We start from the raw sequence: 72,089 nt of genomic DNA, 5'->3' as shown, positions 1-72,089 counted from the left end.
TGTCACAGTTGACAAACAATGCTCTGTGATTTTTGTCACATATTCGTTGTTGAAGGCCGGATATATGCCCAGTCATCACAGCAGCATTGTCATAACATTGTGCCCGACATTCGGCTAGAGGTATGTTGTCAGATTTCAGTCTCTCGACGATGACTCTTTCTAGGCTTGCTGCATCTTTTGCATGTATCTCGATATAACCTAAAAATGATTATTTAATAGTTACTTTTTTAGTTTGAAAATCCACATCCACAAATCTTATGACCTGAGAAAGCTGTTCCCGATGTCCTAGATCCGGAGTTGAGTCAAGTAAGATACCGTAGTACTTGTTTTTCCTGATATCACCCAACAATTGGTTCTTTACAGTCGACGCAAGTATGTGGATAAATTCATTCTGGATTTCCGGTGACAAATAAGAAACTGATCCCGGATTTTCTCCTGCGTGCTGTACGTGTTTTGCTAACAATGGGTCATACTGAGCAACGAGTTTGATCAGCGCGAAAAAGTTTCCAACATTTTTATCCTCATCAGCATTCAAATTTTCCTCATGGCCACGTAGTGCCAAATTTTGTGAAACCAGAAACTTAATACAGGTGAGTATTCTTTGCAATATATCTCGCCAACGTTGTTTTTCCAAATGAATCTGAGCTTGAACCACTGCGTCAATTCCAGTACCATCAATTATCCTTCGTTCGGCTTCCTTCCATGTAGTAAAAGCTGTGCGGTGGCTAGGATTGTTTTCATGAGAATTTAGTTTTTCTGGCTTTCTCCACTTGTTGAAACCGTTTGTTAACTCAAACGAAGCTCGTGAGTTTGAACTCGATGATGTAAATAATAGACAACAGAAACAGTAAGCAGCTTTATTGATTGGTGAATATAATAGCCACGAACGATTCACTTCCTCTCCGTTCGCTAGTCGGCGTTTAAACCATGCTGATGTAATTGAACGTTCTCTGGATACTGATGATAGATTGTCTCTGTGCTGAAAAGGCAAGGATCCGAGAGTAATCATTTCATTGCGAAGAGGCTGTGATATTTTCGATAGCTTTGTCGTTTTATCAAAATTTAAGTAGCCAACATCGTGAAACCTTAGTACAGTAGGAACAGCATCATAATGAGTATTTTCAGCTTCTCTATCAGAATATTCTTCTATCTCATCTTCCCCGTTACTGTCAACAAGTTCATCATCATGTTGAACCTGTTCAACGACGACGCCCTGGTCTTCAGTGTTTTCGGAGTCTTCCTCAACATAGACAGTAACATCTGTCTGAACCATGTTTTTCTCCGAGTCCTCAATGTCTTCAACCTTCTCGTTTACATGCTCTGAAATAGGTGGTTGATAGCCGTCATCTTCTGATTCTGAAGAGTTGGAGTTTTCAGCTTCAGCTTCTTTCTTCTTGGCTTTCTTTAAAAAGCTAGCCAGTAATGTACTTGACTTCTTTGATGCCATTTCAGCTTGTTTTTTTCTTTTACGACATTGAGCTCCACTTCGTTTTCTTCCTGACATGGCTGACAAAAATTATAAATATATTATTATATCACTGAGTACACTGAAGTGAAAAAAATATGTGTAGGCCTAGACAATAACATAGTGGCACTGGCATAGTGCTACTACAATAAATAATTATTATAATAATTAGGCTATACATGCAGATTAAAAGTACATAATTTATACGCTTAAAGGCAGATTATGCTGCAGATATTTAAAAATATCGATATATTAAATTGTATTCTATATTTAAAAAAACATTAATTTATTTATCAAAAAATATAAAACATACCTCTTGTTGTTCAAGTAACCAAAATAGGTCGCCGCTTTGGACGCCACCGCCTATAAGCTTCTACTGTCGGTCATACGCGGCCATGTAACGGCATAGACTTACCCGCCGAGGTTGACGCTCGTCCGGTGGCTTGTAGTCGTGGCACGGTGGTCTAGCTAACAAAGTAACACTCTCACTTAGTGTCCGCCAGCGAGCATGGCTCGGCTCTTAGGTCAGTTCAAATATAAGGTACGAGCGACGTACACGTATAAGTGAGCCTTGTAGTAAATGCTGCTAAATGAAGGCCACGCTATGTTGACGTGCGTGGGCTGCTCCGGCTGCTGCAGCCGCCTGGAGTTGATGTCACTAATAAGAACAAAAAATAGGCCGTCGTAGTTTCCGCCACCAAAAAACAGGCCAGTGACTAAGGCTGAAAGACTGCGCCTGTCTGTTGTTTGGGACGTTCTTCCATGTAAGTTCTTAATAGGCGCGCGTACCAAAATGTAATTACATGACATGTAGGCTGTGTGTGGCGGGATATATAAACTTTTAGGTTGAGGTGTAAATCAGGCTGCCGCGCCCGCCGCAATAAGTTATCACGTGACGTTGTAAGCCTCATTTTGGCGCCCCTTTACCTTGGCGCCCGGGGACACGTGTACCCCCCTGCCCCCCCCTAGCTACGCCTCTGCTTCTGAATTTAATTTGAGCACTCTAATCTCTAATGCAGGTATCCCTCGATTTACGAAAGGGATGCGTTCTTTAAAAAACACGGGTACAATAAAATATTGTAAATCTGAACGGCTTTTCCCATTCATTTAATCCAACTCAACTACTAACCTAAATATATACACCTGTATCACTTTTCACAATACAATAGTAATAATAAAGAACATGAAGAATAAAACGATTGAATAATAATTTAAAAGAAAAAATGTACATTTTCATGGAAAAAGATCTGACTGTAAAGGTGCTGCGGAGGTGTTGCTGTTGCACCGTTGGGACACCGTGAGACTCTGTGGCCGATTGATGCCGCAGCCTCCCAGGTGGCTCTTCGTTGACGATCTCACGGCGCGTGGCCGTAGTGACATTTCACGCGGAAATTCTATTTCGTTCATCGAAAAGTGTCCTTAATTGTCAATTGTGTTCACGCGAAATGTCGTAAACCTAACGTTCGTAAATCGAGAGATACCTGTACTTGGGGTTAATTTTCTAAAATGTTTGGTTTGGTAGAAGATACCAGCACACAATGGCCTATTGTAGCAAAGCACACCGCACGGTCAACGTCAACTTCATCGTCGTGACCATCATCATCATTTGTCGTCGTCGGCCACAATGGCACAAAGCAGCGGTCACCTTTGCCGGCCTGGATGAGCCGCTTGCCCAGGTCCAGCGTGACGAAGGCTGAGCCGTTGAGCACGATGTCTGTGATGGCGCGCCACGCGTTGGGGGAGAGACGCTCGCTCGGGGACACAAAGTTTCCCGCCGCGTTGTTGATGATCACCTGCAAGCGCCTCCCATTAGCACGGCTGGCTACGCATGGTGCGAAATAATTTCAACGTACGTACGTACAAGCAATTCATGTGAAGGCAAGAGGGGTAAAGGCGCAGCCCTGCAATTGCTTGCTTATGCCACTGCAGCGGAAGGGCCTCCTCTAGAGGGAGCTATAGAGAGGCCTCTTGAGGGAGCTCTCAAGCTCTAGAGCCCCGATAATAAAGGGTTTTTGGGTTAGATTATGTAAATATAAATGTGTCCGAATAAGTTGTTCCCCTTTTTTCTGGTAACAAAACTGAAACCTTTTTACAAGGAATCATGTCTGCATTAATCAGTTTCAAGGACAATGCATATATTGTCAGTGTTTTTTTTTTGCATTCTGACCACAAGTATTGTGGTTAATGTAGACATGATTCCTCTTAAAAAGGTTTCAGTTTTCTTGCCAGAAAAGAGGGGAAAAAGCTATTCTTCTATTTTGGTACTGGTAAAATGATATAAATGTGTCATTAAACCCGCCACAGCCAATTATTAAGATTTGTCACGTAAATATTTATATGTACGCAATCTAACTGTAGTGTAGCCATTTATACACCTGCGTGGACAACGGTGGGGGGAATTAAGAAACTTTCCCATTGTTTCAACTGCCACGCCGGTAGATCAAATCAGCGACCTCTGGATTACAAGTCAAAAACTAAACTAAACTTTCGTATTTTACAGGTAAGGCCCACTGAACCATATAGCTCTTTTCAGAAGTGACCTGGCCAGAAATGATGGCTCAACGAAGTGGCTCATTGTCACGTGGACATGTATAGCAGCAAAATACTCTCAACGTGTGACGTTGATTCTAAATGTGGAGGGAAAAACCGGAGGACCCGGAGAAAAATCCACATGACCACGGAGAGAGAAACACCTCAAACTTCAAATATAGAGCAAGCGTCAGGGTCGGGATCGAATCAACAACCTCCTGTATACCAGGTGAGGTAGTTAACATCTCACCACCGTGGCACCCAAACACAGATGAGCGGTGTGCAGTGAGCGCAAAGTGAAGGAGCGACCTCCGACCTGGGGCAGCCCCGCAACCTCCACGGCGGAGTCCACGGCCGCCTTCACTGACGCTGGGTCCCGCACGTCGCACTGCACGGCGTGCACCTAGTCAGGCACAGGGCGCACACCAACATCACCACCGGTACTACTTAGCAGGAGTACCATCACTCCCACGAATACCATGACCATGAAGTAACACTGATATACAGCACAAGCGCCGGTAGCATCTTTAGAACCATCACTACCACTGTTAGAACCACACCGAGTACCAGCGCCATCACCAGAACCAGCACGACTAGCACTACCACTTGCAGCACCACCACATTACCATAATCACGAGTACGATCAGCACAAGCACCCCCACAAGCACAGATAGCGCGACCACCAGCGCACCACGATGAGCACCACAATCTTGAATCGTAACCACCACAAACACAAATATAACAGACCAAAAACGCATAGTTGGAGACATTCAGCAAAGTGGTGATAATAAAAACGTTGATTATGAATAAAATAAACTTTTTATATTACTAAGTCCCACTGAGCTATAAAGATGTTTTTTCAGAAGCAACCTGGCCACAAATTATAGCTTAACAAAGTGGCTTATCATGTGGAAATGTCTACTCTAAATGCATTTTAAAATAAAACTGTCATTACAGAATGTTACATTGTTGTAATATATTACAATAGCACTAATATCACAAGTCCGGTAGACACACACATCTCATTCTCAAGGATGGCTGATCACCCATCACATGTCATTGTAAAGCAAAGAGGCATCCTGTGGTGTGTAGAGGACTCATTTGTCGAGCACCTTGTTTCCCGTCTCGGCCGTGATCTCTGCTGCAGTCTGCTGCAGAACGTCCAGTTTCCTGGGTACAAAAAACAAAGCAGCACGCTAGGGGGCCGTATAGTATAGCAAGTAGGTTATCCATCACATCCGAGCGACGCTGCAGTCAAGAGTGTTTAAGTAAAAAATGGAAGGGACGTGAGTTCCAATCCTAGTCAAGGTTTGCAAGATTGCATTTGGTGTTGAAACATTGGCAGGAATGTATGTACTTATGCAATTGTACTTATAAATCTTCTTGGTTCTTTCGGTAAAGTCACGTAGAAGGGAGATAATAAAATAATAAAACACAATAAAATAATACAATTCTCACGACGTTTCGGCCACAACGCAAGCAGCCGTCCTCAGGTGAAGAACAGGTCTGTCGGAAAGACTGTCTGTCGGAAAGACCTGTTCTTCACCCGAGGACGGCTGCTTGCGTTGTGGGCGAAACGTCGTGAGAATTGTATTATTTGATGTGTTATTTTTATTACTTTATTATTTCCCTTCTACGTGACTTTACCGAAAGAACCAAGAAGATGAATCCCTGCAGTCACGAAAGCTTTAAATTGTACTTATAAACTTTACTTTGCACTGCCATCTGTTTTTGTATTGTTTGTTGTTGTAACTTTCTGACTCGCCCCGACTGGATATCTGTGGAAGAGAGCTTGATAGCTCATTGGATTCTTCTAGTCGAAATAAATATTCAGATTCTGACTTGGCTCACCATCCATTTAGAGTAGATAAAAAAAGAACGATCGAATGGGAAGTCAACAGTCACCCGACGGAGAGGATGGCTCTAGCCATGGAAATGCAGACATTCCACCACCAGTTCAAGAGCTACGAAGAAGATGATTGTTGCTCAATGCTCATGTGAGCAGTGAGCCACTTTCACTCAAGACTACGACTCAAATTTCCGCAAGAAAGGGCAGCGTTAGTCAGATGCGTATTCAAGGACGGACGGATGGTGGTGAAGGCGGCCACCTGCTGGCGATGACGCACTGAGCTCCAAGGGCAGACAGCATGGACACCATGCCCCGGCCCAGCCCTGTGCCACCACCCGTCACAAACGCTACTTTGCCGGCGAAGGTTCCAGGGGGCAGCATGGGTGCTGCCTGTGCCGGGAAGTGAGAGGCGTGAGGCCTCGACTTGTCATCGCTCGCGCGTCTCCGCTGCTCGCCCAAGCCCTGAGGACACAATGGGGGGATCGGTGAGGCTTTGCCAACAAGCCGCGTGATGGCAGCAACGACCCGCGCGCGGTCGCTCATATGTCCTTTTCCGCTGTACAAGCGAGACGAGCCGGGGCTGTGCCGAGCCGGCTTTGCCATGCGTGGCTCATGGAGGCATCAGATTACTCGTTATATATTTCAGAACACATGCCTTGTGAGGCCAGAGTTGTTTTATGGTATGGTTCTGTCTTGATTTGAAGCTTTCGTGACTGCAGGAATCCACTCTTTGGTTCTTCGGTAAAGTCACGTAGGTTTAAAATAAAATAAATACAAATATGCTTCTGGTTCCACTTGGCTCAGCAAATTGCAAATGACTCTCAAAGATTTGTTTTGGAGGAGGGTGGAGGGAGCAGCTACCCCTTGTTCCGTTTCCTCTCAAAAGTCCAAACATTGTAAGACAAATCCCACTTGAAGGGCATCATTTATACCTGCAATAGTGGTAACTGTTTTATTCTTCCTATAACAGGTTGTTAGGTATTTAGGTCAGCGTGAACAAGCCTCCGTTTCAAAGTCGGTGAAATGTCAATGTATCAACTCACCATTTGAACATTATGGCAGGAACCCGGGGTCCCAGAAGCCCCCGGCTCTCGTATAAACATTATATTATAACTAGCAGAAGTACCCGGCGTTGCCCGGGTGAAAAATATATTTCTTAATAACCTTACATATATACGCAAAGAAATAAATAAATAAAGTTGAATAACACTAAATCGATCATTAAACCACTTTAAAGGTGACGGATAAAGAAACTGACATGCCTATTCCCATCGCGGGGCACGGGACGTGCCTCCCGGCAAATCCCTCGCAAGCGAGCGTACACAGACGGACAGACAATTTTTGAGTACGACGTTTCGCTGGTAATTGCATCCAGCATCAGCGAAACGTCGTACTCTGAAATGGTAATTGTTGTGGTTTCACGCTTCAACACACCGGTGGGCTAAAGCAGTGAACTATTAGTCTTTTATCAACGTGACACTTTTTTACTGATTGGCCGTGTCGGGTGGTGGAGGGTTACAACACATTAATAAATAAGGCGATCTAAACCCAATAACGTTGTTTATGAATAATGGTCGCCAAAGCCTACGTGTTACAAATTGACTCACTTTACTTAATAACCAGGCTACAGTCTACATTATAGACTGCCAGTACACCCACCCAGCTTAATAACCAGGCTACAGTCTATATTATAGACTGCCAGTACGCTCACCCAGCTTAATGACTATTTGTACAGTCAACATTTAAAGAATCGATTCTTGGCGCGTCGGGTTTAAAAGTAATTACACAGTTGTTTTTTTATTGGTATGTAATGTTTGAAAGTTTTCAGAAGATTTTAAATGTATTTTCCCCCCGGGCAACGCTGGGTATATCGAGTTTATACCACAAAGTCGTTGCTTGACATGGGTGGGGTGTCGAGGCCTAGTACCGTGCAGAGCTTCCGGCCTCGCCTAGATTGCCCACCCGGCTGAGGCTGGGTACTGAGGCCGTTACCCCCCCCCCCCCCGCGCTACAATAATACTGTCTAATCGCTATAATTTTATTATCTACCGACCCTATAATAGTAATTGCACACATTGGGGTGGGGGGGGGAGTGAAGAGGACGTGAAACTTTGATGAATTTACCTCAGAGTCGCGTATTAATGCGTGCGCATATTTTGAACGGGAATTAAAAATGGCGTCCACCCCGCAGCGAATGCGTCGCTACCCGTTGCCAGGGGCAACCATTTCGTCCAATGAAACTGCGTATGGTACGGCGACACACAGACAGACAGACAGATTTGCGATTTTATATATATAGACTAGCATAAGTACCCGGCGTTGCCCGGGTGAAAAATATATTTCTTAATAACCTTACATATATACACAGATGGGCTGCTACCCCTGCCCCCCCCCCCCCAGCCACGATCTCCTCGGCCGCTGTGCAGTAATATGTACGGCCTATAGTGTGGTGGGGTGTCGAGGCCTAGTACCGTGCAGAGCCTCCGGCCTCGCCTAAATTGCCCACCTGGCTGAGGCTGGGTACGGGTGCCATTCCCCCCCCCCCCCCCGCGCTACAATAATACTGTCTAATCGCTATAATTTTATTATCTACCGACCCTATAATAGTAATTGCACACATTGGGGTGGGGGGGGAGTGAAGAGGACGTGAAACTTTGATGAATTTACCTCAGAGTCGCGTGGTGGGTGTCGAGGCCTAGTACCGTGCAGAGCCTCCGGCCTCGCCTAAATTGCCCACCCAGCTGAGGCTGGGTACTGGGTCCGGTACCCCCCCCCCCCCGCGCTACAATAATACTGTCTAATCGCTATAATTTTATTATCTACCGACCCTACAATAGTAATTGCACACATTGTGGTGGGGGGGGGGGAGTGAAGAGGACGTGAAACTTTGATGAATTTACCTCAGAGTCGCGTGTTAATGCGTGCGCATATTTTTAACGGGAATTAAAAATGGCGTCCACCCCGCAGCGAATGCGTCGCTACCCGTTGCCAGGGGCAACCGCCGTCCAATGAAACTGCGTATGGTCCGGCGACACACAGACACACACACAGACAGACAGACAGACAGATTTGCGATTTTATATATATAGATGTACACAAAAACTTTGCTCTTTTTCACCAATGGGTTTGAAGGATGGTGGCAAGTGTTGTCTTGTTAAACTATGCCTTTAAAACTGAAACTACTTTCCTGCAGTACCTCTATTTAAATACACTATCGAAATTTTTTATAAACCCCTCTGTCAATCATCGTGTTTCTCAGTGTGGATTCGTGAACACACTTTGTAAACAATACATACAATAGTACGCGTTTTCAATGCGCTGTTCATATTGTAACAAGCGTTTATACCAATGTTACTCTACAGAGTGGGTCACCGCTCCTCTTATCCGCATTGATATGAGCGGTATGTGGGGACTATGGCTTAACCGCAAAAAAAAATCTGTACAGATGTATACGGACAAGAGAAGTATTATCAAACAGGAGGAATTAACGGTGCAACGCATCTTATCTATTCTACAGGTAATATGATTGTCATCGATTGATCCTGGCTGCAGACATTGGTAGGTTACAAATAATAATGAAGATAAGAGAGCAGTTTCACCGTATTATGCATACTGTGGTGACAAATAAAGGACTTAAGTCATGTAGGCAGTAGTAATAGGTTTTTACCCTTTCAACTGGTACAAAAACTGACACCTTTATACAAGGCATCATGTTTGCAATAACCACGACAAAAGCAGTCAAAATGCAAACAAAAAGAAACAACTCTGATGATGATCATGATATGCACTGTCCTTGAAGTTGATTGGTCCACACCTGAGACAGCTTTTCTTAGAGCCTAGTCTCCATTGGTGTTGGACCAGATGACGCCAAAGGGCGTACAACTCAAAGACAGTGAGTGAGTGCACTATCAGAGTATTGAGAGCTCAGGGTAAGCATTTACACTATGAGACCTCCTTTACCAGTGGCAAAATATAGTAATAGGTTTTTACCCTTTCAACTCATGTGGGCAGTTTGAGCAGCTTTGAACAAGACTTATTATCCTGCCCGTACCCGAGCATGGAGTGCATTCGCTTGTTCAGCTCTTCTGCGTATTCATCCTCGCTGCTGCGCTTGGACACGACATGACAACAGAATGATCCGCGCCAGGCGGGTCGAGGCGTTTATGTGCGCGGAGGGACGGAGTCGCTAAAAATAAATTAATTACGATTTAGACTTCCGTTTATTCAGAACCCCAGGGTCCCGCCATAAAGTTAATTTGTTCCCATTGCAACGAACGGATGTAGTTGGGGACACAACAATGAACGTTCACTTTACAATTTCTCAAACAAAAACATTCGGGCAAATGAAATCGCAATGTCTCGGCTCAAACTTGGGAAGGTGTTCATCTCCACTGGCAGCCCTCATTCAGGGGTGGAAATTCCACATTCCCGTGGCAGGGACCGGTCCACCCTTGCTGATCCTCTAGGACTGTGGTTGTTTACCTGGGGTGGCACGCACCCCTTTGGGAGTGCGAGATACCCTTGGGCAGATTTTTTTTTAGAAGGTAAATAATCTAAAACACAAATGAGGCACGTAAGTACTACTACTTTGTTTCATCAAACCCTATGTACGCATTAACATCATACATGCTTTACCGATTGACAACTCAAGGGGTGCAAGGCTGCAGGCAGTGAAGGTTAACAAACTCTGCTCTATGGAGTTTGTGAGCAGTGGGTCAGCCCTCTTACCGGGGGGGCCCTCGCTCCGGGTCAAACAAACAGCAACAACGTTTCACCTATTCTTGGTTCTTTCGGTAAAGTCATGTAGAAGGGAAATTATAAAATTATAAAAAAGAAAGCACTATTATTTTATTATTTCCCTTCTACGTGACTTTACAGAAAGAACCAACAATATGAATCCCTGCAGTCACGAAAGCTTTAAATCGATATTAAATTTTTCGCCTACAACACCGCGGCCCTAGAATAAAAATGTATAAAACCCACGCCACACATTTGCACAAAATTGACGCTTCCGTTTACACCACCACCGCCGCCGTGACACAAACACGTAAAGTGGGTAAGAGGTCACCACGGCGGAGACACGAAGCCCGCGGCCGCGACTCGGCCACTCGCGGCACCGCCTGAACACTGGGGGGGGAGGGGTGGTGATGGTGGTGGTGGGACACGTCTCCGTTTGTTCAAAGTGTCGAGTGTCGAGAGTTGCTGCCGGAGGCTCAGAGTTGCGAGCGACGGCGGGAGACGTCGGGTTGGGCCTTGTACCTGTTGCCTTGACAACAGAGGCGCGCCTCGCCTGGCGAGCGAGGCCCGCAGCAGCAGGAGGGGGGAAGAAGCCATGGCGGGCGCGGGCGAGGGCGACGAGCGGACTCCTTGCTGCCGCTGATGTTGTTGTTGTTGCTGCTGCTGATGTTGTTGTTGCTGCTACTGATGATGTTAATGCTGCTGTTGTTGCTGCTGATGTTGCCGCTGTTGCTACTGATGTTGCCGCTGTTGTTGCTGCTATCGCTGATGTTGCTGCTGCTACTGCTGATGTTGCTGCTGCTGATGTTGCTGCTGCTGCTACTGCTGATGTTGCTGCTGCTACTGCTGATGTTGCTGCTGCTACTGCTGATGATGATGTTGCTGCTATTGCTGTCGCAGGGGCTTTTATTTAACGCGGCGCCGCGACCTGCACGGAGACTCCGCCCACCAGAGGCGTAGCTAGGGGGGGGCAGGGGGGTACACATGTCCCCGGGCGCCAAGGTAAAGGGGCGCCAAAATGAGGCTTACAACGTGACATTATAACTTATTGCGGCGGGCGCGGCAGCCTGAAACTACTGCACAAATCTACACCTCAACCTAAAAGTTTATATATCCCGCCACACACAGCCTACATGTCATGTAATTACATTTTGGTACGCCTATTAAGAACTTACATGGAAGAACGTCCCAAACAACAAACAGGCGCAGTCTTTCAGCCTTAGTCACTGGCCTGTTTTTTGGTGGCGGAAACTACGACATGATGATGAACTTGTTGACAGTAACGGGGAAGATGAGCTAGAAGAATCTTCTGATAGAGACGCTGAAAATACTCATTATGATGCTGTTCCTGCTGTACTAAGGTTTCACGATGTTGGCTACTTAGAATTTGATAAAACGACAAAGCTATCGAAAATATCACAACCTCTTCGCAATGAAATGATTACTCTCGGATCCTTGCCTTTTCAGCACAGAGACAATCTATCATCAGTATCCAGAGAACGTTCAATTACATCAGCATGGTTTAAACGCCGACTAGCGAACGGAGAGGAAGTGAATCGTTCGTGGCTATTATATTCACCAATCAATAAAGCTGCTTACTGTTTCTGTTGTCTATTATTTACATCATCGAGTTCAAACTCACAAGCTTCGTTTGAGTTAACAAATGGTTTCAACAAGTGGAGAAAGCCAGAAAAACTAAATTCTCATTAAAACAATCCTAGCCACAGTACGGAAGGAAGTCGAACGAAGGATAATTGATGGTACTGGAATTGACGCAGTGGTTCAAGCTCAGATTCATTTGGAAAAACAACGTTGGCGAGATATATTGCAAAGGATACTCACCTGTATTAAGTTTCTGGTTTCACAAAATTTGGCACTACGTGGCCATGAGGAAAATTTGAATGCAGATGAGGATAAAAATGTTGGAAACTTTTTCGCGCTGATCAAACTCGTTGCTCAGTATGACCCATTGTTAGCAAAACACGTACAGCACGCAGGAGAAAATCCGGGATCAGTTTCTTATTTGTCACCGGAAATCCAGAATGAATTTATCCACATACTTGCGTCGACTGTAAAGAACCAATTGTTGAGTGATATCAGGAAAAACAAGTACTACGGTATCTTACTTGACTCAACTCCTGATCTAGGACATCGGGAACAGCTTTCTCAGGTCATAAGATTTGTGGATGTGGATTTTCAAACTAAAAAAGTAACTATCAAATAATAATTTTTAGGTTATATCGAGATACATGCAAAAGATGCAGCAAGCCTAAAAAGAGTCATCGCCGAGAGACTGAAATCTGACAACATACCTCTAGCCGAATGTCGGGCACAATGTTATGACAATGCTGCTGTGATGACTGGGCATATATCCGGCCATCAACAACGAATATGTGACAAAAATTACAGAGCATTGTTTGTCAACTGTGACAACCACAGCTTAAACTTAGCAGGAGTACACTCAGCTAAACAGGATCCACTTGTCACATTTTTTGTAACAGTTGAAAGTATATATTTGTTTTTCTCTCGTTCAACAATTCGTTGGGAAGAGTTAAAAAAAAGCTGTGCCCATCACAGTAAAGCGGGAGTCTGAAACACGCTGGAGTGCACGATCAGAAGCTGTTAAAGCTATCTATGAAGAACTGGATGAACTAGTATGGCTGCTAGACAAATTATCGGAGGACGTAACTATGACGCCTGATACCAGAAGTGATGCAGACAAGTTACAGGCATGCGTATTAAATTTTAACTTCATAGTTTTATTACATTTCTGGAATGTCATTCTTGGAAAAATTTATCGTGTTCAGAAGCGCTTACAGGATCCTACTATGAATTTCAAAGAAGCAGCAACTGATCTTGAATCTTTGGAGCATGAATTTGTCAAGTTTCGTGATGATTTGAGCCAATTTGCTGTAGAAAACGCCAAAATAAGATGCACAGCCTGGGGGATCGATGTGGACAGAAGAATTAGGCGACGTCGGAAGATGCCAGGAGAACTGGCAAGAAATGCAGGACTTTCAGCAGAAGAACAAATTGTGCGCGTTATGAAGAGCGTTTTTTATCGACTTCGACAAGAGATGTCAACACGGTTTTTACGACTAAAAGACCTGAACACGAAATTTGGATTTCTGCTGGACGTCAAAACTCTTCTATCCGACACAGATGTCGATGCAATTCGTCGAAATTGCACAGATTTTGGAAATTTCTAAGACACCGACATCAATGGCCACGAATTTTTCACAGAAATTGGAGATTGCAAAATGCTGCTCAGTAACCAGAATGAAGTTCTACCAGAAACTCCTTTGGATCTTCTTGGTTTTATTGTGTTTTATGGAGACGACATATTTCCCAATTTCACTGCAAATTTTATTAACAATAGCAGTTTCAATTGCAAGCTGTGAGCGGTCGTTCAGCAAATTGAAACTTATTGTCGTATTTGCGTGCTTCAATGGGACAAGATCGCCTCAGCGATCTTGCTCTTCTTAGCGTTGAAAGAGAAACATTGGAAAAAACAGATTTTGATTACGTGATTGACCAGTTTGCGACAGTGAAATCAAGAAAAATTTATATTTTGTAGACTATGTCAACCAGTCTACGACAGTGACTGAGTGTGCCATGTAATATAATTTCTATAAATTTGCTTCTTTAAATACAATGTTTCATTAAAATTTAAATTGTTATTCCTTATTCGATGTAATAGGAAAATGTGATTAAAGGGGGGGGGGGGGTGGGCGCCAATTTTATAGTTCGTCCCCGGGCGCAAAATATCCTAGCTACGCCTCTGCCGCCCACGCACGTGGCCACCCAATGGGCGCGATCGCCTCGCGCGTGGGTGGGGGGTCGTGAGCCAGACGACGGCGTTGTTATGGACACGCGCTGTGAAGAAGGGCCATTGCCCGAAACGTCGTTTCTTATGTACCCCCCCCCCCTCCTTTTTTTGAAGCCACCGTGGCTTTAACGACAGCGATACGTTTGTTTTTGTTATAGTGTATCATAGCTGTCAACCCCTTAGGGGCCGTCCATAAATGACGTCACGCGATTTTGGACGATTTTTTGACCCCCCCCCTCGTCACACGGCGTCACAAAAAGTCAGACCCCCCCCTCAAATATGACGTCACAAAGCTCTGCCCCCCCCCCCCAAAAAAAAATAAAACATGCTTCAAATCGCTTTAAACTATTGTTATTGTAGTGCGTATTTATTGTGGCGCTGCACTCTGATGTAGGAGAAAACATTTATCGATAATTTAGACAAGACTCTCTTACAAACACATCTAATGTTAACACAAAAAATGTCACCTTCTGATTGGAACCACGTTGATAACATGACTTCTGCTTCTGCTGACTCAATGTCAGCCAAATGCAAAGCTAACCTGATTTCTAAATTCAACCTCCTATCTAAAAAGAAACCAGAGCCACACATCGCAAAGCTGGATGTTAACAAGACCGTGATTAATCAGAGTAACATTCCAATCTCTGACAATCTAAAAACGGTACTGGCCAAAGGACTAAATTTCGCCGTCACCCCTAAATATATACCAGTAGAGGATATGATTTCTCAGATTGATGTAGCCCTCATAGGCATAGGACACATCCATGCTGATGTAGCAAGAGCTGAAATAGCTACTATTCTCAAGAATGCTAAGAAACCCACTAGTAACATCAGCAAAAACGAACGCTCTGAACTCGCGAATTTAAAAAAGAGAGATGATATAGTCATCCTCTCGGCAGACAAGGGCAATGCCACGGTCATCATGGATAAAGATTCATACAACAACAAAATCCTGGACCTTCTTAATGATGGGAGTTACTCCAAAATTAAAAACGATCCCACTAAAAGCCTAACGACAAAAACCAACAGTATCATCATGAGTTCGACTTCCCTAATCGAACCAAGCAAACGTCCCTCTCTAAAACCATCGGCGGCAAGACCTCCCAGACTCTATGGTCTTCCTAAAATCCATAAAGAAGGCACCCCGCTACGACCCATCGTGTCGACGATAAACTCTCCGACGTACAAACTAGCCCGTTTTCTATCAGATACTCTGCTCCCCTTCACAGGCAAAACCTCTTCGGCAGTACTCAACTCAACCCAATTAGTCTCTATGGTTAAGGACATGGTACTATCTCCTGATGACATTCTCGTCAGCTTTGATGTAGTATCTTTGTTTACCAAAGTCCCAGTACCGGACACCCTAACAATAATTGAGGACTTAGTCCAACAGGGATTGAATTCTGATGTACCTGCGCTGGTTAGGCATTGCCTCACCAACACCTATTTTACCTGGAATGGCACCTTCTACAAACAGAATGAGGGTACCCCTATGGGCTCCCCCTTGTCACCAGTTATAGCCAACATTTTCATGGAAAAGTTTGAATCAGACGCCATCCAGACATCCACCCTGCGTCCTTCCCTGTGGAAGAGATATGTGGATGACACTTTCGTCATCTGGCCACATGGCCTCCCAGCATTGAACCACTTCTTGGACCACATCAATTCTAGACACCCATCTATCAGATTCACCATGGAAGTGGAGAAAGACGGTAAACTACCATTCTTGGATATTCTGTTTAAGAGGAGGCTTGACGGATCCTTGGGACATTCTGTCTACAGGAAAGCCACCCACACAGATTCCTACCTGAAACCGGATTCCCACCACCACCCATCTCAAAAGAATTCTCTCATCAAAACGCTATACCACAGAGCCCATGGCATTTCTGACCAACACCACCTGACTGATGAATTAAGACATGTACATCGGGCCCTCAGGATGAACGGATACTCTGACCGTACTATCCGCCAAGCTGTCTCTCCCACCACACAGAAACAACCACATGAAACTCCGACCAAAACTATCACGTTACCATACATAGCAGGCGTGACCAAAAAGATCTCCAAAATTCTAAACAAACATAAGATCCAAGTCCGATTCAGCACAGTGCATAAAATCCGTGATCTGATTCCATCTGTGAAGGATGTCGTTCCTGACTTACAGTATCCTGGAGTCTACAAATTGAGTTGCATTTGTGGTGATTGCTACATTGGAGAAACAAAACGTCATGTTGCTGATCGTGTCCGCGAGCACAAGTCAGATCTGAAACACGGCAGAACTGATTCTTCGGCCGTTGCCGATCATTGCTACAACTCGGCGGGCTCTCATGAAATTGTCTTTTCCGAGACCAAGGTTCTCTGCAAGCCTCCTGGCTACCATCAAAGGTTTGTACACGAAGCCATACAAATATACAAACACAGACATAATTTCAACCGTGATGATGGGTACAAACTCAGTAATCACTGGAAAGATGTTATTAACCACGCAAAAAAGACTTAATTACACTTTTTGGACCATCTTATCTGACAGGCACTATTTTAATTTACTTCACCGAGTGTTAACATCCCCAGTTATTTTTAACAGTACTCTCTTCATTTTTCAGCCTGCATTGGTATAAATGTAATGTAGTAACTCGGCGGGAGACGACTTCACGGGTAACACACTCTTTATTTTATCAAACTTGGTTACAGGTGACTAACACCTACTTTGTATCTCGGGTGACAAACACCCACTTAGCTACTTGGCGACTAACGCCCACTGAGCTACTCGGATGACCCACATCCACTTAGTACTCGGGTGACAACCACCCACTTAGCTACTTGGCGACTAACGCCCACTGAGCTACTCGGATGACCAACATCCACTTAGTACTCGGGTGACAAACACCCACTTAGCTACTTGGCGACTAACGCCCACTGAGCTACTCGGATGACCAACATCCACTTAGCTACTCGGCGACTAACGCCACTGAGCTACTCGGATGACCAACATCCACTTAGCTACTCGGCGACTAACGCCACTGAGCTACTCGGATGACCAACATCCACTTAGCTACTCGGCGACTAAGTCTTCAGCTCCGTCTTCGGGTCTTCAACTGGGTAACTCTTTCCGAGTGCTCTCGCGCGTCCCCCTTTATACCCCACCTGCGGACGTCGCTGCGAGCACCCACTTATTCGACCAATCGCCGGGCGCTGGCTACGATCCTCTTTTCCCACATCTCATCGTGCCTCACCACTCACTCCGCGCCGCCCCGTCATCTGTCACTCCCGGCGCGCGCGTCCACACCACGCCCACAACGCGTGCCCAACCCCGCACCCCGCGCCGCCCCGTGATCCATCACTGTCACAGTCGGCGCACGTCAATACCACCACTACATCACCCCCTACCACATAGCTCGCAGCCGCCCCGGCTGCTATAAAAATATACAAACCCCCCCTGTGTGCCCCGTAACACAACACAACAACAAGAACAACAACTAAGCTAACAACACAACACGACGCGAACACTACCATCCGCAACCCTCAACCAATGCCACCGCGACAATAGAACAATATATACAAACCGGCGAGTGACAATAGCAATGTGTATACAAAAAAAAATAAATGGAAATTTTTTTTTTTTTTCTTTCGACTCGTGCAGTGTCCCCTTTTCTTCCGAGCGTCCCTACAACGGGACATTACCCCGGCAGAGGGGAACACCGGGCGAGCTCGGTGTAGAGCAAAAAAAAACGTCTTCATGAAAATTGTTGAGACCTAGCCCGAGTCCGCCTTGCCGGTCCGTCGTACGGCACCAGACACGGTTGAACGTCCGGTGGTGCCGGCGGTTCAGGAAGACATCGGCCAGGCACCGAGGACTCGTGCGTGCCCCGGGGTTCAGGCTCTCGACGGTCAGCAGCCGTCAAGCCCGAGGCACCTGGGGGTGGGTCAGGTGGAGACACGTGAGGATCAGCCTGCGACACCTCCCTCCCCGAGTCGACGGTCACATCACACGCCCGGTCGTCACGGCACAGAACGGGGTCACACGGTGCCGCATAGGGCTTCAGTCGGGAGGGGTGCACATACCAACGGCGTTTCCCCCATTTAATCTGTATACTCTGGGGTCGTGCAACCCGCACAATTTCCACCGGTCCCCTCCAAGGTCTCAACAACTTGGGGGACGTAGCCAACGGTGCATGTGGACAATGCAGCCAGGCCTTATCGCCTGGTTTCCAATCATGCGTATGCACCCTCCGCTCATGCAATTTCTCGTTTGCAATTTGCCGCGACCGCGAATTCAACCTTGCCGCCTCGCGCGCTTCAGTCAATTTGGCGATATTAAATTTGATGTGGTCTGCCAATTTAGATTTTGCACGTGGCTGGGAAATCCCCAGTTGGACGTCCATGGCCGGATCGGCCTCCCGCCCATACATAAGAAAAAATGGGGAAAACCCCGTCGCCGCATGAGGGGCCATTCGATAGGCCGCGAGTACCCCCGGCACCTGTAAGTCCCAATCAACCTGATCGTCGCAGACCTGCTGGCACAACATAGACGTAATCGTCCTGTTCAGACGCTCAACCATCCCGTCAGTCTGCGGGTGGTAGGGGGAAGTACGCACTTTCTTTGTACCCAACAGGTCGCACACCTCGCGCAACAAAACGCTCGAAAAATTCTTCCCTTGATCCGTCAGCAAGCGTTCGGGGGCGCCCTTGTCCAACACATAACCCTGGACAAAGGCGTCCGCCACCGCCGCAGCCGACTGGTTGGCGAGCGGCCATGCCATAGGCCATCGGGTGAAGTATTCCACGCCAACCAGCAGGAACCTATTTCCCCTTGGTGTAACCGGAAAGGGCCCCAAGATGTCCAACGCTACCAATTCGTTTATACGCGAAACCTGAATGGATTGCAGCGGTGGATTAGCTGCCAATGGTGGCGGTTTCCTTTTGGCGCACCCTACGCATCCCTTAAGAATATTCGCCACGTCGTTACCCATCCCCGGCCAATAATAGTCTCGCTGGATTAGGGCGAGCGTTTTGTGAAAACCCAGATGCATGAGCCGTTCATGAGCTGCCAGAACAACCCTACCCCGCATAGCAACAGGCACAACGAGCACGTGACGCCGGGACATGTTGTCCCACCTCATCAAAAGGCCCTGTCTGCACACCCAGGAACCGACCCGCGCCTCCCCTTCTTCGGGAGCGCCAACTTTCCGACGCAGCGTAAGTAGGGAGCTGTCGGACATCTGGAGGCGGCCCCACTCAATGAGGGGCAACGACAACAGCGAATCCCTCCCCGTGGGGGCGTCCTCTCCCGGGGTGTCAGTGGCGGCGAGCGCAACTCCCGGGGTGCCGGCGACCGGGGGTTTGCACCGCGCTGATCCCAACAAACATGTGCAGTCCGTGCACGGCGGCAACCGCGACAAGGCGTCCGCGTTTGAGTGCCGCAACCCCTTGCGGTAAATCGTCGTGAATTGGTAGTCTTGAAGGACCTCCAACCATCGGGACAATTGGCCCGATGGCTGTGCCACGCGCATAGCGTATTGTAGAGCCGCATGGTCCGTCCGGACCGTAAAATGACGGCCGTAAAGATACGGCCTGAATTGCTGTGTAAAAAACACAATGGCTAACAATTCACGACGAGTTACGCAATAGCGTTGTTCTGCGGGGGAAAGAACCCTACTACCGTAGGTGACCACCCGTTCAACCCCCCCGACCAACTGTGAGAGCACCCCCCCGATACCCGTATTGCTGGCGTCCGTGTCAAGCAAAAACGGTTGTGTGAAATCGGGGTAACACAAGGGGGGAGCCTGCACCAAAGCGTCACGGAGGGAGCAGAACGCAGCCTCCTCCTCTGCCCCCCAGTGAAACCTCACACCCTTAGCCGTCAAAGCGTGCAGGGGCTTGGCTATGGTGGCAAATTGCTTGACAAAACGACGGTAATAAGAGGCAAAACCAATGAAACTACGAACCTCCGTGACCGAGGTTGGCGTTGGCCATGAGCTGACGCAATGCGTCTTAGCAGGGTCCGTCGAGATCCCTGAACGACTCACGATATGGCCCAAATACCTGACCGATTCCCTAAGCAGAAAACATTTAGCCGGTTTAAATTTAAGCTTAGCGGAACGCATCCTGAGGAACACCGCTCTCAGTCGCTGGAGGTGCTCCTCGAAAGTCCGACTAAAGACGATAATATCGTCAAGATAAATCAAACAGGTATCCCATTGGAGGCCCGACAAAACCAATTCCATGAGTCTCTGGAACGTGGCGGGAGCGGAATGTAAGCCCATGGGCAAACGGTTGAATTCAAATAGGCCCCCAGGTGTCCGAAAAGCAGTTTTAGGTTTTGACTCGTTATCGAGTGGCAATTGCCAAAATCCAGAAATAGGTATCGAGTGTGGAAAAAAACTGCGCTCCCGCCAAGGCATCCAGCGACTCATCCATCCTGGGGAGCGGATACGCATCCGCCATCGAGATTTTGTTTAAGCGGCGGAAATCGACACAAAACCGCAAGGACCCGTCCTGTTTCTTTACTAGGACAATAGGAGCACCCCACGGACTAGAAGAGGGCGAAATGATATCGGCCGCCAACATATCATTAACCGCCAATTGCACATGTTCCTTCTCGGCCGGGCTGAGCCGGAAGGGATTCTGACGAATAGGGGCCGCGTCCCCTGTAGCTATGTGGTGGCGCAACAGGTCAGTGCAGCCGATATCGTACTTATGTTTGCTGAACACGTCAGCAAACTCGATGAGCAAACCCCTCAATGCTCCCAATTGCACCCCGGACAAGTTAGCAGAACCCGCACACAGCGAGTCCAACCACTCAGTCCCCTCATCACTTTGAGGATGCGACTCGACAGTAAAATCTGCTTGAGCCACGAGCCGTTCCTCAACGGGTAGCGGCGCGGCGTGAGCCAGCACCGTTCCCTGCGCAATTACGGCCGGCCGCGACCCCGTATTCAGGACCATTACGAACGGCTCACTGTCCCCTCTCACCATGGTTTGAGCAACCGCCAAGTCGAGGCCCTTACTGGCTCTGTTTGACGGCCCCAACAGCACCCCCTGTGCCTCCGCACCCACCTCGAGTGGCTTCCTGAACCGAAGGGGTACTAACATTTGCGATCCCGGGGGCACCCGTACAGTGTGAGTCGCCAGCGCCTGCACCGTCGCACAAACCGTGCGCACTTTGATAGGGCTCGACAAGAAGGCAACCCGCCGACCTGACGGAAGCTCTATGCAGGCCTGATCTATAAGAATTTTGATGGGCATTTTTGACAAAAAGTCCGTACCTAGCAAACAGGGAACGGCCAGCGATGATGATACAAAAATAGGGCCCGCTAATTTAATGTCACCAATGCAAATAGTCGCCCGAATCTGGCCGATGATCCCCAGGGATCCCCCATTCGCCGCATAAAATGGCACGTCTACTGGCAGAAGGGGTCTACTTTGGACGGGAAGAATGTTATAAATAAGGTCCGAGATGATGGTGGCCGACGCACCCGTGTCAACAAGCACCCGGACCTCAACCCCGTCAATGAACCCCGTTACCACGGACGACCCGGCTGACGCAGCCACGATCCTGTGGGCCAATTCGGACCACTCGACTGCTTGCGGGCCGCGTACGGACCCCCCTCGCCGAATTGAACCCCCGGCACCCAGCCGCGAACCCCCCACCGCGAAGCGGCGACCCGAATGTGCCGTGTTTGTGGACCGAACGTGTGAGGTGCCGCGACTTGCCGGGTTTTGTTGGGATGACTTGTGGCCCTGGTCGTCGTCCCGACGTGGTCCTGCGGCGCGCTGACGCGGGGCCCGGCACCCGGCTGCGACGTGACCCCGAAGGCCGCAGTTGTAGCAGACGACGGACGTCGTAGGTTTCGGTTGCTCCAGCTTGCGGGGCGAACGTGTGGGCGAACGACCTCCCGTTCTCCACTCCCCCGGACGCGATGCAGCGAAGGCCTGCTCCTGCACCGCAGCTGGCTGAGGTTCGGCGATCGTGGCGGCCAGTGCCGCGTTCCCCGGCCATTTGCAGACGACCCCCGGCTTGCGTTTGAGGACCTCGTACGCGTGAATGCTCGTGGCGATCGCCAGGGAGCAGATCTCCATCTCGTCTGCCACGTTGATGGGGACCCCCAACTCGTGGGCCAACACCAGCAGCTGCTCCGTCACCATGGCGTCCTTCCCCTCCTTATCCATGCGGGGAAAAGCTGCGTCCGCCAAGGCGAGTAGTGCCGTGCGGTAGGCTAGCGTCGTTTCCCCAGCCACCTTCCGCCGATCGTAGAACTGGTGGCGACACGTGGAGGGCGGCCCGAACACCTTCGCCATCAGGTGTAGTGCGGCCTGGAGCGTAGAGCGGGACGACCTTGCAGCAGATGTGAAGGCTGCAAGCGCGTCGTCGTCAAGCATCGCTGGCAACGCACGCAGGGCAGTGGTGTCGGACCACCCCGACATCTCCTGATGAGCGAGGAACCTTCGTTGGAAGGCTCCCCAGTCGCCCCCATCCGCCTTGAACGCCGACAGCGCGGGCAATCTTTGCTGGAGGACCCGATCGTCGTCGACGTCGGAGAGATTTTCCCGCGCTCCGCTGGAGTTGTGTAAAATGTCGGCTCGGTTGTCAGGCGCAAAATGGAGGGCTCCGGCGCGCGCTGATGACGTGGGCTGCGCTGCGCGGAGGTGTCCGGCCACGTGGCGTCCGTCTTTCCCGCCAATCGGTGGCGGCCCCCCAAAAACGGCGGCAACTTCCAGACTTTTGGCGCGAAGCGCCTTTTGGCGGGAATCCTCCAACGTCGCTTCCTCCACGACCCCCGCAGCCGTTTTTCCGCTCGCCGGAACGGAGATGTCGGCCAAGACAGCGGCGGCGGCGAGTAGCAACTCCGCCAACCGGGAGTGCGCGTCCTGGAGGCTGGTGTCGGAGGCAAGCGGAGCGTCGGCCATCACCGCGAAGTGCTGCATCGGCGGCAACTCCTCGTCCTCTACTCCCGAGGTCGGTGTCCCCGGTACGCCGTCGTCATCCCGACCTCGCTCGTGGGTACGGGTAGTCTTCCTTGTGTCCATACTTCTTGAAGACAGGTTTACTTCTGACGCCAGTTGTAATGTAGTAACTCGGCGGGAGACGACTTCACGGGTAACACACTCTTTATTTTATCAAACTTGGTTACAGGTGACTAACACCTACTTTGTATCTCGGGTGACAAACACCCACTTAGCTACTTGGCGACTAACGCCCACTGAGCTACTCGGATGACCCACATCCACTTAGTACTCGGGTGACAACCACCCACTTAGCTACTTGGCGACTAACGCCCACTGAGCTACTCGGATGACCAACATCCACTTAGTACTCGGGTGACAAACACCCACTTAGCTACTTGGCGACTAACGCCCACTGAGCTACTCGGATGACCAACATCCACTTAGCTACTCGGCGACTAACGCCACTGAGCTACTCGGATGACCAACATCCACTTAGCTACTCGGCGACTAACGCCACTGAGCTACTCGGATGACCAACATCCACTTAGCTACTCGGCGACTAAGTCTTCAGCTCCGTCTTCGGGTCTTCAACTGGGTAACTCTTTCCGAGTGCTCTCGCGCGTCCCCCTTTATACCCCACCTGCGGACGTCGCTGCGAGCACCCACTTATTCGACCAATCGCCGGGCGCTGGCTACGATCCTCTTTTCCCACATCTCATCGTGCCTCACCACTCACTCCGCGCCGCCCCGTCATCTGTCACTCCCGGCGCGCGCGTCCACACCACGCCCACAACGCGTGCCCAACCCCGCACCCCGCGCCGCCCCGTGATCCATCACTGTCACAGTCGGCGCACGTCAATACCACCACTACATAAACATGGGCATTTTCGTTCCTTTGTTCTATCATGTGTATCAGACCTCCCCTCCCCCCTCTCTGCCCATTGTGTTGGCGTGCGCAGCAGCCGCGTCCAAGCCGTCGCCAAATGTTTTGTTGGCTCCCTCCCCCTCCCACCCCTCTCCCTCCCGATACGTTCCATTCATTGGCTACCACATTCTGATGAACTCCCCCCCCCCTCTCCTCCCCCCCTTCAACTTGCTTATAAGGGATTACATCTTGAATCATTGCTTCACTTGATGCAGCTAATCTGGCTGTGACGGTCCCACCTGATGACGGAGACTTGTGTTGCCTCCGAAACGTCGTGAATTTTATTTTTATTTTTGTTTTGTTTTATTTTACTTTCATTACTTTTAATGTTTTACCTACGTGACTTTACCGAAAAAACCTGAGAATATGAATCATTGCAGTCACGAAAGCTTCAAATCTAGAATTTATCAAAAAGTCTATTTAATTAAGTAGAACGTGTTTATATTTAAAGTTGCGCATTTTGATGTGACGTCACATTTCTCAACCCCCTCGTCACACATCGTCACAAATGTCTGACCCCCCCCCCCTAGGTGCGTGACGTCATTTATGGACGGCCCCTTTCTCCGTGGTTTGCTTCCGTCTGTGAGCCAGCACGTGCGTCTGTGTGCAGCACGTGAAAGTATTAGCAGCAGTACACCGGTACACAAAACAAATCTGAAATTATTTAGTTTCTTGTGATTCGCAATCGCGGTCAGAAACTCTTGCGGAGTGGAGGTGGTGTTGCTTCAAAATCAGTTCTCGTGATGTTAAAGCAGTTGGAAGACGAACGTTTATACTGGTAAGAACCTCCTGGTTACACCAGCCCACAGGGGATTATTGTGTCCGTCCGTCGTGCAGGGAGGGGCTGGGTGGGGAGGGTGGGGCTGGGTGGGGAGGGGAGGGTGGGGAAGGGCTGGGTGGGGAGGGTGGGGAAGGGCTGGGTGGGGAGGGGCTGGGTGGGGGTGGGTGGGGTGGGGCTGGTCACCCCGTGGTGCCCTTATAAAACTCAACGTTTAACCTACTCACGCCGGCTTGTGCCCGCCCTCACAGTCGCCGCCGTTGACCCTAGCCATTGACCGAGCAACCCTGCGCAGGAATGTGTTATGAGCGGCTGAACACGAAGCTTCACAGGCTGTTGTCGTATAGCCAGGGCCGGATTAAGGTTCTTGTAGGCCCTGGGCACTTTTCTTTCGTAGGCCTTCAGTGATAACTTTCGACAGCTGCTACCGCTGCACATGTCACGACTACCGTCGATGCCACTCGCTTGGTTCACGCGTAGCACAACAACAACGCCGCCGCTTGTCTTCCCTTGCACCACTCTCTATTGAGAATGAGATTGTGCGAATTTTTTTTAAAGATGTTATTGATAATTTTCCAATGAAAGAATCTCTAAAAGTTCATCTCCGGCGTTAATTTCTCTCATCTTATGAACAAAAAAAACATTGACATGACTCTGCCTCTTTGTATAGACATACACTGTGCTCATCCTTGTGTAGCGTCGGAAATGCACATCGTATCCCGTCCGTATATACACTTACCTGCAGTTGCGGGCACAGGCCCATAGGGGGTGCCACCCTGAGCTGGTGAAGGTCAGGGAGAGCCAGACCATTGCGGGGGCGGGTTCTCCCCCCGCCCAGACCCCAGGTGAGGGGTTGGGGGGTTCTTCCAGAGTCCCCTGGAAGGTTCCAGAGAGGGGGCGGTACCGGGGGCGGGGAGTCCCCGGGAGGTAGATAAAAGGGGCACCTCAAGCACAACTCGGGGCAGTGTTCTGAAGACGAAGAAAGAAGACCAGCCTAGCTCGGACCCTGGGACCCGACGTCCTTGTAAGGGCCGGGGCCGAGCATAGCCGGAGGGCTCAGGGCCCGGTTAACCCAGTGTGAGGCCACGCTAGCCATAGATAGTGGGAGTTAAGGGGAGTCTTGTTATTAAAGTTTATAAATAAACCGTGTTGCCTCTAAGACGGCGTCTCCAGTCTCCGTGGAACCCACTACACTTGCTATATATATTTATTCAAGAAAGTATCTTGCTTAAACAAAAATCATCCAAACAACACCTTAAAGCACGGCCAACATTTTTTTTCGAAGGCCCTTTAAGTTTTCCGTAGGCCCTGGACACAGTGGCGACTTGTTGCCGCTTGGCCTGCGTTTTGGCAGCAACCCAGTCCTGAAGACAATCGATAAAAAAAAAATTGCCTGCCCCGGACCCAAAACAAACCACCGATCAATATTTACCTCAGTAGACTCAAACTTAGCGACAGGGTCGATTAAAGACTGACAAAACAGATTTATATTTTTTGTTATTTTACACTTTTATGAGAACCGGTTTGTGAAGCTGCGTCAGTGTGCAGTATCGCCAGCACGTCCATTTGTATTCTCGTGTTGTGTCCTCGTGTCTGTATGTGTACGTACGCGTGTTCGTGTCTGTATATTTCTGTGTTTTTAATGTATTGCACTGTGTACAGTATTGTGCGGTACAGCCAAGTGTGACTGTATAGTGTGTAGTAGCGTGGTGTACTGTTTGTATAGCTTGGCGTAATAAAGGGCGTACAGTGGCTGTGTATGATACAGGTTGCGTGTAGGCCTTGATACTTGGCGATACAGGCTGTTTGTGTAAGTGTTGCAAGCTGTGTGTGTGGGGGGTTGTGTGTATTGCTAGGTTAGTGTGTGCAAAGGGCTGGTAACCCCTCGACCTGGCACTTCTACAAAGCAGCACGGTAGAAACATCGACATAATCTCGTGCTGGAGACCCCAGGGGACAGGCATTTAAGACACCTTCTGGTCAAACTCCATCTGGCAGGGCCAGACTGAACCCCTTCCGACTCTCGTTGCTTAAGAGAGGCTGCCACTCCTCTGTTGGGAGATGGACCGGTACCGCCTGGCAGAGGTGTGGACTCGAGTCATGTGACTTGGACTCGAGTCAGACTCGAGTCATGAATTTGATGACTTGCGACTCGACTTGGACTTGCATAACAATGACTTTGTCCCACCTATGAGATGTGGACTCGAGTCATGTGACTTGGACTCGAGTCAGACTCGAGTCATGAATTTGATGACTTGCGACTCGACTTGGACTTGCATAACAATGACTTTGTCCCACCTCTGCCGCCTGGCTCACTGTGGAATACAGGAGGCCCGGTGGACCGGTTCTGGCTCTAGTCATCATGAGGGGTGGACAGTTCCCCACTCGGGGCAGGAAACTGCCAAACAACTTGGAGTGGCACTTCTTTTGAACAAAAGACTCGAGTGTGGTCACCATCGAACAAAAAGATCACGACATCGTGCACTTTCAGATACGCTTCTGTGGCTGTCTGGAATGGTCTTCCTTCCGACATTAGGAAGTCATTGGAACTATGCACTTTTAAATCTAGATGGAAAACTAAACTTTTTGGAACTGCTTTTAGTGTTTATTTTATTGTCCTTCCCCCGCACCTCTGATCAGCACAGTTGGCTACGTACGGTACGAAAAGAGGTTCAACATACATGCATAGTTATACGGTGCACATACAGTATGCATATATTAAGTGACACTAATAGGCTCAATGTGAGATTTAACAATTTTATTAAACCCGTTCGCGAACTGTGTGTTGAGTTTGCACAGTAGTGCATGGCGGAAGCTTTAAGAGAAGAAATTCTTCGACACGCAGACCCGTCCGGAAAAAAACAACTCGGAAAAGCATTTGGGATTAAAATCAGCTACGAAAACCTACGGGGTTAAATTTTTTTGCAAACAATGGAATAATATAACCCCAAAAAGCGCAACATCTCCGAAGGCACTGACGTCAATTTGCTTTGAACAAGTGCGAGCTCAGGGGTCGGCAACCTGCAACTCCGGAGCCGAATGCGGTTCTTCAAGGACTGCTGTGCGGCTCTTGAAATATTTTTTTTTTTTACCAAAGTGGGAAAAAAATTGCCCTTATTATTTTGGTTACAGACCCCTGTACCATCGCTGGTCGAGTTACTGCAAAATAATGCAATATAACAGCGCGTACATTCGTCATCGGCATCTGCGCCACTTGCATAGCCACCACGAAGGCGCCCACGTTTTACGGATGGGTAAAGTTTGCCAGTACGGGGGGTGATGTTGCTCTGCGGTTTCACCAAATAACGTAAATGTGCAGCTAAATTTGTAAAAATGTGCCCATTACACATGGCCTGACTCTGTTCCGAATAAAAACACCACCAAGAGGTCTTTAAGGCACCATGTGAAGCAGCTGGCCATGTACTTTTCAGTTATTTCACATTTTTTGGCTGTTTTGCTATTCCAGTCCTCTGTAGCCATGATACCATTTCCCTCAACACAGCACAGAAAGTGTGAGATTAACAACACCACACTCCCGCATGCCAATTTTAAACACTAGGCAAGCAACACTTCATTGGTAAAGCACAGTTTTACAAACACGTAAAATGTGTTATAATTTATCACAGGTGACAAATAATAACGCCACTTGTGAAAGATCCTTTTTAAAATATAAAACTAAACTAAATTATTTGTATTTTATCAGATAAGGCACACCGAGCTATGTAGCTTTTTTTCAGAAGCAACTTGGCAACAAATAATAGCCCAACAAAGTGGTTTACATCATGGGACCTCCTTTGTCAGTACCAAAATATACTAATAGGGGTTTTCCCCTTTTTTTCTGGCAACAGAACTGACACCTTTTGCAAGGAATCATGCTTACATTAACTACAATACTTGCAGTAAAATACAAACAAAAAACAATACTCTGATAATTTATGCATTGTCTTTGAAACTGATTGGTCCACACCAGAGACAGCTTTCTTTAGAGCCGGCAGCCCGTTACCTGCCCGGGTCATGCTGTGTAGTATTCCCCGAGTGTTAGTGAGATTAGGAACGGTGATCACCACCCTGCGTATAATGCTCCAGTTGGTTGTTATGTGTTAATAAAGTGTTGCCTCCAAGTTGAGTGTGCGCTTCAGTCAAACCCACTACAATCTGACTGGTACTCATTTTCTCACTGCTCTCAACTTACTTTTCTTCTTTTCTGAAGCAGCCCAAAAACTGACGAATGTCACTGCCACCCTTCCAATTGCTCATGATGACACTCACTGTGAATGGAAGCTGAATGTAATAAAACTGCTTGCACTTTAATCAAAGAAACACATAATCAAAGAAACACATAAGCAAGTACAGCTATACACTATACCAGTGGCGGCTCCTGCAAAATCTCTCAGGGGGGGCAAATGTCTGGATGATTGATAAGGTCCACCCATGCAATGAATAAATTAACAGCTTAAGCATGTAAAGGCAACTTCACTTCTTTAATATTAATGAAAAATAAAGTGACTCTTACAATACATCTTGTTTGTTTATATACTCACTATTAAAACAAACCACTCAAGTTTATTTTATTAAAGATTCCACTAGGTGGCGATAAATTATATTGTTGGATGAAACGTGCTTACGTATGATGACGTTAGCACGTATGATGACGTAAGCACGTTAGTGCATGCCCTCCCAGAAGCCATAGAGAATGCATTGCAGCACCCCCGTTCGAAAAAAAACATCTTTGAATGTAAGTCTATGGGACCATTCGGGCCGATTCTCAGCCGGAGTGAAATCGCCCAAAAAGAGGCGGTACTCCACAGAACGTGACATGACGCTGATTGGACTATATCCAGAGGCACAGTGACGGCTAGCGTGACTCTGTGGTTGAATGACATTGGTGGTGCGTCGCCCAATCGCCCTAATGAAGAAACCGCCCCTGCACTATACTAAACGGATATGCAATAAATGAAAGCGACTGTCTACAAATGTATATTACACATGCAGCGAAACATAAATGATTGACACTTTACTCCGACTTCACGTGGGCTTTCTGACAAATATAACGTAATAAAGACATTAACGTTAGTTGAATACGCCCGTGAGCGCCATTGTTGGTCGCTGGGTGAATGTGTGGCTAATCAACTTTCCAAGTAATTTACTTAGCTATGATAGCTGACATTAGTGATGGTTGATTGGCAATCGGGAATTGGCCCGTTTTCACTAAAAACGTTTGTTTCCACTCGATAGTGATGTAGCCTACGTAACACTCATTACATTCTAGTTTTCCACTTTTTAATACATTTTAAAGGAATGAAATGGAGAGGCAGTACAGTGTTTGACATTGATTGTACCTACCCACAGCAGTCAAGCATCGGCTTCAATATATTGGGGGGGATATTTTTAGCATATTTGAATATTGGGGGGGATGTGTTCCCACCAAAATATATTATAATTACGGCCTTTACGCTGTACGACCACAACGAACACGCATCGGCGAGTTTACCCGACCCCCCCACCTCCCGTATGCTGGCTCCACACTGCAGCTCCTGGGCCCGTGACGCGTCACGGAAAATCGCGCAGCTGGTCGTAGTTGAACATGTTGTTGGCGGTGTCCGACCAGGCGGCGTGCCGCGCGCCATCCATCTCCGTGGCGACCGCGTTGCCGGCCTGCAGGCTGTGGTGCTCCCCGCCAATTTGCTCGCCGCACTCGGGGCACGTTCCTTTCTCCATGGCGCCGCCGCACTCGCCGATAGCGTACACGTGGCCGCGGGGGCACTTGTACCAGTGGCCTGGCGTCAGGCCGATGGCCTTCACGATGGACGCGCGCTCCGAGTCCGAGATGCCGAGGCCGCTCTTGGGCAGCTCCTCCTGGAGGCTCTCGGCGAGCCGGCGCACCTCCTTCTCCTGCTCGGGCCCGAACCTCCGCTTGTTCGTGAGAGCTAGGCGTGCGCACAGCAGAGGGATGGAATGATCGGGCACTCCGGTTAGATCGCTTACGTAGGCGTTCGCGGTTGTGCTGTATGACATATCTCCGGGGTCCTCCGGTATTTCCTTCTGCATTTAGAATCAGCGTGCATGTAGATTATTTGGCTGCTATACATTTCGACGCGATAAGCCACTTCGTTGAGGTATAATTTATGATGGCCAGGTCGCTTCGGAAAAAAAGAGCTATAGAGCTCAGTCGGGCTTACCTGGTGAAATAAAAAATATAGTCAAAATATATTGGTCCGACCTGCTGGGAACTTCATTGGCAACTGAAGTGAAGAAGCTCCCGGCACGCGGAGCAAAGCGTCAGACATCACCACAACACACGGTACAGCTCTGCATTTCATTCGCAGAGCTGGAATGTAGCCAAATTAACTCGCAAAACCAAACATGTGATTAGCTCTTTTTGATGACAGTAAGAGAAGGTGATGATGATGGCGATGACAACAACAAAGGACGATTATAACAATTGAATTGGAAACACGCTCACTTTTCATGATCTCTTCGCTGATCGCAGTTGCTGCGTCGGACACCTTGGCCACGCTAATGGCGACGCTCATGCCCGCCTGCACCTTGATGAGGAAGCTCAGACGCAGCGTCTCCGTCCGCAGGTCCTGCAGCTGCTGCTCCGTCAGCCCGGCCGTCTGCTGCTCGCACATCCACTCCACCAGCTTGTCGAGGGCCTCCTTGACTACCTCCTTCCTCTCTGTACTGATCTTCGACAGCTCCGGCCTCAGCTTGGCGATGTCCGCCAGTAGCGTGGCTTTGTTCTCCAGAGTGTTCACCTGCAGGAGGTTTAGCTCTCCTGCCAGCAGCGCACTCAGAAAATCCGTCGGGATATTCCACTCGGACACCGTCGTCCTGTCCCTGAGGAGCAGGTAGCGGAAGTTGAGCATCGCGCGCAGCGGTGACGCGGGCAGCGGTTTGGGGTTCACCTTCGCGAGGATCTCCTGCACGCGGTTCTTCGCCTGCGCGATCTCCTCGTCGCTGCCCCACAGCTTGCGCTTCACGGCCTCGATGTCCCCGAGCGTGCGCTTGATGATGTTGCCGTAGCGCAGGTTCCGCCGGATCGGCGTCTTGCACTTGGGGCACTCCTTGAGCTTCACGACAACGGGCGTCTCTCCGCAGTCGTCCGCGCCCCCGCCGCCGCCGTCCTCGCTCGTCTCCATCCACCGGTCGAGTCCCGTGCCCTCGACGAGGTGCTCGCAGTCCTCCAGCTCGACGAAGCGCGCGGACGGCTCGTCCTCGTTCCCGAAGAATATCTCAGTGACCTCGGCGGCGTGGCAAATGCGGCATTTGGAGGGGCACGGCTCCCCACAGTAGCCCACGCACGCGTGGCCGCACGGCAGGCGGCGGCGGCAAGGCTTGTCGCAGCGCGGGCGGTCGCACTCCTCGTAGCACAGTCGCCGGCAAATGTGGTGCTCGCAGCGCCACTCGCACGGCTCGGCACACGGCATGCACGGCTGGCCACACGGCCGCGCGCACGCGCTGTGCACGCAGCGGTTACGGCAGCGCAGCGCGCACGGGGGGCAGCCACGCGCCGCGCACGGCGCGGTGCACTGGTGCGAGCAGGGCAGCGAGCGCTCGCACGCTTCCCCGCACGCTGCATGCCACCGCCCGTTCTTGCACCACCGGCAGTTCCCGTGGCACGCGTGGCCACAAGCCAGCGCCGTCTGGCAGCGCGCGTGGCACGGCCTAGGCTCGTGCCTGCGGCCGCACGGCACGTCACACTCGTGCCCGCACACCTGCCTCTCTCTCACCAGCTCCACGCACGAGGCTAGGCAATTATTGCCGCAGAGACGGGGGCATGCGTGGCCGCACGCCTGTGGCTTCGGGCACGGCACCCGGCAGGAGAAGCGCGCTGTGTCTACGTGACACGGCATCATCTGCTCGTGCCCGCACGCCGCCATCGTCTTGGCCACGAGCTCCGTGCACTTCCCGCACTGTTCGTGGCAAACCTTGCGGCACCGGTGCCCGAGCTCGCAGATCGTGCGGCTGCACGGCTTCTGGCACTCGAACTTCTTGTGCTCGGGGTCCTCCGCGTGGCAGCTGCGTGTGCACACGTGCCCGCAGTCCAGCCGGAACTCGCACAGCAGCTCGCATCCACCCTCGGGTGCCCGTGCAAAGTCCTTGGCGGTCACCACCGCCGCCTCGCGCTCCGGGTGGTTTTGGCAGCGCAGCATGAGCGCGGGGCCGATGCGCCCGCCGGCGTGCAGCTCACCGATCACGCGTTTCCAGAGGGGCACCGCTGACAGCATCTTTGCGTCGCCCACGATGAAGAAGCCGATGCGCGCGCGCGACAGCGCCACGCACACGCGGTTGTCGATGTTTAGGAAGCCCGTCTGGCCCCGGGCGTTGCTGCGCACGAGGGACAACAGCACCAGGTCGTTCTCCTCGCCCTGGTACTTGTCCACGACGCACACGCGCACGCCGCCGTAGCGATCGCGCGGCAAGCGCTTGCGCAGCGCCAGCAGCTGGCCCGTGTAGGTGGTGAGCACGGTGATGCGCTCCTGCGCGTAGCCCTGCAGCAGAAGGTGCTTGCAGAGCGCGACCACGAAGTCCGCCTCGTGCAGGTTCTGCCGGCTCTTGGTGTCCTTTACCTCCACCTCCGCGTGAGAGTGCTGCACGAAGTACAGGTTCGTGGCGATGCCCTGCCAATACATTATTTTGATTACTTTTCTGCATACATTTAAAGTGATTTGTGTACCTTTCCTATACTTTGCACTCATGCCGTGTTTTTGCATTGTTTGTTATACAATTCTGGCCCAATGTCCCTTACAGGACATCTGTGAAAAAAGAGCTTTAGAACTGATCGGATTCCTCCAGTATAAATACAATATTCTTATTCTCAACAGCGTCAGCAACGTTAGCGATGGACGCAAAACGAATGGAGATGGCCACAGCCACCCGCCGGAAAGCCGAAGTGCCACCGTTATGAGACGATCGAGCCTGAGCGACGACACAGTCCCAAGTTTTCGTGACGTCATTCGAGACTGCAGTGCAGCCGAGCAAGACCACACACACGCGGTAACTGGCTGTGTGTGTATACGGCTTAACTCGGCTCTGAGGGGTGGGGGGTGTCGAGGTACTGTGCAACTCGGATTTCGAGCATGCGCCGCCATCTTCTCAGTCCCATCGTGTTCTCTCGCGTGCGTAGCTACGAGTTCTCGTTTTAATCGGCACAGACTTTATCGCAAAATATCGTCGCAACACTTCAACACGACTCATCCACTCCTCAAGGTAAGAGTATAAAATGATAGGTTAAGGAATTTTTTTAAATGCTGTTTAAGAGTCTGCCTTTTTTACACTAAGAATGGTTTTCTGTTCGAGTTATTGCTTTAAAATGTCATGAAACGATTTAAAGTGTACAGGGCTGCTTTGAAACACTCATAAAAATGGTTTTCAAATAAGTGTTTTTTTTTACTCAGAATTGGTTATAAATGTGTGTACATTATGTGTAGTGCAGGCAGTGTACATGTGAAGTATTGGAATGACGGCAGGAAACCACTTGACGGGTAGCACACTTTTTATTAAACCTTGACTTGTCACGATACAACATGTGGTCACTATTCCTCTGACTACACACACTTCACTTGACACGTGTGGTCACTATTCCTCTGACTACACACACTTCACTTGACACGTGTAGTTACTATGCCTCTGACTACACACACTTCACTTGACACGTGTAGTTACTATGCCTCTGACTACACACACTTCACTTGACACGTGTAGTTACTATGGCTCACACTGCATGCTCACACTGCACTCCGCCCCGTAACGTCCGTGGATACTACAGGCCCACCCCAGCTTGGGCGTGGGCCACAACCTCTGAGTCCCAAGGGCCAGCCCTCTCACGGACGCTCGGCCCCGGGTCCCAGGGTTCCGCCTCTGGGTGCCCCTACAGGACAGCGGGACTAGGTACCGCAGGGCCCTATCTCTTCCTCCTCCGTCTTCAGTCTTCGCTGGTCACTCGCTCCCCGTGCGCCTGTGCGCACCACCTTCTATAGCCCCCGCTCACGGGAGACGGAGCGTATGCGGACCTCGACGTGAGCATCCCCCTTAGTTGACCAATCCCCGCGCGCTTGCCCCAGGATCCCATCGCTGTCAGCGCGCGTCACTGATACCCAACCAATCACTGCCTCATAACCCCCGACCCCGCGCTGACCCCTGATCCTTCACCGTCAGCGCGCGTCACCAACACACACAGCCAATCACTACGCGCTGGCACACGATCCCTACCCCAGCGCGTATCACCACTACATCACCCCCTCCCACATAGCTCGCAGCCGGCCCGGCTGCTAAACAACACAACACAACGTCAACACAACAAAAACCCCACCCCCCAGTGTGCCCCGTAACGCAACAACAACAACACAACGACACAACACCCGACAACAACCTATGTACAAACCGACAACCAACACAATAAAAGTCAACAACAACACACAACACCTAGACAACAAGCTATGTACAGCCCGACGAACAACACACTAAAAGCAAATCCCAGAAAATTAACGTGTCCAGTGTCTCTGTGACTATTGATCCCTCCCCCCTCCGCTCGCTCCTCCACCGGGGTGATAGAGCGGTCGAGCGGATGAGGAACGCAGTGACGAGGCGCTCCGGCCGCATCGGCTCCTCATTCGGTTGGTCATGAAAAGTAGCGCGACTTAGCGCGAGTCCGCCTGGCCGGTCCATCGTATGGGACGGGACGCTGACGACCGTCCGGTGGCTCCGGCAGCCCTGGACGGCGCGGATCGGGCCTGGAAGGACCGGCCGCGCCGCGAGGATCCGGCCGCCGGTGGTCGGCAGCTGTCAGTTCCGAGACACCTGGGAGCGGATCAGGCGGAGACATGTGAGGATCAGGCGGAGACATGTGAGGATCAGGCGGAGACATTTCCCCCCTTGGGTCGTCGGTCACGTCACATGCTCGGCCCTCACGACACAAAGGGAGGCAATATGGAGGCGAGAACGGTTTCAGTCGGGAGGGGTGGACGAACCAACGGCGCTTTCCCCATTTTATTTGAACACACTGGGGGCGTGCAACCCGCACGACCTCCATGGGTCCCCGCCATGGCTTCAACAATTTAGGCGACGTAGCCAAAGGTGCCTGAGGGCAGTGCAGCCAGGCCCTATCGCCTGGTTTCCAGTCGTAAACGGACACCTTCTGTGCACGCAACCGCTCGTTGGCAATTTGGCGAGCCCGCGAATTAAGCCGTGCGGCCTCCCGTGCCTCGGTCAGCTTATGAATGTTAAATTTTATATGTTCTGCCAATTTCGAATTTGTTCGTGGTGCGGACAGTCCCAGCTGCGTTTCCATGGGCGGGTCGGCTTCCCGACCATACATCAGATAGAATGGGGAAAATCCCGTTGCTGCATGGGGGGCCATTCTATACGCGGCGAGGACCCCCGGGACCTGCAGGTCCCAATCAACATGTGCCTCACACACCTGCTGGCACAGCATAGAAGTCCAAGTCCTGTGGAGTCGCTCCACCATCCCGTCTGTCTGTGGGTGGTACGGGGAGGTACGCACCTTCTTAGTACCCAATAGGTCGCACACCTCTTGCAGCAATTTACTTGAAAAAATTTTCCCTTTGTCGGTCAGCAAGCGTTCGGGAGCCCCCTTGTCCAGGACGTAGCCCTGGACAAAGGCGTCCGTCACAGCCGCCGCCGACTGGTTGGCGAGTGGCCACGTCATAGGCCACCGGGTAAAGTATTCGACACCAACCAACAGGTACTTATTACCCCTAGGCGTGACTGGAAAAGGCCCCAAAATATCGAGCGCAACGAGCTCGTTAGTGCGCGAGACCTGAATAGATTGCAGCGGTGGATTTGATGCCATGGGCGGCGGTTTCCGTCTGGCGCAATCAACACACCCCTTTAGAATATTCACCACATCACTCCCCATCCCCGGCCAATAATAGTCACGCTGAAGCAGAGCAAGCGTTTTGTTTACTCCCAAATGCAAGAGGCGTTCATGTGCGGCCAGGACAACTTTCCCCCGCACAGCGGAAGGCACCACGAGTGCGTGCCGCCGGGACAAATTGTCCCATCTCATTAACAGGCCCTGCTTAAGTACCCAGGAACCAGTTCGCTCCCGGCCCTCCTCGGGACCCCCCACCCTGCGGCACAACGCTAGCAGGGAGCTGTCAGCCATTTGGAGACGGCCCCACTCAATCAGCGACAGTGAGAGCAGCGAGTCCTCTCCCTCAGGGGTAGCGGGAACATCCCCGATTGGTGCATCCGCGGTCGCAGCCAACGCCCCCATACTTTCCGCAGCTGGCGGTTTACAGCGCGCCGATCCCATTAAGCACGCACATTTGTGACAAGGCGACAATCGCGACAGGGCATCGGCGTTAGTGTGGCGCAACCCCTTACGGTATGTGGTCGTGAACTGATAGTCCTGGAGGACTTCCAACCACCGTGACAATTGGCCCGAGGGTTGGGCGACCCTCAATGAATACTGAAGCGCCGCGTGGTCCGTCCGGACCGTAAAGTGACGGCCATAGAGATACGGTCTAAATTGCTGTACAAAAAAATCAATAGCAAGCAACTCGCGACGGGTGACGCAGTAGCGCTGCTCCACCGGCTACAAGACCCTGCTACCATAGGCGACCACCCTTTCGACTCCCCCAACGACCTGTGAGAGCACCCCCCCAATGCCCGTGTTGCTAGCATCCGTGTCTAGCAAGAAGGGACTTGTAAAGTCAGGATAACGCAAGGGCGGGGCACCCACCAAGGCGTCCCGGAGGGAGCAGAACGCGGCCTCCTCCTCTGGTCCCCATCGGAACTTGACTCCTTTTGCCGTTAGAGCGTGCAAGGGTTTTGCAATGGTGGCGAAATGCTCAACGAATCGGCGGTAGTAAGAAGCAAAACCGATGAAACTGCGCACGTCCAAAACAGACGTGGGCGTTGGCCATGAACTGACACAGTCCGTCTTCGCGGGATCGGTAGAGATCCCCGAAGAATCGACAATGTGGCCCAAGTATCTCACGGACTTACGAAGAAGGTGGCATTTGGCTGGTTTCAACTTTAATTTAGCCGATCGCATTCGCAAGAACACCCCTCTCAATCGCTGGAGGTGTTCATCAAACGTTTTACTGAAAACAATGACATCGTCAAGGTAAATCAAGCAAGTATCCCATTGCAAGCCCGACAAAACCAATTCCATAAGGCGCTGAAACGTCGCGGGAGTGGAGTGAAGTCCCATGGGTAACCGGTTAAACTGGAATAGGCCCCCTGGAGTCCGAAATGCTGTCTTAGGTTTAGACTCGTCGTCGAGTGGCAGCTGCCAGAATCCCGATAATAAATCAAGAGTAGAAAAATATCGCGCACCAGACAATGCATTGAGGGACTCGTCCATTCTGGGGAGCGGATACGCGTCAGCCACGGAGATTTCATTCAGGCGACGGAAATCTACGCAAAATCGCAAGGACCCGTCTTGCTTTTTAACCAGCACAATAGGTGCTCCCCAAGGACTGGAAGAAGGCGAAATAATGTCGGCCGCCAGCATATCGTTGACGGCCGACTGAACGTGTTCCTTCTCAGCAGGACTCAGCCGGAAGGGATTTAGCCTGACCGGTGCCGCATCGCCTGTTTCAATATGGTGGCGCAACAGGTCCGTGCACCCAATGTCATATTTATGCTTACTGAACACATCAGAAAATTCTATCAGCAACGCACGCAGCGCACCCAACTGTACCGTTGACAAATCGTTCGAGTCCGCGCACAGCGAATCGACCCATTCAAGGTCCTCCCTCACTGGATTGTTCTGCGTCGGGCTTGGATCAACATGCGCAACCAGCCGCTCTTCCGCAGGGACCCGTGCCGCGTGAGCTAGCACAGTGCCCTGCTGAATAACGGCCGGCCGCGACCCAGCGTTTAAAACCATCACGAACGGGTCCTTGTCAGCCCGAACCAAAGTGTGAGCCACCGACAAATCGAGACCTCCGACAGCCCTATTTGAAGGACCCAAAAGCATGCTCTGTTCCGAGGTCTCCCCCACCCATGGTTTCCTCAACCGGAGGGGAATTAACATCTGTGAACCCGGGGGCACGTGCACGGTCTGTGTCGCCAGCGCTTGTATCGTAGCGCACGCCATCCGAATTTCGGTAGGGTTCGTCAAAAATGAAATACGGCGACCCGATGGTAGTTCAATGCAACGCTGATCGATGAGAATTTTAATGGGCATTTTAGCCAAAAAAATCTGTGCCCAACAGACAAGGAACCGCCAAGGAAGAAGAAACGAAAACGGGTCCCGACAATTTGATATCTCCAATGCAAATGGACGCCCTAATCTGACCGACAATGCCCAACGAGCCCCCATTAGCCGCGTAAAATGGCACGTCCACCGGGAGCAGAGGTCGACATTGGACGGGGAGAATGTTGTAAATGAGGTCCGATATAATAGTCGTCGACGCCCCCGTGTCCACTAACACCCTGACCTCGACCCCGTCAATGAATCCCGTAACGACCGATGATCCCGCCGACGCAGCCACTATCCTGTGCCCCAACTCCGACCATTTAATGTCCCCTCGGTCCCGCACGATCCCCCCTCGCCGAACCGAATCCCCGATCCCTAACCGGCTCTCCTCCGCCGCAACGGCCCATGTGTGTCGTGCATGTAGGCCGAGCATGTGAAGCGCTGCGACTTGCCGGGGTTAGTAGGGATGACTTGGGGCCTTGGTCGTCGTCCAGCCGAGGTCCCATGGCGCGCTGACGTGGAGCGCGGCAACCGGACGCCACGTGGCCCCGGAGGCCGCAGTTGTAACACGTGATGAGGGTCGTCGGAGATCTCGGTTGCTCCAGCTTGTGGGCCGATCGCAGAGGCGAACGACCCCCCGACCTCCAGTCCCCCAGTCGTCCCGCGGTGAACGCCTCCTCTCGTGGGCTGACGACTTGGGGCTCGGTGACCATCGGGCCCGGAGCTGAGGCCACGGCAGCATTGCAGACGACCCCCTGTTTACGCTGGAGGACCTCGTGCGCCTGTATACTTGTTGCGACCCGCAAAGAAGAAATATCGACCTCGTCGGCCGTGTTGATGGGGACCCCCAGGTCCTGCGCCAACTTGAGCAGTTGCTCCAAGACCATCGCGTCCTGGCCCTCCTCGTCCATACGAGGGAACGCGGCGTCGGCGAGAGCCAACAACGCCGTGCGGTAGGCGAGCGCGGTCTCCGTGTCCGCCTTCCGCCGGGCGTAAAAGTGATGGCGACACGCCGAGGGAGGTCCGTAGACCTTGGCCATGAGACCCAGCGCAGCCTTAAGCGTGGAGCGGTCCGACCTCTGTGCGGACGTGAAGGCCGCGAGCGCGTTGTCGTCCAACATGGCAGGCAGTGCCCGCAGCGCCGTAGCGTCGGACCAGGCGGACATTTCCTGATGCGCCAGAAACCTGCGCTGGAATGCGCCCTAGTCCCCGCCTTCCGCCTTGAAGGCTGACAATGTGGGAAGGCGCTGTTGAAAGATGAAGTCGTCCTCTGCCTCGTGGTTCCTCTCCGCCGCACCGACGGTGTGCGAGATGGCGGCCCCAATGGCGGGTGGCTGATGGCGGTCCGCAGCGCGCGTTGATGACGTAAGCGGGCGCGCTTGGAGAACCGCCGCCACGTGGTGCTCGCCGTTCCCGCCAAAAGATGTCCGCGCAGTTGAAATGGCGGGAATCGCCCAGTCATTTTGGCGGGAATCTGCGGGGCGACCCTGTTGAATGTCCGCCGACGTCCCCGCTCCTCCCGACGTGCTGATTTCCGCCAGGATGGACGCGGCGGCGAGCAGCAACTCTGCCAGACGGGAGTGCGCCTCGCGGAGTACGGCATTGGTCCCCAGTCGCTCATCCGGTGCCCTCGGCGGATCCTGCGGCGTCGGCATTTCTTCGTCCTCTCCCCCCGATGCCAGCTGGCCCGAGTCGTCAAGGTTATCCTCGCGGTCAATCCCGTGAGTCCGACGGGTCTTCCTTGTATCCATGCCTGGAAGACTGTTTCACTTCTGACGCCAGTTGAAGTATTGGAATGACGGCAGGAAACCACTTGACGGGTAGCACACTTTTTATTAAACCTTGACTTGTCACGATACAACGTGTGGTCACTATTCCTCTGACTACACACACTTCACTTGACACGTGTGGTCACTATTCCTCTGACTACACACACTTCACTTGACACGTGTAGTTACTATGCCTCTGACTACACACACTTCACTTGACACGTGTAGTTACTATGCCTCTGACTACACACACTTCACTTGACACGTGTAGTTACTATGGCTCACACTGCATGCTCACACTGCACTCCGCCCCGTAACGTCCGTGGAGCCTACAGGCCCACCCCAGCTTGGGCGTGGGCCACAACCTCTGAGTCCCAAGGGCCAGCCCTCTCACGGACGCTCGGCCCCGGGTCCCAGGGTTCCGCCTCTGGGTCACACAGAGCCCCGGCCCCTACAGGACAGCGGGACTAGGTACCGCAGGGCCCTATCTCTTCCTCCTCCGTCTTCAGTCTTCGCTGGTCACTCGCTCCCCGTGCGCCTGTGCGCTTGCCCCAGGATCCCATCGCTGTCAGCGCGCGTCACTGATACCCAACCAATCACTGCCTCATAACCCCCGACCCCGCGTTGACCCCTGATCCTTCACCGTCAGCGCGCGTCACCAACACACACAGCCAATCACTACGCGCTGGCACACGATCCCTACCCCAGCGCGTATCACCACTACACATGTGCAGTCCGTATTTTGGTTGCTTTTGCTATGGGGGGAAATTCCCCGTGATTCGTCGTTTCGTTATAAGTTGCAACTTTCTGGTCCCTAACCCCAACGTATATCGGGGACCCCCTGTGTATAGCTCAGCGGGCCCTTTCCTGGTAAAACATTTTTTTTTATAGTTTCGTAGTAAACGGAAAGCCAGTGGAGTCGAAAGAGAAAAGGCAAAGTGGGGGGGGGGGGGGGGGGGGGGTGGGGCTGGAGCCCCTCGTCGCCCCCCTCTGTCTTCCCAACGATGCCCGATTACTTTTCAGCCCCCCAGCTTTCTGTCGCCCCCCAACTTCGAATAGGACCTATCCCAACCCCTCCTTATCAATGCCTATTGTTTTACTGCATCAAAACTACACCACCACTTACAATAACCCCATTTTTTCTTTCAAATTATTATCATAGCTGTGTACAATTGTATAATTGCTGTAAAGCGCCTTATTAAAATACTATATGAATCCCATTAGATTATAAGTAGATAAGATCATAAAACATGATACTGGCAAAAGGGGCCCATAGATATAACTGCTCGACCCGAGCTACAAATGCTCTGACACTGGCAATGTCTCCGTACTCTTCGCCTTTTGGTGTCCTCTGGTCTGACACTGGTGGTGAGACTAGGCCATAAAGAAGGCTGTTGTCTCTGGTGTAGGCCAATCAGTTTTGAAGACAATGCATCACACATTATCAGAGAATGTTTCTTTGCATGCTTTGTCACAAGTACGTGCGGTGAATGCAGACTTGATTCCTCGCAAAAGGTTTCTATTTGGTGTTTTTACACCTGAACGCCTCCTGTTTTATTGGCAGAAAGTGCAAAAACCTCTTCTTAGTTTTCATTCAAACAAAACGTGCTGCTCAAATGAACACGACAGGGTCCTGTTACGCACGCCTCTCCCGAGCCATGGACGCATTTATCTCCTCATAATCCGTCTTTACTTTTGTCTCATAATCCGTCTCCACTTTTCAACGCGTCCGGCATCAGTGGATTCGAGGCGCAAGACGTTCGGTGGAACTCGCAAAGCGCTACCACGGCGCCTTCATCCGCGACGACCCCCTCTGTAAGAACGATGAACACTTCCAGCTCGCGTTGTTGTTCATCGACTCTTCATCTACATTCCGGATTCGAGCGCGGGCCCCGGGGCATCTCTCCCCCCAGCGCACGGCCCTCACCTTCACGTTCTCGTACTTCAGCACGGACGGGTGGTTCTCCAGATGGTCGTAAATGTGCGGCACCAGCAGCTTCGCGATCTCCGGCCGCATGCGGTGCTGCGTGTGCGCGCGTGCGTGAGCATGCAGAAAATACAGAGTCTCGTTACGCACGGCTATCCCTTGCCAAGGACACTTTTCTCTCGGTTGGATCTCACTCGCGTCTGAAATGTGGGGCCGACATTGGGATAATGTTGGGCCGACATTGGGGTAATGTTTGGCCAACGTTGGGGTAATGTTGGTCCGACATTGCTTTCAACTACCACGCCCCAAACCACACCCCAACGTTGTACGTTTACTGGGTGATGATATCACACTGTGCTAACCCTGGAAACGTTGAAGGCAAGAGTTAAGGGCGCAGCTCTGCAATTGCCCGCTCACACCACTGCTGGCAAAAGCACTTCCACTGGAGGGAACTCTAGAGGGTATCTTGGTCTACTCTTCCAAACTGCCCAGATGTCTTGGAAGAGGTGGGAGTACCCACATTTTACCCCACCATGATAGGAAACCTGCCGATTGACTAACTGTGACACCCCCATCTGACAAAACAAACCTCGCCACGTTCGTCAATAACGCAGTTTGTGGCCTAACAAATAAAAATATATAAATGGGGACGTTTCAGGCCATGGCCCTTCTACCCAGCACATAGAGAGGCCAGAGAGGTAATTCCTTCAACTCGGTGGACAGAGGTGGTGGTTGGTGCGTGGTGCGGTGGATTTAGGGAACTGGCGCCGTTGTTTCAATTGCCACGCCGGTGACCTCTGGATTCCAAATCCAGCGTGTGAAGGAGGCGGCAACGAAGGCGAGTGGCTCTCACGGTGGCGAAATGTTATCTGCCTCACCTGGTATGCAGGAGTTCGTGGGTTCGATTCCGACCCTGATGCCTACTGTATATTTGGAGTTTGTGTGGCTCTCTCACTGTGGGTGGCATGGACTTTTTCTCTGGGTCCTCCAGTTTTTCCCTCCCACATTTAGAAGCAACGGGCTTTCACATTATCTGGCTGATATAAATTTCCACATGAGAAGCCATCATTTGTGATAGCCGGGCCGCTTCTGAAAAAGAGCTATACAGCTCAGTGGGCCTTACCTGGCACAATAAAATTAGTTTAGTCTTAGTTCAGAGTGCCGTAACGGCGTGCGGCGGCCGGGTGTGGCGCAGCGCTCACCTGGATGCTAAGCCGGGCGAAGGGGACGCTGTTCTTGACGAGGCGCTCGAAGAGCGACACCTCCAGGTTGTAGCGCTTGGCAAGCTCGTACACGCTGGCGCTCGGTCGCAGCTACCGGTGGGCCCGGACAACGGGCATCACAAATACACGCGGGGGAAGCAACGCAACGCTCGCGATGCACGCAACATACACGCTCGGGCTCATGCGCGCAACACAATATACGCACACGCGCGATATACACACGCACACGATGTATGTGTAATGTAGTAACTCCACGGGAGACGACTTCACGGGTAACACACTCTTTATTTTATCAAACTTGGTTACAGGTGACTAACACCTACTTTGTATCTCGGGTGACAAACACCCACTTCGCTACTTGGCGACTAACGCCCACTGAGTTACTCGGATGACCAACATCCACTTAGTACTCGGGTGACAAACACCCACTTAGCTACTTGGCGACTAACGCCCACTGAGTTACTCGGATGACCAACATCCACTTAGTACTCGGGTGACAACCACCCACTTAGCTACTTGGCGTCTAACGCCCACTGAGCTACTCGGATGACCAACATCCTCTTAGCTACTTGGCGACTAACGCCACTGAGCTACTCGGATGACCAACATCCACTTAGTACTCGGGTGACAAACACCCACTTAGCTACTTGGCGACTAACGCCCACTGAGCTACTCGGATGACCAACATCCACTTAGCTACTCGGCGACTAACGCCACTGAGCTACTCGGCTTCACTAGGTCTTCAGCTCCGTCTTCGGGTCTTCAACTGGGTAACTCTCCCCGAGTGCTCTCGCGCGTCCCCCTTTATACCCCACCTGCGGACGTCGCTGCGAGCACCCACTTATTCGACCAATCGCCGGGTGCTGGCTACGATCCTCTTTTCCCACATCTCATCGTGCCTCACCACTCACTCCGCGCCGCCTCGTCATCTGTCACTCCCGGCGCGCGCGTCCACACCACGCCCACAACGCGTGCCCAACCCCGCACCCCGCGCCGCCCCGTGATCCATCACTGTCACAGTCGGCGCACGTCAATACCACCACTACATCACCCCCTACCACATAGCTCGCAGCCGCCCCGGCTGCTACAAAAATTACAAACCCTCCCTGTGTGCCCCGTAACACAACACAACAACAAGAACAACAACTAAGCTAACAACACAACACGACGCGAACACCACCATCCGCAACCCTCAACCAATGCCACCGCGACAACAGAACAATATATACAAACCGGCGAGTGACAATAGCAATGTGTATACAAAAAAAATAAATGGAAAATTTTTTTTTTTTCTTTCGACTCGTGCAGTGTCCCCTTTTCTTCCGAGCGTCCCTACAACGGGACATTATCCCGGCAGAGGGGAACACCGGGCGAGCTCGGTGTAGAGCACAAAAAAAACCCGTCCTCATGAAAATTGTTGAGACCTAGCCCGAGTCCGCCTTGCCGGTCCGTCGTACGGCACCAGACGCGGTTGAACGTCCGGTGGTGCCGGCGGTTCAGGAAGACATCGGCCAGGCATCGAGGACTCGTGCGTGCCCCGGGGTTCAGGCTCTCGATGGTCAGCAGCCGTCAAGCCCGAGGCACCTGGGGGTGGGTCAGGTGGAGACACGTGAGGATCAGCCTGCGACACCTCCCTCCCCGAGTCGACGGTCACATCACACGCCCGGTCGTCACGGCACAGAACGGGGTCACACGGTGCCGCATAGGGCTTCAGTCGGGAGGGGTGCACATACCAACGGCGTTTCCCCCATTTAATCTGTATACTCTGGGGCCGTGCAACCCGCACAATTTCCACCGGTCCCCTCCAAGGTCTCAACAACTTGGGGGACGTAGCCAACGGTGCATGTGGACAATGCAGCCAGGCCTTATCGCCTGGTTTCCAATCATGCGTATGCACCCTCCGCTCATGCAATTTCTCGTTTGCAATTTGCCGCGACCGCGAATTCAACCTTGCCCCCTCCCGCGCTTCAGTCAATTTGGCGATATTAAATTTGATGTGGTCTGCCAATTTAGATTTTGCACGTGGCTGGGAAATCCCCAGTTGGACGTCCATGGCCGGATCGGCCTCCCGCCCATACATAAGAAAAAATGGGGAAAACCCTGTCGCCGCATGAGGGGCCATTCGATAGGCCGCGAGTACCCCCGGCACCTGTAAGTCCCAATCAACCTGATCGTCGCAGACCTGTTGGCACAACATAGACGTAATCGTTCTGTTCAGACGCTCAACCATCCCGTCAGTCTGCGGGTGGTAGGGGGAAGTACGCACTTTCTTTGTACCCAACAGGTCGCACACCTCGCGCAACAAAACGCTCGAAAAATTCTTCCCTTGATCCGTCAGCAAGCGTTCGGGGGCGCCCTTGTCCAACACATAACCCTGGACAAAGGCGTCCGCCACCGCCGCAGCCGACTGGTTGGCGAGCGGCCATGCCATAGGCCATCGGGTGAAGTATTCCACGCCAACCAGCAGGAACCTATTTCCCCTTGGTGTAACCGGAAAGGGCCCCAAGATGTCCAACGCTACCAATTCGTTTATACGCGAAACCTGAATGGATTGCAGCGGTGGATTAGCCGCCAATGGTGGCGGTTTCCTTTTGGCGCACTCTACGCATCCCTTAAGAATATTCGCCACGTCGTTACCCATCCCCGGCCAATAATAGTCTCGCTGGATTAGGGCGAGCGTTTTGTGAAAACCCAGATGCATGAGCCGTTCATGAGCTGCCAGAACAATCCTACCCCGCATAGCAACAGGCACCACGAGCACGTGACGCCGGGACATGTTGTCCCACCTCATCAACAGGCCCTGTCTGCACACCCAGGAACCGACCCGCGCCTCCCCTTGTTCGGGAGCGCCAACTTTCCGACGCAGCGTAAGTAGGGAGCTGTCGGACATCTGGAGGCGGCCCCACTCAATGATGGGCAACGACAACAGCGAATCCCTCCCCGTGGGGGCGTCCTCTCCCGGGGTGTCAGTGGCGGCGAGCGCAACTCCCGGGGCGCCGGCGACCGGGGGTTTGCACCGCGCTGATCCCAACAAACATGTGCAGTCCGTGCACGGCGGCAACCGCGACAAGGCGTCCGCGTTTGAGTGCCGCAACCCTTTTCGGTAAATCGTCGTGAATTGGTAGTCTTGAAGGACCTCCAACCATCGGGACAATTGGCCCGATGGCTGCGCCACGCGCATAGCGTATTGTAGAGCCGCATGGTCCGTCCGGACCGTAAAATGACGGCCGTAAAGATACGGCCTGAATTGCTGTGTAAAAAACACAATGGCTAACAATTCACGACGAGTTACGCAATAGCGTTGTTCTGCGGGGGAAAGAACCCTACTACCGTAGGCGACCACCCGTTCAACCCCCCCGACCAACTGTGAGAGCACCCCCCCGATACCCGTATTGCTGGCGTCCGTGTCAAGCAAAAACGGTTGTGTGAAATCGGGGTAACACAAGGGGGGAGCCTGCACCAAAGCGTCACGGAGGGAGCAGAACGCATCCTCCTCCTCTGCCCCCCAGTGAAACCTCACACCCTTAGCCGTCAAAGCGTGCAGGGGCTTGGCTATGGTGGCAAATTGCTTGACAAAACGACGGTAATAGGAGGCAAAACCAATGAAACTACGAACCTCCGTGACCGAGGTTGGCGTTGGCCATGAGCTGACGCAATGCGTCTTAGCAGGGTCCGTCGAGATCCCTGAACGACTCACGATATGGCCCAAATATCTGACAGATTCCCGAAGCAGAAAACATTTAGCCGGTTTAAATTTTAGCTTAGCGGAACGCATCCTGAGGAACACCGCTCTCAGTCGCTGGAGGTGCTCCTCGAAAGTCCGACTAAAGACGATAATATCGTCAAGATAAATCAAACAGGTATCCCATTGGAGGCCTGACAAAACCAATTCCATGAGTCTCTGGAACGTGGCGGGGGCGGAATGTAAGCCCATGGGCAAACGGTTGAATTCAAAAAGGCCCCCAGGTGTGCGGAAAGCAGTTTTAGGTTTAGACTCGTTATCGAGTGGCAATTGCCAAAATCCAGAAAGCAGATCGAGTGTGGAAAAAAAACTGCGCTCCCGCCAAGGCATCCAGCGACTCATCCATCCTGGGGAGCGGATACGCATCCGCCATCGAGATTTTGTTTAAGCGGCGGAAATCGACACAAAACCGCAAGGACCCGTCCTGTTTCTTTACTAGGACAATAGGAGCACCCCACGGACTAGAAGAGGGCGAAATGATATCGGCCGCCAACATATCATTAACCGCCGATTGCACATGTTCCTTCTCGGCCGGGCTGAGCCGGAAAGGATTCTGACGAATAGGGGCCGCGACCCCGTATTCAGGACCATTACGAACGGCTCACTGTCCCCTCTCACCATGGTTTGAGCAACCGCTAAGTCGAGGCCCTTACTGGCTCTGTTTGACGGCCCCAACAGCACCCCCTGTGCCTCCGCACCCACCTCGAGTGGCTTCCTGAACCGAAGGGGTACTAACATTTGCGATCCCGGGGCTACCCGTACAGTGTGAGTCGCCAGCGCCTGCACCGTCGCACAAACCGTGCGCACTTTGATAGGGCTCGACAAGAAGGCAACCCGCCGACCTGACGGAAGCTCTATGCAGGCCTGATCAATAAGAATTTTGATGGGCATTTTTGACAAAAAGTCCGTACCTAGCAAACAGGGAACGGCCAGCGATGATGATACAAAAATAGGGCCCGCTAATTTAATGTCCCCAATGCAAATAGTCGCCCGAATCTGGCCGATGATCCCCAGGGATCCCCCATTCGCCGCATAAAATGGCACGTCTACCGGCAGAAGGGGTCTACTTTGGACGGGAAGGATGTTATAAATAAGGTCCGAGATGATGGTGGCCGACGCACCCGTGTCAACAAGCACCCGGACCTCAACCCCGTCAATGAACCCCGTTACCACGGACGACCCGGCTGACGCAGCCACGATCCTGTGGGCCAATGCGGACCACTCGACTGCTTGCGGGCCGCGTACGGACCCCCCCCGCCGAATTGAACCCCCGGCACCCAGCCGCGAACCCCCCACCGCGAAGCGGCGACCCGAATGTGCCGTGTTTGTGGACCGAACGTGTGAGGTGCCGCGACTTGCCGGGTTTTGTTGGGATGACTTGTGGCCCTGGTCGTCGTCCCGACGTGGTCCTGCGGTGCGCGGACGCGGGGCCCGGCACCCGGCTGCGACGTGACCCCGAAGGCCGCAGTTGTAGCAGACGACGGACGTCGTAGGTTTCGGTTGCTCCAGCTTGCGGGGCGAACGTGTGGGCGAACGACCTCCCGTTCTCCACTCCCCCGGACACGGTGCAGCGAAGGCCCGCTCCTGCACCGCAGCTGGCTGAGGTTCGGCGATCGTGGCGGCCAGTGCCGCATTCCCCGGCCATTTGCAGACGACCCCCGGCTTGCGTTTGAGGACCTCGTACGCGTGAATGCTCGTGGCGATCGCCAGGGAGCAGATCTCCATCTCGTCTGCCACGTTGATGGGGACCCCCAACTCGTGGGCCAACACCAGCAGCTGCTCCGTCACCATGGCGTCCTTCCCCTCCTTATCCATGCGGGGAAAAGCCGCGTCCGCCAAGGCGAGCAGTGCCGTGCGGTAGGCTAGCGTCGTTTCCCCAGCCACCTTCCGCCGATCGTAGAACTGGTGGCGGCACGTGGAGGGCGGCCCGAACACCTTCGCCATCAGGTGTAGTGCGGCCTGGAGCGTAGAGCGGGACGACCTTGCAGCAGATGTGAAGGCTGCAAGCGCGTCGTCGTCAAGCATCGCTGGCAACGCACGCAGGGCAGTGGTGTCGGACCACCCCGACATCTCCTGATGAGCGAGGAACCTTCGTTGGAAGGCTCCCCAGTCGCCCCCATCCGCCTTAAACGCCGACAGCGCGGGCAATCTTTGCTGGAGGACCCGATCGTCGTCGACGTCGGAGAGATTTTCCCGCGCTCCGCTGGAGTTGTGTAAAATGTCGGCTCGGTTGTCAGGCGCAAAATGGAGGGCTCCGGCGCGCGCCGATGACGTGGGCTGCGCTGCGCGGAGGTGTCCGGCCACGTGGCGTCCGTCTTTCCCGCCAATCGGTGGCGGCCCCCCAAAAACGGCGGCAACTTCCAGGCTTTTGGCGCGAAGCGCCCTTTGGCGGGAATCCTCCACCGTCGCTTCCTCCACGACCCCCGCAGCCGTTTTTCCGCTCGCCGGAACGGAGATGTCGGCCAAGACAGCGGCGGCGGCGAGTAGCAACTCCGCCAAGCGGGCGTGCGCGTCCTGGAGGCCGGTGTCGGAGGCAAGCGGAGCGTCGGCCATCACCGCGAAGTGCTGCATCGGCGGCAACTCCTCGTCCTCTACTCCCGAGGTCGGTGTCCCCGGTACGCAGTCGTCATCCCGACCTCGCTCGTGGGTACGGGTAGTCTTCCTTGTGTCCATACTTCTTGAAGACAGGTTTACTTCTGACGCCAGTTGTAATGTAGTAACTCCACGGGAGACGACTTCACGGGTAACACACTCTTTATTTTATCAAACTTGGTTACAGGTGACTAACACCTACTTTGTATCTCGGGTGACAAACACCCACTTCGCTACTTGGCGACTAACGCCCACTGAGTTACTCGGATGACCAACATCCACTTAGTACTCGGGTGACAAACACCCACTTAGCTACTTGGCGACTAACGCCCACTGAGTTACTCGGATGACCAACATCCACTTAGTACTCGGGTGACAACCACCCACTTAGCTACTTGGCGACTAACGCCCACTGAGCTACTCGGATGACCAACATCCTCTTAGCTACTTGGCGACTAACGCCACTGAGCTACTCGGATGACCAACATCCACTTAGTACTCGGGTGACAAACACCCACTTAGCTACTTGGCGACTAACGCCCACTGAGCTACTCGGATGACCAACATCCACTTAGCTACTCGGCGACTAACGCCACTGAGCTACTCGGATGACCAACATCCACTTAGCTACTCGGCGACTAACGCCACTGAGCTACTCGGATGACCAACATCCACTTAGCTACTCGGCGACTAACGCCCACTGAGCTACTCGGATGACCAACATCCACTTAGCTACTCGGCGACTAACGCCACTGAGCTACTCGGCTTCACTAGGTCTTCAGCTCCGTCTTCGGGTCTTCAACTGGGTAACTCTCCCCGAGTGCTCTCGCGCGTCCCCCTTTATACCCCACCTGCGGACGTCGCTGCGAGCACCCACTTATTCGACCAATCGCCGGGTGCTGGCTACGATCCTCTTTTCCCACATCTCATCGTGCCTCACCACTCACTCCGCGCCGCCTCGTCATCTGTCACTCCCGGCGCGCGCGTCCACACCACGCCCACAACGCGTGCCCAACCCCGCACCCCGCGCCGCCCCGTGATCCATCACTGTCACAGTCGGCGCACGTCAATACCACCACTACATATGCATGGACGCGATACACAAACGCACACACATACGCAATACACACACACGCTCGCGATATACACACGCATGCACACGTGCCTCACGTGGAATCAATGCACGTGTGAACACAATTGTGTTTTCGCAAGCACATTTAATGTGTACCCCAGATAATCCACCCAGTCAACAGCCGCACCGCCCCTGGTAAGGCAATGCCGATGGTGAAAATGGTGGTGATGCTGACGATGAGAAAACGGTGGGGTGACGATGGACACGCTTGATGATGTACGCGTTCAGTATGCATCGGTCAAAAGCACTGGCAAACGCAAGGGTGTGTAATAAAACAACAGCCAGAGACAGGGACAGTGGTTACGATGACGACGACGACGATGATAGTGAAGCTCGATCTATAATGGTGATGACATTGATCTCGAAAATGGTGATTATAGTGATCAAATGACGAAGATAAAACCGCGATGACGTGCGACGATGACGAAGATGACAATGATGACAACGGTAACTGCCCACATACAGGAGTCGGTTGGACAGACGGAGGCTCCGAACAAACCTGCTCCTCCTTCTTCTTCCGTACGGCTGATGTAGATGCAGAGCAACGACTACAATTTCACATTCAGGTGGTCAAGCCAGATAACCGCTTCAGGAGCAGCGGAGTGTATCGCTGTGATGTCTCCTTTGTGTTTGTGGCCAACAAACCTGCTGATGATCCCCAATGAGGATGAGATGCTTGCAGGCGCTACTCAGCGTGGTGATGATGTGAGCTTCCAGGACCTCGGCCGCTTCTTCCACGATGACGATCTTGGGCCGCACCTTCTGCAGGATTCCCCGGAACTTGGCGGCCCCTGGGGGGGGACACGGACGACGCGCCGGAGGTCACCGGATGTCACCGGAGGTCGCCAGCGTGCTTGCGCCATTCCGCGTAGCGTCACAGCGCACCGTGGCCAAATATAAACAATTTTTGATTTAAGCAGGTAAGGCCCGCTGAGCTATATAGCTTTTTAGAAGCAACCTGTTTATCACAAATGATAGCTCAACGAAGTGGCTTATCGTCATGTAACTTTTATTGCGATGCATAATTTAAATTCTTATTGATGTACAGGAATCCATCGCCAACCGCAGTTTCATGTACCAATTGCGGCCTGGAAATTTGAGTATCCACAGGTAAGCACGGTGTTAAGGAATTCACATGACGTGTATATTACATCATTGCATCCCAGCATGACATCATTGTATTGTGTGACGTCGTCAAAGAAGTACTGTACCGATAAGGTTAGTTTAATTTTCTTCCGATTCCAGGAAAGGATTAATTTTGCCCTTAATCATGGACCTGAAGTGTGCAGCGAGTGGTGAAGGTGAGAGTGTCACGTGGGCTGAGCCTCTACTCTTTCTAAACAGCCCCCTTCCCCCATCATCTCATTGTCATCTTCATCACCATCGTTAATAGTAAAGGTACGTAAAGTTAACGTGTTTATTTATGTTATTGTACTGAATTTTATTCAGTGTTTAGTTAATAAACAGGGAACTTAGTTAAGCTATGACGAGTCTGACCTTGGCCGTGGTTCCCCTAATCCACTATTTCCCACAGGCCCTCTACTTTACCAATCGCTGACTTGCCTACCGCGGCATTTTCCAGGAACCTAGCCCCCTGTGATTGGTGAGGGATTGCTGTCATGTGATATACGTCCATCTATGTGAAGCGTTCTGTGACAATAAAATTGCACATTAAACTTGAACTTTCGATACATGTATGTCTGTTGAACTTCTTTCGCACCGTACGTAGCCAACCATGCTAATCAGAGGTATGGGGCAAGGACAAGAAACCAAACACAAAAAGCAGTTGATAATTGGTTTTTTACCCTTCTATCTGGCAACAAAACTGACACCTTTTTACAAGGAGTCATGTTTGTATAGACCGCAATACCTGCAGTCATAATACAAATGTAATAATCCTTCAGGAGACGGCTTCGGAATCGGTCCTTTTATTTCCACTCCACAATACACTTTGCTCACTCACTCTCCGTTGCTGGCAGACAACGGAGAGAGGACAGACCACGCACTAAGTCCCCACCGCGCACGTGGCAACCCCAGCCCCCGTCCGCGCGTGACCCTGCTCTTGTCAGTTTCAGTCTGCTCTCGATCGTTCTCCTCCACTCGCTCTTAATACCTTCGTCACGTGGTTCCCCCAGCCAATCGTTCATGGACAGCTTCGACCATTCTCGATGGTTCCCTGTCAATCCCGGGACCACGCCCCTCATCCGGCTCCCCATTAGCTGGGGCCCCGAATGGCTAGGCCAATCACTCCTGATGACCTGTCGTGATGACGCATGGGCCATGGTCCCTATCTCAACCCTTATTGGCTACAAGCAGGACCGGCAAGCCAATCCCCACGTGAACCCTCTATGGCTGTTATTACACAAACAAGAGTTATGTCTTTTGTTTGTATTATGACTGCAGGTATTGCGGTCTATACAAACATGACTCCTTGTAAAAAGGTGTCAGTTTTGTTGCCAGATAGAAGGGTAAAAAACCAATTATCATATTTATACTGGCAAATGAGGTTCCTATAGTGTACAAAAAGCAGTTTTAAAGAAATGAATTTTCAATCTAGATAATTTAAAAGTGCATAGCTCCAGTGGCTTCCGAATATCGGAAGGGCCAGCCAAAAGCCGCTGCGAAGATGACCGGAGTTTGCGCGATGGTTTATGCTCCTTGACGAGATCATAAACACGAATAAAGATGAAAGTTGCGAATCACAGTTTGCGAATGCGGTTGTGCGGAGGGGCCTTGCCTGTCGTGGTCATGCCGATGACAGTTGCCTCCTTCAGGATGCCGTGGTCCTCTTCGTCCCGCACCTCTGACAGTTGGTCCGCCAGCCTCTGGTACCGGTCCTCCTCGTCCGCGATCGTGTCCCGGATGCTTGTCTGGTACCTGGTCACCCACAGCCTGCACGGCACGGCATGCGCACACACACACATACAAAGACAAAGATCCTCCATATAGCCTTGAGAGACTGTTGGTTTTCCGGTCTTGGATAACGCGCGCTGAGGGATTCACAAGCGGCGGTGCTGGGCTCACACCAGGTCGGGTCTCGCGAGAAGCGGCGGCGAGGTCGCAGCAATCGTCCTCGTCGCATTCCAGTTTCTCACAGAATCCACAATCAGGAATCCGGATGAGCTATGAAGCTCTTCATCATAGGCATGTCCATATATGGGCGTGTCAGCCAATCCGCCTGTATGCGTCAATTGGCTGAGACGAGGTGGAGTTTGCAGCTCCCCAAAGCTGGATCAACGGTCCACCACTGCCAGAACGTCTGACATGGTGTGCGAGCCACCGTGAAATCAATAAGCAGCTGACACTTTATCGTGCCTTCGCATTTGAGTTGTGTTCCCAATTTTTAGACGATTAAAGAAAGAAAAAATGGTTTTAACGAAGGAGACAGCACCGGCAGTCTCGTACCGGTACAAACGCCACCGCTCTGCCATGGCCAGGTGCCAGACGTTCTGGACTTGTTTCTCCTCCTCGTCAGACGTGAAGGCCGCCTTTTTCAGCTCGCTCGTCACCATCCTCTTCATGTTCCGCTTGCTCATGGTGCTCTGCACACCACAGGGGAGGAACGCGACGCCGGTTGCTCCATCACGAGTTCCTCCGTTTGAGCGCTCGGCTCTCCGTCAGAAGGCTGCAGGCTCGACGTCTCGGGTCAAAAGTCGAATTAATATTTTTTTTGTTACCACTGATTTATCCGGAGAGGGCCACGCCGAGTCGCGGACCCCTCCTCAGAAGGGTCCTGCCGCCGCCACTACTTTGGGGGTTATTATTTTAGGATGTTTTCAGCCGATTATTAACGAGGTTGTGTTTGTTAGGAAACCGGAGAAAACCCACGCGTTGCGCGAGGGGGGGAGGGGCAACGCTCTATCCCCCGATTAGTTAACTTGCTGCACCGCCTTCTCCTGGCGAGCCAGGGCATGGCAACTCTACACTCCCAGCATGTGCTGTGATCCACCAACCCTCACTGCCTCTACAGTGTTGGTTCACAGCAGACACGTACAGCGTAGCCATCACAGCCCAGACTTGGCCCATTCATCCCTTCCGATCGCTGGATGAGAATCGCTTTGAAGTGACCGGGCGGCTTAGCAGTCAGAGTGCCGAGCCAGCACCAACGAGTCTGCTGGGTTCGAATCCAGGCAGCTGCTTGTGTTTAAACCCAGCCCTGTGTCCGTATCCTTTATATAACCAGGAGATAAAATCAACTGCTTTTTGTGTGTTTAGTTTGTTGTCCTCCCGTACCTCCAATTACCGCGGTTAGCCACGTATGGCGTGAAAGAAGTTCAACACACTTACAAGTGGAGCGAGTTCCTGGTCTCAGCCCTGTCACAAATGACTGCACTAAAGAATTTGGTTACGGCTAATTCTTATTAATTATATTATTAACTCTGAGAATTCAAATATGGAATTGTCTGTCATGTGAGGAACCTCCCTCTCATGTGCTGAGCAAGTGTCACCCTCTACTGTGTGCGGACGAGAGATCATTGGAGTAAGGGACCTCAGATGTAGCTCCGTGATGGCCACTTCCATGCGTCGTTCTTTAACGCGAAGGGTCGCACCGCTCTGCGAGAAATCAAAAGGGATTCTTCCTCGTATGGTGACGTTCAGTACAGACAGAATAAGAGGCAGGTGTGGACACCTGGGGCACCGCAATGGCGCGATGTGAACTACCTCGCCTGATATACAGGCGGTTGTGGGTTCGATCTCAACCATGATGCCTGTATATTTCCATGGTGGTCACGTGGATTTTTCTACGGGTCCTCTAGTTTTTTCCTCGACATTTAGAATCAACGTGCGTCAAGAGTATTTAGCTGCTGCAAATTTCTGCACGGTGACAAGCAACTCCATTGGGCTATCATTTGCGAGAGCCAAGTCGCTTCTGAAAAAGAGCAACATAGTTCAGTGGGGCCTTACCTGGTGAAACAAAAGGTATTCTTTGGGTCTTTCGGTCACGTACGTGACCCAAAGAATATTAATTCCTACAGTCACGAAAGCTTTAAGTCAATATTTAAACAAAAGGTAGTTTAAGAGTTTTAGTTTAGACGGACGAGCTGCAGAAACAAAACAGAGCCGCGGGAGCTGACAAACTAAGGTGGCGGCAGTGCGGAGCGGCAGGAACCCTCACCTGCCACCTGCCCCCCTCCTCCTCCCCCTCCCCCTCCCCCTCCTCTCCAGCCCCACGGTCCTCGAGGCTGAAGGCGACGAACTGTCGGTGGAGCTCGTTCATGGCGCGGCGCCGCTCCGCAATCTTCTCGTGCTGCGTGCGGTCCTCCTCTATCATGCGGTTCCCCACCAGCTCCTCCTCCAGCTCCTCCTCCAGCTCCTCCAGCAAATCCTCCAGCTCCTCCTCATCTTGTCCTGGCTGTGCCCCTGCTTGGACGCAGCGCGTGCATGGCGAGGTCGTGCCGATACAGGTCAGGTCGCCGTTTGTCATCGTTGTCGTTAGGAATGTGTAACGCGCGTAGTTGCTTGTTGGTCTCAGCGAGAGAGACAGAGAATGATTCAGAGACATGGGAAACCACAGACAGACAAGTGGGACGGCAGCAGCCAGAAATCGGCGCCAACAACAACTTCCCCAAGCTCTGCCGTCCTATGTTGCGATATTGGGCTCACTTCATCAATGAGTGATTATTCACGTGGGAGGAAATCGGAACACCCGATCGGCGTATGGATTGAAATCAACCGACTTGCTGTATTGCCGCCGTACCCTGGCACATAAGCCAGGAGACGATGACCTCGCGGGCAGGGAGAAAGTTTTTACAAATGCACGTGCGTGTGATCCACCAACGCTCGCTCCGGTCTCCACAGGCCTGGGCCCGCACCTCTGTGTAAATCGGAGGTGCGAGGCAAGGAAAACAAACTTAACACAAAAAGCAGTTTTAAAGAAATGAGTTTTCAATCTCCATTATTTAAAAGTGCAGAGCTCCAGTGGCTTCTTAACATCGGAACGAGGAGCGTTTGAGACAGCCACAGGAGTGCATCTGAAAGCGTGCGATGCGGTGACCATCTTTGGCTCGCCAAAAACCACTGCGAGGATGACCGGAGTTTGCGTAATGATGGTTTATGCTCCTTGACAAGATCAGCAAGTTATTGTGGTTAATTTGTGGCAAGCACCTTGTGTGTAATGAGCGCGACCTGATAATGTGTTTGTTTGGCAACCAGTAGACAATGCGGGCTCGGCGAGCACTGGATGGACACGGTGGGATCTTGCAGTGCCCGTCACGACCACGTGACAACCCATTGCCTTGTAGCCTCTCACCTCCATGCACGCCTGGGAGTTGCTGAGCTCCGATCTCTGAGAATCCGAGGCCGAGCCACTCCATGATGTATGACACGCGCTTGCTTCCCATCACCATCTGCTGCATGCACTGCTGCTCGCGCGCAAACAGGCGTCTTGTCTTCAGCGTGGATTCAAACGACTAGAACTAAACTGTTCGACTGTTTTTTTATTTTACAAAGTAAGAAGGCCTACTGAGCTATATAGCTTTTTTCAGAAGCGACCTGGCCACAAACGATAGCTCAACGAAGCGGCTTATCGTCATGTGGAAATTTATAGCGGCCAAATACTCTGAATGCGTGATGTTGATTCTAAATGTAGAGCAAAAAACCGGAGGACCCGCAGAAAAATCCACGGCAACCACTGGGTGAACATGCAAACTCCAAATATAGAGCAGGCGACAGGGTCTGGATGGAACCCACGACCTTCTGCATACCAGGCGAGGCACCCATGCTCAACCCCGAAAGCGTTGGGTGTTGCCAGATCTGACATTTTTTGCCCCAGATTTAGAGCTGTCGTGCAGAGTGAATTAGACTCGAGGTGGATTCTCCCCACCTTATATTAGAAAGGTGATGCAGATCAAGCCAAACAACCAATCACTTTATTCCTCAGCCTAAACACTCTACCAACCACCACACCTCTGGAACAATCTCCCCGAAGCAATCCGCACACTCAACTCCATTGCTACATTCACGTCACAACTCAACACCACATTTCCTTGCACTGGCATAGAACACACATTAATATGATGGCGCTGTGAGTGGTAGATCTGTGCCACTCAAAGCGCCATCAAATTGACTTCACTTCACTTGACCATCCGATTAGCACGGTTGGCTACGTGCTTTGGCGAAAGAAGTTTAACATACACATGTACAATCTAGATTTGAAGTTTTCCTGACTGCAGGGATCCATACACTTTGGTTCTTTCGGTAAAGTGACGTAGGTATAAAATAAAATAAATTATATCGCGACGTTTCGGGCACAACACAAGCGTCCGTCATCAGGTGGGACAACCACAGCAAGAAACAATTGCTGAAGTGGGCAAAAGGGCTGCTGTAACGTCGTGATTTAATTTATTTTATTCCTACGTGACTTTACCGAAAGAACCAAAAAGTATACACACGTACTTTGAAGTTTGTCCTTAACATTGCCTGCCATGAGAGTAAACAAAGTGCAGACGCAATCGCAAGAGAGATAGCGAGGCCACAATGAGAGGGACAGTCGCTCGAATCGCGAGCAACAACTCACCTTCACGACCTGCTCCAGCTGCTCCCAGTGCTCTCTGTCGACATGGCTCATCAGCACCGAGTCTCTGAGGATTCCCAAGTGAGTGGCCATCAGCTGCGCCGTCTTTTTTTCCAGCATCTGCTGGCATTGGGCCATCTCGGTCTTCACCTGCATGGGGGGGTGGCGGGCAGAGCGGTCACACCCTCCGCATGCACCTAGCCTGGCACACACACACCAAGACCGGCGAGACCGCCCATCCCCCTCCCCCGAATGGAAGATGAAAAAGAAAGCCCACGCAACCCACGGAAACAAAAAACGAAACGGCTCTCATCCCGCCGACGCAAACTTTGGGGGCAAGTGCTGGGCCGCGGGATGCCACGAAGGAGAGCGGGGACTCGCAGGCCACTCCTAAATACATAAATAATCTTTCGCACTTTATCTCATCTCTTTCTCACATCACATTCTCTCTCATCACTTTATCGTACCACTTTATCCTATTACTTTATCTCGTCACTTTATCTCTCGTCGCTTTTTTTCTCTCTCTCTCCCTCGATGCCGTTGTGTAGAGTTCCAGATGCGATTCGCGGATAACCGAAATCACGGACAGCAGGTTCGTGAATAACGCGGGAATACCGATGTTATCTCTTGCTCGGGTTCGAGTCTTCCCAGTTTGTGTTGGGAAGTCTTCCTCCAATTTGGCCAACACCACTTTACACCACCGTTCAGTTCACGTCGGATCATTATTGACCCGCCCATATCGTGAGAAAAAAAGCTTCCGAGCTCATTGGATTCCTCCCGTCTAAATAAAGATTCCAATTCTGATCGTCACGAGGAGCTACTATCAAACTATAAAACAATGTTTTTTACCAGGTAAGGCCCACTGAGCTATACAGCACTTCTTCAGAAGCGACCTGGCCACAAATGAAAGTTCAACAAAAAGGCTTATGATGTGGAAATTTATAGCAGCCAAATACTTGCACGCCGATTCTAAATGTGGAGGGAAAAACCGGAGGACTCGGAGAAAAATCCACGTGACCACGGGGATAAAGACACCGCAAACTCCAAATATACAGCAGGCGTCAGGGTCGGGATTGAACCCACGACCTCCTGTATACCAGACGAAGTAGTTAAGATTTCATACTGTTAGGTTTTTTCGGTAAAGTAAAAAAAAAACCGGTATGAATCCTTGCAGTCACGAAAGCTTCAAATCTAGAAGGTAAGATCTCGCCACCACGGTGCCCTAAGTTACAGTGGCCATCACAATTTCCCTGAGAAAGGGCGAGGGGTGGACCAGTGGGCCACAGAGTCCGAATCCCCAATCCCCACGGTGGCGTCGGCTCAACCCCCCGCCCCGACACGGCCATCGCGAACTCCCGTCGGCTTCGGGGCTCGCCAGGGGAAGCTGAGACCTCGTAGAAGAGTCTGCGGAGGTACGCCGGCTTGTCGTCGCGGTGCTTCACGCGCAGCTTCCTCAGCGTGCAGCTCTCCAGGGAATCTCGTGAGCAGCGGCCGCCCACTCGCACCACGCCATCCGTGGACAACATCTTTGTGATTCCTGGGACGGGGCACAAAAACAAGTGACCAATATTACTCATTATTCATAATAAAGGTTTTTTTGGAGTTAGAGCTCGTAAATATGAATATGTCGTTAAACCCGCCACCACCCGACACAGACAATGAGTAAGGAATTGTCATGTTAACCAAACGTGGTAATCGGTTACTATTCTAGCACACTGTTAGTCATGAGCGTGAATCGAACTCAGGTTCGGGTCGCAGGGGTCGTGGTGCAGTGCGCTAACCGCTGCGCAAAACACACACATGCACACGCACGATCAAACAACCCCCATCGAGGTCGCTCAGAGCGGGGAATAGACAAAAATGACAAATCGCCATGGGCCTCATTCTCAAGCCGGTCGCACAATGGCAATGTTTGTTCCGTTTACGGGGGCCTTCCCACGAACCATTCGACCCCGGACCCCAGGAACCTCTGGGAGGGGGGGCCCCTGACGAGGCGTGGAGAGACCTTCATCCAGCGGTAAAAGTTGCAACAGGCGGTCGATGCTCCATTCGTCCTGTTACGATCGCGCGCGAGAGAGATGTCACCTTCGAGGAACTGGTCCAGGGCGTGGTTGGTGTAGCAGACGACCAAGATGGGACCCGGGTCAACTTGGTTCCACGCAGCCTTGTTGTTCAGCAGCAGCTCGGCAATCTTGAGGCCCACGTAGGTCTTTCCTGCAACCATCGCAGCAACGGAGAGGTGGATGAATAAATTAGGTCAACAAAATGAACATTTATTTAACTCAGAGCTTCCTAATGCAGCCCTGCAACTGCAGAAGGGCCTCCCCCCGAGGGAGCTGTACAACGCCTCTCTACATGCTATTTTGGCCTACTCTTCCACGCTAAGCAAAGGTCTTGGAAGTGGTCGGAGTTACCCACACTCTACTCCCCGGCAGGTCTCGTGTAGTGGACCATGACATTGATAGTGAGGGTTCTGAAATGATGGTATTAATTATGACGATGACAACAAAGATGATATCTATTGGACCTTCTTTGGCAGTATCAAAATGATCAAACAATAACAATAGGTTTAATCCTTTCTGTTCAAACACCAAATACAGTACGACTCTCAATTATTCGTTCTAATGACGGGGAGGACTGCAGCGGTTAAATAAAAATCGAGGATAATCCAAAAATAAATAAATTTTCCGCAGATCTCTATGCCAAAAAACACTAATATAGGGTATAAATTAAATCTCACGAAATAAATGAACATATAAATCACTCAAAATGATGTACAACTGATGATTGATTGTTACTCTTTCGATTTAGAACGAATTCCAACGATCAGTGATAACAACACTTTACTGCCCCCGCCCAGCAGAAAAGTGGACGACAGCAGAGCCACGCCAATCAAAATCAATAAAACCCCGCCCACTGTTGTAAAGATATGCAACTACTGTACAGTAGGGGCGATCACGTTGCTTTCAGATTAACCGGAGCAACATATTTGTTCGGTTTAAGCACGTGACTTGTAATAAACATTTCAAAGAATAACAATGTATAACTGATTTGAAATGATTAATTTGGGCTTTCAGGAAAATACATGAGTTATTAATTTTTGTCAAAATCTACTGCACATACCTTTTCGCAAGGTATCAAGTCTGCATTGGTTCATGATGAGTCAAGATTATTTTGTGCGGTTGGGTGACTTTAGGGTGTCGCTAGCAGGTTGATTGTTTAGTGATTATTTCGGTGTTGTGTTTATTTGTGCTCTGATAAATATCAAAGTGTCTCTTGTAAGAGTCGGTGGTTCTTCATTTTCAGTTGACTGGGCTGAGGAGTGACTATGTGCCACGAGCTGGATGGCTTTATGAGTGGTTTGGAGGTCTTGTCGGAACCTGGCGGACCCCAACCCAACCCTCACAATGATCACAATGATGACAACGACGCCGATGAGCACACACGCATGTACCAGTGCCGGGCGGTCCCTGGATGATGGAGAGCTCCTGGGTCACGGCGACCACCAGGGCCTCCATCTGAGACTCATCGAGCCCCATTTCCTCCTTGGTGGGCCACCACTTGGGCCGCAGAGCGGGGGCCACGACCTGCTCCTGGGCCGTCGCGTGGTGATCCAGCAGCAGGCACGAGAAGTCGTAGCTGGGGCTCCGCGCCAGCAGCGGATCCCTAAGATACCAGGGCGCCTCCACCACCTTCTCGCAGTCCACCAGGTAGCGGCTGAAGGGCAGCTCGTTCTCGTCCACCTCCTTGAGGCCCTCCAGGACGTAGCGGAACGCCTCGAAGTACGACGTGCTCTCGGCCATGAGGAAGCACTCGCGCGGCCCGATGGCGCGCAGCAACCCCCTGCTCTCGGGCACGAACGCCACGCAGACGAAGCCCCTGCGCAGGTCCTCAGCGGAGCGCTCGGCCACCGTGCCAAAGAGCATGGTGGCAAAGCCGTCGCTTGACAGGCACACAAGCGAGCCGAACAGCAGCCGCTTGGAGTTCTCCCAGCGCACGTTGTGCAGCGCCGCCGCGTCAAAGCGCACGCTGTGTACCAGGCCCTGCGGCGTGCAGATGGGCGCCACCACGCTCGCACCCGGGTACACGCGCACGTCGTTGAAGCGGCCGTGGAGGGCACGCGCACCGCCCACGGCCGTCGCGCCCAGCACCTCAGCAATGCCCTCACGCAGCGGCCTCATGAAGTCCTCACGCAACAGCCGGAACTGCACATCCAGGTAGGTGGCCGCGTCCGGGTAGCGCCCGCACACGATGTTGGGCCGCACGAAGGGCTTGCGGTTGGGGCGGATGTCGGCGTACGACGGGTAGAGTGGCAGCTCACGGAAGTTCTCGGGCGGTTGCGAGTCCAGGCCATGCGCGACGGACAAGCCCTCGCGTCGCCGCTCCTGCCGCGCCTGCACCTGCCGCTGCAGGTCCCGCAGCCGCCCCTCGGAATCCTCGAGGGAGCGATCGCCGCCGTGGCACAGCGCCGTCACGGTGGCATTGAGCAGCGTGAGCAGCAACGACGCCTCAGCGATGGAGCTATTGGGGAAGACGGCGAGCAGCGCGCTGGCTATGTCTAGCATGGAGGAGACCAGCACCGGGTAGAGGGCGGTGCGCTCCGGTGAGCTCTCCTCCGGCATGGAGGTGATGAAAATGGGCAGCACGAGCTTCAAGAACTTGGAATCCTTCACGAGTCCCACGAGGCAATGGTGGCTCTCTCGGTTGGTTTTGGACGTGCTGGCCCTGCCGACGACCCTGATAAGCAGCTCCAGAAAATCCTTCCGGATGTCCTCCAACTTGAGCAGCGGCCTCAGGCCCGAGCGTGGCGTGCTCAGGCGCAGTGCAATCTCCCACGGCTCCACCTCCAGAAAGGCCTCTAGGGCCTTGAAGCTCAGGGGACGCTCCTCCAGCTCGGCCCGCGGCTCTTGCGGCACGGACGAGCTGTTCCGCCGACCCCTACCGTCGCTCTCTCCGTGCTGGACGCGCGACCCTCCGCGCCTAGGCTGGCTGCCGGCCCGCCCCCTAACAAGATCTAGCTCAGCTCGGCCCTCCGGACGTTGCGGCCGGCCCTCCCGGACCTCGGCAGCTTCGCGCCACCCTCTGCCCCTGCCCCGGCCACCGCCGCCTCTCGGTTCGCAGGCGCCTCTCCAGTAGGGGGCCCTTCCGTTCTGACCGCGCCAGCGCGCCAAGCCGGCGTCGTCCCCGGGTGCCCCACCATTCCGCCTCCATGACCCGCACCGGGCCTCGGGGTCCGGGTGCTGTGCCATGAGCGGTCTCACGCCACCCCTACCTTCCCGCAGACCGCCATGCCGGTCCCCGCTCACGGGCCGCGTGACCAGTGGAAGGGCAACCATGCTGGGTATCCCCACGCGGCCGCTGAGCCTGCGGCGGTCTGCCGTTCTGGCCGCTACAAAGGGCAACACAAACGGGGTAGATGGGGGACATTGACCGTCGCACAGGCCACGTTTTACTCAAGTCAATTTATTAAACCGTAAGTCGACCCGGGCATAAATGATGGCGCATTCGTTGCCAGAATACATTTACCGAGTTTGGCGCAGTCCAGCTGACATGCCCTCAAGTAGCGGGGATTCCGTAGCAGATTCATAAGAACTTGCTCAGAGGGTTTTCTTATTAATATTATCACGAGGAACCTCACGCCAGTCGGGTCGGCCGGATACCGTCAAAGGAAATGTGGCATGTGGCGGGCTTGTCGGTATGACAGGGAACTCACCGGCAGTTCGGTCGATGCCAGACTCCTCCGCCATCATGACAGGCAAAATGGGCGCGACCCTTCTGTGCCTTGCGCGATTCTGCATGACGAGAGGAGGAGAACCACTCAGCACCTTAACAGCATCAAGTCATCAGTAGATCTGGTAATCACGCTGTTCTCATAGCGTGGGCACTATCGTGAAGGTGCAGTGTTTCACAAACACATACAGTCAGCAGCGGTTTCGCGGTGGCAATGGGTGGGGGGGGGGGGCGATGTTGCTACGTGTCGTCTCACGGACGGCATGCGTGTGGTACATTACGTTTCATGCGCACAACCGCAGAATCAACCAGCAACATCCTGCCGGATTCAAACCGTGAAAGCCTGCGACAAGCAACGACACGCACGAACGCTGGGCTACGTCACCGCTCCTTGGGTTGAAGAGCGCGCCCGTCAACCAATCAGTCAACTCCTCCTTTGGAGGTAGGTGTGCTTTGCACGTCGCACGCAAAATATTGATAATTCACAACTTATTTCCTTTCCACGTTTACATTACGGGGACGCCGCCACAATAGCCAGGAGGCCCGCCTCCATCCACCCATTGGTATAAAGTCAACCCCTGAATAAGCTCCCAGCGCGTGGTGCGAAACGTTGGGCATCAAAGCGCCTCCGAGATTGTGTAACAAACAAGTGTGTTACCGTGTGATATGACCGTGCCGAACATCAAGCGGTGCAAGTTAGATGCAAGCACTTCCTTCATCGTTTCGTGGAACAGATAGTCGGCATGTATTCACAAAAGATCTGGCGTACCTTGACACAGTCGTAGATGTTAGCAAGTAAACCAGGCCCAAACCACTAAGGGTAACCACGTGCATGATTTTGTTGGAAGTCAGAAGCCAGAGAGCCATGCAGATCTCTGTCAAGGGAGACTTGGGCCAGCAAACAACAGTTGTGGTGACAACCCCAGGTCATCACTCGTGCGATTTAGACTCATCCTGGTCTCTCCATTTCTCTCCTGATCAACCAAATTAAACTCGACTACTGCTGAATGAAGGCTTTCTCAACGGCGTGTGAATGCTGGTGGGTTGTTTGACCGTACTTCACCAATCTGGTGAGTGCGATTTGATGAAGGAAGGAGCCCCTGAACCATTTCACGTTTCACTCGCCACTGATGTTGGCAGTAAATCAAACTTAAGGAACCGGATTCGTAGTGCTGCCACTCCCCACCCCAATGAAACGCAGCACGTACGTTTTGGGAATGAATAAAAGCAACGGTGTCTCCACTCAAATCAGTGTGTCCCTCCTCCCGTCTACCTCTTTCCCCACACCCCGTCTCCCCCCATCTCCCTCCCCCCATATCCCTCCCCCCCATCTCCTTTCCCCCATATCCTTTCCCCACGTTTCCCTCCCCCATCTCCTTCCTCCCATCTCCTTCTCCGCGTCTCCTTCCCGTCGTCTCCTTCCCCAGTCTCCATTCCCCTGCACCGCCAATTAGCATGGTTGGCCTATGTACGGCGCTAAAGAAGTTCAACATATATATTATACTAGCGGGAAGTACCCGGCATTGCCCGGGCGACAAAGACAGACACACACATCGACTTACACACAGACATCGACCCACACACATAGAAACACGTCGACTTACACAACAACAACACCCGCCATTCGCCACTAAGTGGCGGTGACGTCACCACGACGTTTGTACCAGGCCATGTGCACCTTGAGGCCACGTGAAGTGTCGAACGCCCGCTGGCAGGAGGTCACGGGGCAGACCCAGGTGCCACGGGTCGACTGACTGAGATGACCGAGATGACTGGTTGATGCACCACCTGTGCCCCCTACTGTGCCAACCTTCTGTGCTTTAGCCACCCGGCGCTCCGCTCGTTGTTGTGAGCGTCGCTCCTCCGCCCTCCGTTGTTGTTGGAGGGCGACTGCCTCCAACTGCCCAGTAGCGTCCTTCACGAGCCTCCTCCACAGAGGCCGATCTTGACACCGCTGGTACCAGTCATCGGCAAGTCCACTCAGCTCCACGTCCTCCTGTACCACATCACTCCATCTCTTCTCTAGCCCGTGCCGCGCCCGTTTTGCCCCCTCGATCCGGCCGAACTAAAGCTGTTTAGGCATGCGGTGGCTGGGCATGCGGGCTACATGGCCCAGCCAACGCAGCCTTGCCTGCCGGAGGAGCTCACCGATGGGACTTTGCCCAGATCTTTCAAGGATTTGTGAGCTCACACAATCCAGCCTGGTTAAACCCAGGATGGATCGTAGGCAAGCCAGCCTAAATGTTTCCAACCGGCGAAGATGCTCCATTAGGGGGGTCCACGTTTCGCAAGCGTAGAGAAGGGAGGGAATGACTGTGGCCGAGAAGACCTGAAGCTTCGTGCGGAGCGACAGACCAGGTAGCTTCCACACAGCTTCACACAACCGATGAAAAGATATTGCCGCTCGACTGATTCCGAGTGAGACCTCTGCTGTTAAACTGGAGCCGGTCATAAGCACACTGCCCAGGTATGGGAAACTCTCCACTCTCTCCACTACTGCCCTATCACCGATTGGGAGTTGTGGGGGTGGAGTGTCCGATGGTACAAAATACCCAGGCAGGTGCTTAGTTTTGGTGGGGCTGATGGTAAGGCCCCACCTCTTAGTGGCACGCTCTAGTCTCAGCAGCAGCGTCTCCAACTCCTCCTCTGAATGAGCAGCAATTACCAAATCATCGGCTTACATAACGTGGTTGACATCCCTTGATCGCACCCGGGCATCGATCAGCCTCCCATTATATCTGTACCAAATGGAAATTCCCCCGGTACAGCTATTGAAGGCTTCACGAACTACGTGGTCAAAATAGATGTTAAATAATGTGGGAGCCAGAGGACATCCCTGTCGCACCACAAGGTGTACAGGGAAAGGCTCTGACTCCCGGCCACGTAGTTTTACTCGGCCCCGCTCACCATTATGAAGGTCCTTAATGATCGTGAGCAGAGGGTCAGGGACTCCGAAAGCACGAAGAACAACCCAGAGCCCAGGCCTACTGATGGCATCATAGGCCTTGACCAGGTCAATAAAGCAGAGATGTAGGTCTTGTTGGAATTCCCTACACCTCTGCTATAGCAGACAGACAGAAAATATGGCATCTGTGCAGGACCGCCCTTTCCTGAAACCGCATTGGGGCTCTGCAAGCCTCTCCTCAGCGTTCCTAGCAAGGCGATGTTAAATAATCCTTGCCAGGACCTTTCCCGGCACACTGAAGAGTGAGATGCCCCTGTAGTTGTTTCAGTCTGTGCGGTCCCCCTTCTTAAAGAGGGGGACCACCAGGGCATCCTTCCAATCCTGTGGAACCCGTCCAGTGGTCCAGACTGTTGTTATGATGTCATATACGGCAGTCTGTGCACAAACGCCACCCTCCCTGAGCATTTCACTTGGGAGATCATCTCTGCCCGGTGCATTTCCTGGTCTCAGACTCCGGATCGCCTTCAGTACTTCCTCAACAGATGGCACCTCAGCCAGCCACTCACAGGGGGTGACCTCTTCCAATATTTGAGGCACCGCAGCCTCAGCAGGGTTATCCCCACTTTGTGCCATGATGTTTTCCTGGCTGAGGGATTTCCCCTCCCCCAGGACCTCACAGAAATGCTCAGCAAATCTGCAAACCTGACTTACACACACACGCATGGACTCACACACACATAAATCGACTTTAGACACACACACATGGACTTACACATGTAGTGACTTGTAGCGTCACTACCGTGTGGACCTACACACACATGCGTGACGTCACTACGCAGGGGAGCGTCACTACCACGCGGGTCCACACACACACACACGACGTCATCACGTCTGGATGCGGGATTGACGTCACGGCTGGTTCGGGGGGTATGGAGGCCATGGGTCAGTACCGCGGGCATTGTGTGAGGCTGTGGCACTCTGGATGAACCTGGCTGGACACGTGACCGGATCAAGGTGGGGCCCGGGGACCCCGGGGGCACCTTGGGGGCCACGTGGACAGGAGAAGAGCCTTCTCGAGAGTTCTCGAAGGTAGGCGTGGCCGGCGTGTGGCCCGGACACGCCGAGGCGCATATAAGTGGCCTCCGCACCGGGTTCGGGGCTGCTCGAGTCCAGGATGAAGATGCCTCATGAAGACGCCTCGTGAGGAAGAAGAGTCAAGCCTCAAGTCAGCGTGGTCAACCAGTAGCCTCCTGGCTTGGCCACGCTAGTCGTATCAGAAAGTCAGTGTTAGCGACTGATGGTGTGTGTTAGTGAGGATAGGTCGGTGGTCACTACCCTATGTTAAGAGTTACCTATTGTGTTAATAATAAATAGTGTTGCCTCCCAAGTTCACTGTGTGCGCCTCTATAGAACCATTACACACACACATCGACTCACACACACACGTAGACTTACACACACATATCGACTCACACACGCACATCGACTCACACGCACACATGGACTTAGACACACACATTATAGATGTAAAATTAAGTAACTTAATTTGAAATGATTAGTTGTCTACACACACACACCACGCACACATTGACTAACACACACACACACACATCGACTTACGTACACACACATCGACCTACACACACACATAGACTTACACACACACATCCACTTACACACACAGTTCGAATTACACACACACAGCGACTTACACACACACATCCACTTACACACACACAGATCGAATTACACACACACAGCGACTTACACACATATATTGACGCACACACACAGAAAGAAGGGTCATTGCTCGAAACGTCAGCCTGTTTTTTTTTATAACCGTAGGTAATTTTCTGTTCACTCTACAGTACATGTCCACTAACGATATAATGATCAGAATCGGAATGTTATTTAGACTGCCAGGAGGAATCCGATGAGCTATGAAGCTATTTATCACAGATGTCTAGTCGGGGCGGGTCAGCGAGTTACAACAACGAACAGTACAGCCGATCAGGGGTGCAACGTAGAGAAACAGCTAAGCAAGTCACCACATTAAAATAAATAGAAATACTGAAAAGTCTGCAAGCGCCACTTTTTCAACACAATGCAATGATGAGAATCACACCACGCTGACGATATTATCAATGACTCGTATTATAATGATAAGCGACGATGATTACAACAATCGGGGCTTTAATTTTTAGCCGTAGCTGTCTGGCCGGGGCTGAGGTCCAAAACATCTATTCCGCACCACCGCAAAGAGTGCGCATGGGTCATCAACGTCCCCGTGGTGCCTGCCACAGCAGACCCTGCCCTGGGGTCTCCCACGAGACTGATAAAACACTCGGCGAGAAACGAAGCCACCCGCTCACCCCGATGGCGACGAAGATGCCACTCCCTGGTGGTGGAGGACGGTTTACTTGCTTGATAGATGGGTGCTGGGCTGAGATGGCTGATTTGGGGTCGCTCGAGTGGGGCACGCATCCTTTATAAGCTCTGTCCAAAACCCTCCCCTGGCCCCCAACCATCCACCCCCTGCCCCTCCCCCTGTCCTCCCTCCCCCTACCCTTCCCCCTCCCCCTGCCCCTCCCCCTGCCCTCCTCCCTCCCCCTGCCTCCCCCTCCCCCTGCCCTCCCACCTCCCCCTGCCCTCCCCCCCTCCCCCTGCCCTCCCCCCTCCCCCTGCCCTCCTCCCTCCCCCTGCCCTACCCCCTTTCCCCTGCTCTCCCTCCCCCTGCCCTCCTCCCCCCTCCCCCTGCCCTCCCCCCTCCCCCTGCCCTCCTCCCTCCCCCTCTCCCTCCCCCTGCCCGCCTCCCCCCTCCCCCTGCCCTCCCCCCTCCCCCTGCCCTCCTCCCTCCCCCTCTCCCTCCCCCTGCCCGCCTCCCCCTGCCCTCCCCCCTCCCCCTGCCCTCCCCCCTCCCCCTGCCCTCCTCCCTCCCCCTCTCCCTCCCCTCCTCCCTCCCCCTGCCCTCCCCCCTCCCCCTGCCCTCCTCCCTCCCCCTCTCCCTCCCCCTGCCCGCCTCCCCCCTCCCCCTGCCCTCCCCCCTCCCCCTGCCCTCCCCCTGCCCTCCTCCCTCCCCCACTCCCTCCCCTTGCCTTCCCCCCTCCCCCTGCCCTCCTCCCTCCCCCTGCCCGCCTCCCCCCTCCCCCTGCCCTCCCCCCTCCCCCTGCCCTCCTCCCTCTCCCTCCCCCTGCCCTCCTCCCTCCCCCTCTCCCTCCCCCTGCCCGCCTCCCCCTGCCCTCCCCCCTCCCCCTGCCCTCTCAAGCCGTGGCTCTCGGCCAAGTCGTCGTCGTCACTTCTGGGAGTCGCTGCGATTCCTCGTCAACTGAGGAGTCTACGGCACATCGGTCACGTGTCCGTCGGGTTTCTCTTTGCCTGGGGGGGAGGGGGGTCATTGTTGAGGGGTCTCGCGAACCGCACGGAGGAGCAGCGGCAGCTTTGCTGTGGTGGCGTGTGTGTTTGGCCAGTTGTGTCTGCCCTTGCAAAAGGTATATAGCGAATCTCGGATTGTCTCGCCCGAGGGCGAATTCAAAGTGACGAATGGCGAATTCGTCATCGAGGAGTGGTGCTCATGTCACATGTATAACCAGTGATTGCAATTCCACATTCCTGTGCCGGGGGTGAGTATAGTCATAAGACAACCGCTGATGGCTTTCCCCACAAAGTGGTAGGAATGTTATTGACCCCAAAATGATTCTGGGCTGAGTCAACCCCCCGCCACCCCAACCTGGATTTGAACTCGCACCCTACCGATTGCGTCTGATGCGGGACTTGAACCCGGGATATTTAGGGTGGGAGGCGGTGGTCGCATTGGCATCCACGGATGAAATGCGCCTTACAAATGTAAATTATTGTTGTCCACTACGCCACAGAGGACCAAGCACACGTGGATACTGCATGCCGATTGTCACGGTCATCATCATTAACATCACAGTCATCATTTACATCCACGGTTATCATCATTGTCAACGTCATGTCATGGGTATCATCACTCTCATCGTCAGCATGTAACCATGCTCAGAATCATCAGTAATCATGATTATCATCGTCAGTAATTATGGTCAGAATTATTAGTAACCATGGTTATCATGATCAGTAATCATGGTCAGAATAATCGGTAATCATGGTCAGAATCATCATCAGTAATAATGGTTATCATGATCAGTAATCATGCTCAGAATCATAAGTGATCACGGTTATCATGATCAGTAATCATGCTCAGAATCACCATGCTGATCGTGCTGATTGGGCATAACGCGGCTCAGAGTTGACGGTGGCCGGTGGTCGAGACTAAGAACGGAGCGGCAGCCAAAGGCGGAGCGC

General features: G+C 52.2%; 2 protein-coding genes across 3 annotated transcripts in view; both read right to left on the bottom strand.

The window, feature by feature from the left end:
• The window catches only part of LOC144735211 (2,4-dienoyl-CoA reductase [(3E)-enoyl-CoA-producing], mitochondrial-like), a 19,777-nt gene extending 8,239 nt beyond the window's left edge, over window positions 1–11,538 (bottom strand). Inside the window, exons 1-5 of the mRNA XM_078617688.1 lie at window positions 11,103–11,538; window positions 6,103–6,305; window positions 5,107–5,164; window positions 4,311–4,397; window positions 3,111–3,258 (exon numbers count right to left, since the gene is read on the bottom strand). Of these exons, the coding sequence (XP_078473814.1) occupies window positions 3,111–3,258; window positions 4,311–4,397; window positions 5,107–5,164; window positions 6,103–6,305; window positions 11,103–11,177 (571 nt within the window). The 5' untranslated portion in view covers window positions 11,178–11,538. The remainder of the gene's footprint in view (window positions 1–3,110; window positions 3,259–4,310; window positions 4,398–5,106; window positions 5,165–6,102; window positions 6,306–11,102) is intronic.
• A 17,812-nt stretch (window positions 11,539–29,350) lies between these two features.
• LOC144735223 (NFX1-type zinc finger-containing protein 1-like) lies at window positions 29,351–70,253 on the bottom strand. Of its 2 annotated transcripts, none has more exons than XM_078617702.1 (15): window positions 70,139–70,253; window positions 64,845–64,923; window positions 62,586–64,520; window positions 61,217–61,345; window positions 60,523–60,668; window positions 59,135–59,281; window positions 57,869–57,980; window positions 56,735–56,982; window positions 55,024–55,160; window positions 54,356–54,510; window positions 52,264–52,409; window positions 44,132–44,242; window positions 42,930–43,025; window positions 31,521–33,681; window positions 29,351–30,984 (listed from the first exon to the last, which is right to left on the bottom strand). In XM_078617702.1, exons 2-15 carry the CDS (start codon window positions 64,879–64,881, stop codon window positions 30,608–30,610), a joined length of 5,937 nt encoding a protein of 1,978 aa, XP_078473828.1. In that variant the 5' UTR covers window positions 64,882–64,923; window positions 70,139–70,253; the 3' UTR covers window positions 29,351–30,607. The 2 variants fall into 2 exon arrangements, with proteins under 2 accessions (XP_078473828.1, XP_078473829.1); XM_078617703.1 differs by having other exon boundaries at window positions 56,735–56,979.
• Between the last annotated feature and the right edge of the window lie 1,836 nt (window positions 70,254–72,089).

This window comes from Lampetra planeri, chromosome 54, assembly GCF_965212315.1.
Source record: "Lampetra planeri chromosome 54, kcLamPlan1.2.h2, whole genome shotgun sequence".
In the NCBI taxonomy this organism is placed as follows: domain Eukaryota; kingdom Metazoa; phylum Chordata; class Hyperoartia; order Petromyzontiformes; family Petromyzontidae; genus Lampetra; species Lampetra planeri.
The sequence above is the reverse complement of the archived record's forward strand: the minus strand, read 5'-3'. Positions and strand labels throughout refer to the sequence as shown.

Excerpts from the sequence above, each read along its gene's own strand:
- LOC144735223 (XM_078617702.1), bottom strand. The coding sequence starts at position 64,881 with ATGATGGCGGAGGAGTCTGGCATCGACCGAACTGCCG. Across the intron at positions 52,410-54,355 it reads CATCGGCATGACCACGACAG|GGGCCGCCAAGTTCCGGGGA; the intron begins GCAAGGCCCCTC and ends GTCCCCCCCCAG. Across the intron at positions 44,243-52,263 it reads TCATTGGGGATCATCAGCAG|CTGCGACCGAGCGCCAGCGT; the intron begins GTTTGTTGGCCA and ends GCCCACCGGTAG.